Below are 72089 nucleotides of genomic sequence, written 5' to 3' on the forward strand. Positions count from 1 at the left end.
CATTGAAAAAGCACTTTACACAAGTTTTCTTCTAAATAATCACAGTTATAATTGAAACTGAACTTATCGAAATTGACATAAATCACATTTGATGTAAGCTGTGTTTACTCGAGCCTGGCCAGTCACAAAGACAGACTTTGGAGTATCTTCCGCAGTGCCCGGCTCTCTTTATCGCAAACATCTCCACATGAAATAAACCGGAAAGTCTGTTAGGATGAGGCGTGATTTGAGGTTCGGTAATCAAGTGACCTTTCGCGACGCCCCTCCCAGCGGTTGTTACTATCGGTCTACCTGTCAGGCGTTCTGTTCTCACACTGCTCAGAAGGTGTTAACAAAACTATCAGTGGCAGATTTATAGTCTTATAAATAGTACACAGGAGGCATTACAGATGTACTTGCAGATATGCTTCTATTTTTAATGAAGCTCGCTGTTCACACAGGTGGGGTTTTACGTGTGCAATATGTTCATAACTGGCACTTCAAGTCTATTTACTTCTGTTAAATGGCTGTAGCCACAGTGGCGCTGGGTTTAACTCTGACATAACCTTAGTGATATAAAATCAATACTGTCCCTAACTGTAGCTGCTGCTGCTGGATAACTATTTAAACAACCTGGCCTTGATTTCAGAGAGAGGTAGAAAAAAGAAGGCGTCTCATGTCTAGTCTTTGACCATAACTGTGTGGCAGAATGTATTAGCTGTAGCAGGCCAGAAAATACGACTTATTTCAAGTGTTAAAAGATTGTGTTTCAACATTGTATCGCCACCTCGGGTAGCGTTAGCTGAGGTTGGGTGAGTGCTCTCCCAGTAGCCCATTATTCTGATGTCCCAACAGTCCAGAAAATGACTTCAGCCTCACTGCTCTGAAAATACACTCCAAGTTCAGTGACTGCGCCTCTGTCCATGGTGCTGAAACGGCCAGGGGAAACTCCTACTGCAGAACATGCTGTAAAGCAGGGTCGGCCAGCCCTGCTCCTAAAGCAGTTTCTCCATACTCTAACACACCTGATTCGAATGATCTGCTCGTTATCAACCAACTGAAGCTTCTCAGGGAAAATCCATTTCTTCGTATTCTTATATCAAAAGCCGATCACTTTTTCTTCCGGTAAAACAAAATTTCACGCATGCTTATGTAAGTTAGCACCAAACAATTTCAACCAATCAATCTGCAACATTTAGCCGCAGAGCACCAACAACGCTCGATCATTTAGCTAGCTACTGCGCTGTGGGGAACGTCCGTCTACGCCCACTTCTCTACGATCAAATCAAATCCCTCTAATGATATGTCCCGCCTGCACGTCCTGTTTCACTCGGAAATACGTCACAATATGGAAGCTAGATACTCTCAAAATGCCGTTTCAGCTCGACTTTAAGACCCTTCAGCCTTTTTGAATGCTGAATATTTCACTACCCTGGTTGTATATTATTATTTCTCCTGAGTCTTCAGCATGTGAACTGTTCTTTTATTTTGTATCACAGCTGAAGACAATACATCATCTCTTTAGGTTTCTCGTAGGAACAATTTTAGTTTGGGATTAAATTAAAAAAAAAAGCTGTGCAAACAAGCCTTTGAATGTCCTGGAGCAGGTTGTTAGTTTGGGCTAAAACAAATGTTTCATTGTGATAGGCACAATGTGCTGTCACTTCACTTATATCAAACCAAAACTTGTGCTTTACAGTCCCTAAACATCCTTCAGTTTGACGACGTGGGCGGTGTACGGCAGATTTAAAGGTTCTGCCAGGAGATTTCGAGATTGAAAGAGACTTCCACAGAATAAAAATGGAAAGCATGGATGACATTGGAGGGTTTAGGGAAGCTGATGCCAAGTCAAGACAGCCGTTCTGGATGAAATACAGGGGGCTAAATATGGTGCCAAGCTAGAGAGGAGTTATAGACCTGCGCAGAGAACAGAAACAGTAGCTGCATAGGAGGCTGAGGTCAGGCGGTATCTGATGCAAATCTACCAGATCAGTGAGGGCTGCAAGTGCCAGTGTTATTGCGTAATTTCAGAAGCCATAAAAAAAGCTGTAAAATAAAGAAAAGAGGATGGAAAGATCGCTCTTGTAGTCAGACCTTTGTAAGTTCTGTTCAAGAAATAGTAGACCTAAACTAAATGTCCTTTAGATTACATAATTGGAGTACTTTTACGGCCCTTAAAGACCATTCTAATAAGCTATTCACTTACTATAAATCACAAAAGTGGATGTCCTTTAAAAGGGCAACAGTTCACCTTATTAGCTGCCTGGGAATTGTACGGCTGAATTAGAATGAGGGAAACCATGACGAGTCTGTCACAGAGGCCACTGAGGAGCGCGGGGGAACAGGGCATAGAGATGTAGACGGGAGGAAAAGACGATGAGAGACAGAAGCTGTGTAGTGGTAATATGTGTGGGAAAAGTGGGGGAGGGAGGGTGAGAGAACAGGTGAGAGAGATGGTGAAAAAGTGAGAGACAGAGTGGGACGGGGAGAGAGAGAGAGAGATGCCATCCTGGAATAAACGATTGGAGCTGTGCTCCCCTGTTGTATGCACCAGATGGTGTTCATTGATTATTCATTGCATGCAATGGATGTCACTGTCACCGCACACGGCTCTGCTCCATTCTGCTCTCTGCCTCAGTGCACCTGGGGGCAGAGATGGGGGAGGGGGAAGGGTGTATAGGGCTTTGAAAAACTGCATCACAGTATCTCTAAACGCTGCACATAAGTAGATGTGGATGTCCCAATTCATGCATGTGCATTTGCACAGATGTACACACAGGGATCAGCTGGATTTAAACTGGGATTTTCTATTGGTTTTAGGATTAGTCAATCGGACAATCATGGTGGGTGCTCAGGCATCAGGAGACCTGTGCTGGTCTGTATTGTGTCAGGTTGATTTACTCTGCATCATGTATTATTATGTCACTATGAGGATTGATGGTTGTCATGATTCAGAGTCGAATCTGAGATTGATACACTGAATTTTTTAGGATTTATAGATGACACATCACAAAACACGCTCAGAAAATGACACACCATTCTAGACACCGAAGAGTTCAATCACCAACACTCAGCCTCCCACAGATCTTGGCCGAGCTTCACTCTGTCTCTCTGTGATGGAATTCACGATTGCTCTGTCACTCCCAATTTGCATTCTTGATGACTGAGGCGGCGACGGCGAGAGATGAAAACCAGGCGGGGGAGTCTGCGATGGAGACGTGCGGCGCGATTGCGATTCCACGAGAGATGAGAAGTAGCAGCGTGAGGTGTAATCGCGCAGGATGTAACCTTTGAAGTGCAGGTCAGAGACTGTACATGCGATTGAGGCGGAGAGCTTGAGCACATAATTATGCATTGATGGTGCAAAAAGGGGCAAATTCCCCCGGAGGTATTGATCCGGTTTCGTCTAAAGCTGTTCTGGCTGCTTGACTTGAGGTGTCAGGTGAAACAGAGTAATCAGGCTGCGCTGACAGAACTCCTGCTGCCGAGTTAAACAGATGGACACGGCGCTGAATTAGTTTCCTAAGTGAAGATATTTGACAATATCTGCTTCTACATTTAAAGGTATTAATTGTTATACTGACATTTGGTGAAGTTACAAGACTATCAAATCAGGAAGGGTATTAACTGCAATGCTGCAATTCACCTTATTCACATGGCGGCCATTTTATTCTGACAGCATGCTCACAGTTGCAGGCTAACATGCTGCATAAAATGTTTTACTGCTTTATTTAAGGTAAACAAATCCCATAAAGGGAGGGAACCTGATAAACTGATTCCTGATTGATCGGAAACTTTAAAGAAAGATGTAAATCCAGTGCGACATCGGGCCATATTTCAACGTGAAACAACAAACAAATTTGATGACTCATTAGCAACAACAGCTAGTTCAAAGCAGCTAACGTTAGCATTCAACCAATTCCTAGCTAACATTACAGTTAGATAGCCAAAAGTAAGCTAAGCAGTGTTTGCTAGTTAGTTGGCAAACTTTCCTATTTGCTGATGGTAAAGAAAGCAAGCTATGTTAGCTAACAAACAATTATTAGCTAGCTTACATTTCTGTTAGCTTGGTATTTGCGCCTTTCCTATCGCAACGTGTAACATTATCAAACAGTAATGTAAGCTAGAAAGTGGTTGGATGCTAATAGCTGCTGTTTAACTGTAGCTGATGGGTTATCAAATATGTTTTAACTTGAAATACGGCCTAGTGTCCCTCTAGATTTTTACTATCTATTGTTTTTCAATGGCTGATCAATCAGGAAGCGGTGAGATGATTTGTTAGATGCCCTACATTTATCTGATTCTTCAAACCTGGAGAACAGCAGTTTCCAGCATTTTAGCTTCCAAGCTTCTCAGCATTCGAACTTCCCTCATCAGAGAAAAAATGGCCGCCATGTGACTATGGTGAAAGAGTCTCTCTATCAGTGAGGAATCTGTGTGGCTCAGTCTGACGTCCTTTATTTGAGGCAGGTGGTGATTTAAAAAATATGCGAGTCTGTGTGATTTGCTGAAGTGAGGAACGGGTGACTGTTCGTTGTCAACGCCGCTCTTTTTTATTTTATTCAGCCACATCATTTTGATTTTCCGTCCCTTGGTTTCATTCCAGGTGAACAGCTGACACTGAATTATTCATTGTACTGTCGCAGCCTTCCGTCAAATCACCTGGAAGCAGGGATTAGAAATGCCTGTACTGAATCAGAACCCGTGAGTCACCACACACAGAGGCTACTCTAGTTGATAAAATCTCACAAAAGACTTACTTAAAGTCTCTGAAGATCCTAATCTCAAACTTTCAGGCACTGCTCACTGATTTTGTTAAAAAAAAAGACCAGCAGCGCCCAAGGGAATAATGATTTGGGGAGTTATTTAGGTGGGGGCTGGGTTGTTTATATTAGGTGCTAAAGATTTTTTTATCCAACAAACAATAAGCAATGCGACTACAGAAAAACTAGATTAAAATATCCTGGGTATAAAGTTGACATATATGAGTGTACACATCAAAGGCATACGACCACAAAGAAACAATCACAATCCAAATTATTGTCAACTCAACACACTTGGATAAAATACTTGAGCTGTAGGCTAACAGCTGCACTGCAAAAAATTGGACATTGTAAAGCGTGTGTTAAGTTGGTCTAGTGTTAAGACCACAGTAGCTGGAGACCAACAAGGACAGCAGTTTAAAAGGTGTTTAATTCTTTGTGCAGGCAAAAAATTATCCAACAAAAGTAAAAGTCCAAAAAAAGGGCAAAACCAAAATGAGCCAGGTGGTGGTGGCTGGAGGCTGGCTGACCACTGAAGGCGGTGAGGCAAGAGGGCAGGTGATCAGAAGTTTGACATGGCAGCAGGGCACACACTGTTAGCTGCAGCAAAAGTTAGGTCAAAAGCTAAAGCTAAAGGTAGCAGGAAGAAAACACAAACTGGCAAAAAGAACTCTAGAGACATGTGTCAGCACTACCGAACGAGACGGAACTATCTGGCAGAGTGGTGGCGTCTTGACCAGTCTTTTATGGAGTAGGTGATTGCTGGAAGATTGAGAACAGGTGTGCCTCTGTTGCAGCTCCAGAGGAGAGTGAATCAGCCACACCTCCTGCCACACACACTGGGGGAAAAGGTAACAAAAAGAGGAGAGAAAAACAGAGCCACAAGAAAAAACATAGAAACAACACAAGAAAACTGTTTTTTTTTACTACAGTAACAGCAATACACTACTCTTGCTAGCTAGCAGCTGCCTGCCAACTTTAGCTAACGTTAGCCCAAGGCACAGAGAACACAACAGAAGTAGCCTAGCTTACTTTCAGCTCATGTATCCTTCATGTTCATTTCCACATCAGCTCAGCTTTACCACACTACAGCGCAGAAACTTGCGGGTTTTTCCTGTGCTTGCATCAAGCAGCAAAAGTCAGCAGTCAGCATCAATGGCTTGAAAACTGACTTCATTTTTTAATCACAAAATCACTTGGGAAATGGGGCGACTCTTTCATTGGGGGCTTAAGATGCACCTGAATGACAGACCTTCTCTTCTTACACCAGCTTTTGATGCACTTTTCTTTACTTGTAAGCCAAAAAATGAGAAACAAAATTTCCTAAGATGGAAAAAACACCTATTGTTAAGCTGATAAAACATTTTCAGACCGGAAAAAAATCAATGATGGACTCACACAAAGAAGTACTCAGCGACAAACAACACTTCTCCCCATGTGGACACCATATATTATTGAAAATCAGCGTGCGAACATGTGACTCTCTAACAGGCTGGTGCTTGTTGCTTTCGCCTTCCCTGTGATGATTGGCCAGCGTCCCCGATGAGAAAACTGGCACGACTCAAACGTGAACAAGAGTGTGAAATCTCCTGTGTGCACAGATGGCACGCATTTTGTCACCACAGCTTGTTAGTAATACGTACCCGCACACGAGGACACACACATGTGCAAGGACACAGGAACACACGAGCATACATAGGGCTTGACCCCTGGCAAAACAGCACCCATATTGTCCGGGCAAAATGCTGCATGCGGCACGACTTTGATCGCTACATGCGGCCACTTAACTGTGAAAGCAAGTGTTCTGTATGCTTGGTGGAGCACAGTTATGCTTAGTTACACACCATTCACATATAAACACAAATTATACACCCATAAATACACAAACACACATTGCCCCGAGCCTTTTCACCGAGATATAGAAATGGGTGGAAATATGAAGTGTTTTGCTCATTAGTCCTCAGTCAGCCACAGGCAGTCAGAGGTTTAGAGGTTCAAAGCCGACTATTTTCTGCGTCTCGAAGAATTAGATCCAAAAAACCTGATGTGCAATAGAGCAGGCTGTCGGAGCATATTAGAGAGTGTCATTTTAAAAAGGTCAGACTTTGCTCGAGTTCCTTTTTGATCATTTGTACTTAAAAAGAACATAAAACCACATTATGCAACTATTTTGCCTTAAAATAACTCCCTCCAAATCCTTTAGATGGTTCACTGACTTGTAACAGGGAGAAAGGCACCAATTTCACTCCCCCTCCACGCCCCGAATGTCTCATCTTTAACCGTGTAGCTTGGCACGTACAATCTCCCAAGGTAAATGGTGCCTCACGCTTTATGGTACGACTTTCTGGCAGGAATTCCCAAATGCAGACTTCTCCATTTACCGACGTTGGTATTCTCAGCGCAGACATCACAGCAGAGGGGAAGAGAATGTTAACAGAGGAAGCTAATGGAGGAAGCTAGAAGAGAAAAAGAGAATGATGAAGCTACAGTAAAACTGTTGATAAAATATGGGTAACGTAGGATAAAGAGTGACAAAGTCTGGGGTTTAGAGGCCGATGGATGGGTCAAAAACCTGGGACTTTCATCAAGGAGACTGAAGTTCAAGTCCTGTGTGAGACCAAAGGTCAACAGGTAATGTGTTTACTTTTCTTTTCGTTACTTACTTATTTTAGCCTTAAAGGAGAAGTTCGGTATTTTTAAACCTGGGCCCTATCTGTACAAATTTGAGTGTCCAAATGAATCAAAATCAGTCCAGTAGATAGCCTCCGCCAAAGCCGCGATAGGGCCGCGATGGCTGCAACATAATCCAGGGGCAACTGCGCCCGATCAAAGTACGTCCACTAAAAGTGCTTGTTTTTTGCCGCTGACAGGCTCAGATTGTTACTCCAGGTGTCCGACAACATTACGGAAATGATCCCTACAAAGATCGTCCTTTTTGTAAAGAGTAAGATCCTTTTTGTGTAACCAGAAACAGAAGTCTCGCTCTGAAATCACGCAGGTGGTGAGATGTGGACGGTGGAAACGTGAGTTCGAGTTGGAGAGGGGATTTGTTTACATAGAGGACTGCCAGCAGAAATATATTTCATAAGCCATGGCGGAATATTTACCTGATTTCGACGATGAAGAAGAGGCGTTTGAATTCAATGACCAGGGGTGTCCAGGGATGATGATACCTTGGACACTATACTGTATAACCACATTGGAGGATTCCCCCCTCTGATCAACAGGGCTGTGCTGCAGACATTCTTTCATGTGCCCAAAATAAACAAGAGGAGTCGGCCAAGAACACAGGGACCAAATGGGAAACTATTTATCACATACGTAGACTTAACATATTTACATGCATCTACGTTTCTACATTACACTTCTACACACATTTTTTTACCTAGAAATGTGGCTGTTTCTGGTTACACAAAAAGGATCTTATTCTTTACAAAAAGGATGATCTTTGTAGGAATCATTTCTGTAATGTTGTCGGACACCTGGAGTAACAATCTGAGCCTGTCAGTGGCAAACACAAGCACTTTAAGCAGACGTACTTTGATCGGGTGCAGCTGCCCCTGGATTATGTTGCGGCCGTATTGCGGCAGAGGCTAAATAATGAACGTTTCTGTTCCTATGAGACAGATTTGTACAAATAGGGCGCAAATAACTTCTTTAACTAAAAAATGTGTTGGTGCCTAAACCTACCCAGACAGTGACACTTCGCCTAAACTACCTGTTTAGAAAGGCGCTCTACTTTAAAACATTCGATGCTAACAGCACTTTATGCAGTTTTAAGAGGTTGAGGTCATATCACTTGTTTCTCTGAGACTTCAAATTAATGCTTTGAATCTGCTCAGTGTACAAATACGCAATAAGCTTAGTGCAGTAAGCAAGTTCACCTATGCATTTAGGTTATAGAATTGGAGTCGTTTGCACCTTTTTTTCAAGTGACCAAAATAGACTTAATACAAGTGACGTTAAACCTAATAAAGGACATGTTGATTTTCAGTATTCAACTAAACCCCACACCTTTCCCTAACAAGCTCCAGCAGTATTAAACTAGGGATGCACGATATTATCGGCACGTTATCGGTATCAGCCGATATTGGCTTAAAAATGAAATATGGGACATCGGCCAACACGCCGATATCCACCAATATAATTAACCGATAAAATAATGGGCTGCTGCATACTTGATTAAATGCCCGACCTCGGCGCAATGTCGCCAGCGTGAAGAAGGTGCAGCATGATGACGTCACGTGTGTCTACCTGCAGCATGAGAGAGTTCGAAGCCAAAATGTCACACGTGGTGTGGAAGTTTTTCAAAGTGTCCGAAATAGAAAGCAAAACTGCTCTTTGCAATGACTGCTCAGCTTCGATGATGCGAGGAGGAGCCAAGGCAAAGTCTTTCAACACTACAAACTTGATTAACCATCTCAAGACCCGTCACCCTGAGAGAGAGTTGATGATCTCTGCAATTAGGTGTGCGGGAAAAAAATATTGGTTATCGGCTAAATGAGTTGTAAAATATCGGCATATCGGCAAAAAATCCAATATCGTGCATCCCTAGTCTAAACCTTACAATATGTGGACATTAACCTTGCACTGTGGTGTCACAGCCTGTACCTTGTGTGCCCTTTTAACCTGAATCTGTACAGTGAAAGAATATAATGCTTCAAAAGACAGAAATGTCCCTCCTCGTTGTAATCCGAGCAGTATTTATGTGTCCTCAAAAGTCTCTCTGCCAATAAAACTAATACACATACAAGTTTGCTTAGCCTGGATCGTTGTCTGTACACAGCAGAAAGACTGCGTTAAGCTTCGCCGTGCTGGTGCTGTTCCTTTATGAGGTACACATAGCTGTGTGTGTGTTTGCATGTGCGCACCCTTCTGAGAACAGTGCATTAAAGCAAATGCTAATTAAGGAGACATTTTGTTACAGAGCAGGTGTTTGAATTGCTGACAAGGACACATTTGTAAACAAAACCAGAGCACTGAGAATCGCAGAGGGGACGACTCGTTCTTACTTTGCCTTTTTATTGCACCATAATTAAAATGAATTGTCTTTATTGCCGTTGTTTTTCTCTCTCAGTCCTATTCTTTATGGTTCTATTGATTTATTATTGGCTGTTATTCCAACCCACACCGGGCTTGTAATAGTTTTAGCTTGGAGATTGCTCCCGGCTACGGTGGAAACGTGAAACCCAGGCTTTATTTCTGTTTTGTTCCGCTGCCAGTGTGATTAATCTGAATGGAAAATTTGGTAATGGAACAGTAAAAAAAGGGAGTGTGTCTGAGAAGCTGTCTGTATGTGTCGTGTTGCATTAAATATGAAAGGGCTCACAGTAATTGCTTGAGTGCGGGGCAGGTCCTAGGCCATGGAAATGTTATTACTGCTGTGGTTCTCTCGACAGTTAGGGATTCATCAGCTTTTTATATCTGAAATAAAACTTTAACCATTTGCAGAACTCAGCCGGGAAACCGAACCAAGCGTATCTGGGACAAATGACTGCTGTTTTAATTCTTACTGGAATAATGAAACCCAAAACCTTGGGATTGTTTTAACTCTGCAGTGGTGTCATTGAAACTTTGCAATTTATGGATGCTGACCTTTTAAAGTCATGTACTTGGCGCCGCCATCAAAATGAAGGTCGCTGAACAGACAGACACCTGGTTCAAAGTCTGAATTTTGATGAATTGAATCTAAATTGAATCTGACGCGCTGAAAAACAAGAGGGTTCTCACATGCATGCGTGTGCCGCTGTTCGTGCGCAGACAGAGGGGCGTCACCAGGCAGGTAAAGCTCATAGTTGTCAGTAGTGTTTTTTGAGACAGTCGGAGGAGTTGATTCAATACAGTTGTCATTTTTGATCAAAGAGAGACATCTAGATTTAGTTCTGCTCTATAATGTAGGGGTAGCAGGTAGCTCAGTCTGTAGGGGCTTAGGAACTGGAGGGTGGCCGGCTCAGGTCCCGGTACAAACCAATGACTGTATATATATACGAAGCATCTCCATCTGCTCACATTGTACGAAAGTGATGCCAAAACAGCCCCTGTGATAGGCGCTGCCAACTTGCGATGGTGACGTCATATGGAGCCAGAGTCTGCGCAGTAGAGACTGGCGGGCGCCGCCGCCGTAGCCACTTTCAAAACTAACCAAAACACACACTTAACTTACCGGATCCCGCACGTCAGCGTGTTTAACAGCAGAACAGCTTCTTGTGTTGGTCTGAGGTTAACGTTCACAGGTATGGAAACTTCAGTGACTGTAGTGATTGTTTTAGTTACGTCTCCTCTCGCCGTTCCTCCTTTGATCTGCTAATCCAGAACAGATCGGCTGCTATTTGTCAGCAGAGCTGTCAATCATCCTTTTGACATCATCAAATAACTAATAATATAAACTTGTCAGAAAAATGAACACTTGGACGTAAATCAGCATGGTAAGAACTAACTATAATGACAGAAACCATGTTTGAAAAAATGTATTTGACGTGTATTTTGATTTTATAGTTTGACTCATGTCCCATCTGTTAACATGGAGGAGGCGGGCTTTATGAGCTATACTGCAGCCAGTCAGCAGGGGGCGCTCCAAATGTTTTGGCTTCACTTTTAGGGAGCTGTCATGTCATCTTTTTCTACAGTCTATGGTATTGACCAATGGACCAACCAATGGGGGTTGGGTGTTGAGGTGTCCTTGAGCAAGGCACCGAATCCTCTGGCTGCTCGGGGCGTATGTCCATGTGCAGCACCCTCACTCTGATATCTCTCCATTAGTGTATGTAAACTGGTTCCTGTCTGTGCTTGTGTGTATTTTAGGCCTTTGTGTACGAAGCATGTTTGAATTGAAAATGGAATTTCCCCTCAGGGATTAATAAAGTATGTCTTCTTCTTCTATAAGAAGACAGCTCTCTCGTAATCTGAGCAGCAACAAAAGCAAGTATTACGCTGATAGAACTCATACGGTCTTAAAGCAGCAATATTAGTTCATTTTGGGTCGATTTAGCGATTTTTGCAGCTGAAATAAAACGCTGCAAGTACTCAACCAATCAGAGACGAGCAGCACTTCAGGCCCCGACCTGAAAGTTCCTGGAGCTAAAGAAAGTACCACCCCCTGAGCAGGGACTTTTCAGGGGGTAAATCGATTACCCCCGAACTAAATTTAGACCCTGATTCCTACTATTGAAACGCGCAGAGTTCCTCAAAAGGTTCCTAGTTCCTGGAGAAAGTTCCTGCTGTCGAAAAGCTCCTTTAGTCCGAACTGGAATTCAAACTAGGAACCTTCTAGCTGTGAGGTTGAAGCGCTAACCACTGCAACATATAGCCCCCTAACAGATTCAGTTGCTATATAATAGTATCTTTTTGATTATGCTAATGTCTTTAACATTTACCATTAACTGAACACAGACCATGTCATGCTCTTATTTCAAGAATATAATGTTTCTGACCGAGTTGGACTCAGGCTTTCACCCATACTCTGCTTTTTATCTCCCTGCTGATCCCGCCCTGTGCATGCGTGTTATTCTCCTCCTGCTTCATTCTAACTAGCTAACATACGTCTCACTGTGAAAATGTTATTATTTAAAGGTTTTTGGGCCTTAATATGCTACGTTGGAATTTGACCCTATGACAAACACAACAGGCATTAGAAATACCCTTATGAAATAGCCCATGTTCTCAGTGGCGGTCTGGTTTGCTTTTGTGGGTCATATAGAGGCTATAGCATTAAATTGCGACTGTTTCATAATCCGTTAAAAACTCCTCATAGCATCTTTAACAAAGAGCCACATTTATGTACATTTGCATGAAGGTGTCATTAGCAGTGTTGTGTCATCTTTGCCCAAGTCCCAAGCAAGTCTCGAGTCATTTTTTCTTGGGCAAGTCAAGTCGAGTCCTTAGTTAAGGCAAGTCAAGTCCTGAGTCAAGTCGCTTTTCCAAGATCCAGCACTGTTACCTGTAGTACCCGACCTTTATAAAGAGAAAAGACGAGGTATTAGTAGCTTGTCTAATAATGATATTATTGTCCAATTTATATAACCTGTTCAAAAAGTATGACAATGAATTGTAGCTGTATTATCTTAGTACAGACGCAGCCATGATGATGGTCTGGTGTCAGACTCTACTTAGTCTGAGTATGACTGATGAGGCTTCTCTTTGGGGCAAAAAACATAATGTAGCGGGTTGCCATAGTGAGGAGTTTGACTGACAGCCAGTCATCCAATCATGATTCCCAGTTTGCGCTGCATACATACTTGATAGTTAGACAGAAACTTGACAATATTGAATCATTTTAGATTTAACAGCTAACATTCAAACTTATGAACACACGCAAGTCATCCGAGTCATCATGCTTCAAGTCAAGTCGAGTCTCAGTGACAGTGATTCCCACACCTCTGATCAGTAGTATTGGGAAGTCTCAGGTTTTATCTATACAGGTTGCACACCTGAATGAATTTGATTGGATGTCAGCTGATTGCCATGCAGCTAACGAATGAGCCGCTGATGCTGAAGCATGACCAAAGCAGCTGATTCCAATCTATCAATGCGGGTATAACTTCAGTTCTCTTCTTGAACTGATGCTCTAGTTTATATTTAATCAGGCAAACATCCTGTCAGGTGCATTTAGGATCTCTGTTCTTCTTGCTATTTTTGCTGAATGTTGTGATTTTTTTAAAAGACATTTCCCCTCGGACGGGTTACATAATTTTTAAAAAGATTTGTAGCATGCCTTAAGTGCAAAGGCAGCTCAACAAATGAGTCATATCAAGCTGAATATCAATTAGGCCGAGCTGTCTGCGTCAGATTTAATAGGGGGTCTGACAGTGAGCATTCAAGGTTGCATAACTCAACCTTCAAATGCACAAAGAGGCCATAGGGACGCCGCCTGACAGCCTTTTGCAAAGGTAAATTATGTAATACAGCGAGGAGGAAAGTCTCAAATTGGGACAACATGCCTTCAGATTCCGTGCAGCAACGTTAAGTGTGAACTGCAGTGCATCGCAACATTTATGCAAGCCTCTTGTTTGCACGTACGCACAAGCTTTCTATCACTGATAAGTGGTTTTGTCCTTGGGGGAATGATGCACCTTACAGCTGGCCCGAGCAAGGTCAAACCTCTCACTGTGTCCGTCCTCGAATCCCAGAAGTGCTGCTGCAGTAGCTGTGCCATTTAGAGGGCAAGGTATACACCAAGCAATTAGCCCTATGCACCTATTTAAGTCTGGAGTAAGCAAGACAGTGGTGCAGAAACGAAAAGACGGAGCCGACAAGCACAAATGATGAAATGAAATGCAACTGTCAGGTTCAGAGGCGTACGCGCGTGTGTGTTGGGAATTGGGGAACTGGAACTAGAGGGAGTGCCGCCACGTCTCTTGATGCGCCAATCACCGCTTAAAGATGCAAATATATTCAACTCCTGACTGACAGCCCATCGTGTCATACGCTGCGAGACCTTCCGACGAACATGCTTCTCTCTCTGTGGTTTGTTTTTGTCAGTTTGTCTCCCAAAAATCTCAAACTCTTTCTGGAGAGCAAAGCAGCATGTGTTGGCCAAGCATGAGGAGCGAAAATAGAAGCAATCATTTATTCATCGATTGAAACATCAGAGGACTAAGAGGCAGTGAGGGAGCGGGAGCAACAAAGAGCAGGAAAGATAGACTGGCTGGAGGATAAAGGAGGAAAAAAAGAGGGTGGTGATGGTTTGGGTAACTGAATTGGATGGAGAACAAAGAAGGAGAGAAAATTGTTGAGTGAACAGAAAGTGGACCGTTTTGCCTTGATAAGAAGACGTCAAAACACAAATAAAAGAAATGTCAAGTGATGGAAAAGAATAAATAGGGGTTATTGGAGTTACAACACTGCCAGACTGTGGCAGAGAAAATGCTAGAAATAGAAAAAGTAACCAATAAAACCTAAAATTGTTCGATATCTAGTGATGTCACCACAGTTATTATAAGGCAAATAAACTGATAGTAATTGGCCCTTTTAGTTTTATGGAAGTTAGCTTCTGGCCCATGTAGCAATCAAGCTAACAGGTGATTATCTGCAGTGATTTTCATTTGTCAAAGGAAGAATATTGTCATTAAAGGGTTTTAAAACCTTGCTTTAACTCTTGAAGAAGCAAATAGTAAAAATAAAAACTAATAGTTACTCGTCTGTGCCATGCTGGATGTTTTGTGTATTCTTAAAACCTTAAAGTTTGTCTGCGGCCCAAGTAGCAATCAAGCTAACAAGTGATTATCAACAGTGACGAGGTGACAGAAGCAAAAAGGAAAGTTTGTAAAGGAGCCAAAACCTGACCGTGTTTAAAAAGTCAGTCTGAGCCCAGGTAGTAATCAAGCCATCAAGTTAGCTAAATTAAGCTAATGTAAGGTGCTTTTAAAACCAGACCAAGAGAGGCTATAGCAGGAAAAGCCCTTAGTGCAGTTAACTGAGAAACACCATCCACTTCATTACCTGAAAATTAATGTTATCAGTGAAAGAGAAATAATTTTTCATCCAAAAGATACACAACGTTACTTCTTGAAAGAGAACTTTTCAATAGAAAAACCGTCTGAACTGAAGTCAAAGATCTGTTTTCTAAAACCTTGAAAAAATGTGGCCCACGTAGCCCTAAAGCTAACGTGTGATTATCCGCAGTGACAAGGTGACAGAAGCAAATAGTTCAAAGGAAAATTGGTAATGACGCCTAAACCGTACAATGACTTACTTTGATGTTTTTGAAAATACATAAAACATCTGACGAGTCCAAGTAGCAATCAAGCTAACAAGGTAGCTAAATTTAACTAATGTAAGATGCTCTAAATTTCAGACCAGAATACTAGAAGAGAGGCTGCAGGATACAAAAGATACTAACCTTGCTTAAGACTTCTTAAATGATAAATACTGAATAGAACTGTCCAAACTATCCAATGTGAAAGTTTTAAGTATATTCTAAAACCTTGAAAAATGTGGCCAAAGTAGCCCTAAAGCTAACAAGTGATTATCCACAGTGACAAGCTGAAAGAAGCAAATTGTTAAAAGGTAAGTTTGTACGAGCACCCAAATCGTACAATGTCAGATGTTTTTTGTATTTTTAAAAGTCAGTCTGTGGCCCAAGCAGTAATCAAGCTAACAAGGTAGCTACATTTAGCCTGACGCTCTTACCAGACCAAGAGAGGCTGGAGCAGGAAAAAGCCCTCAGTGCAGTTAACCGAGAACAGAAGCTACATTTCTTTGCATTCAAAAGATACAAAACCTTGCCTTAAGAATTCTTCTACAGTGATTATTAAGGTGACAGAGTCAAATAGTAGGGGGGAAATTGTAATAGCAACTAAACTGTACAATGTCAGCTCATTTGTGTAATCTTTAAAAGCTAGCCTATGGCCTAGTAGCAAACAAGCTAACAACATTGCTAACATTAGCCACAGTGAGCTACTGGTCATACCAGACCAAGTGAGGCTGTAGCAGCAGAACCCCTGAGAATAGTGACCTGAGCTACACTACATTTTAATGCTAATACTTTTTATATGTAAGAGAATTTCATCATTTGGGTCTGTAAGACTTGTAAAAGGACGACAGGGTCTTTACATGCTAAATATAGCTGAACAAAAGAAAAGAGTGCCCACTGTGCAATCTTACTAACGGATAACCCAAAAGGACGGACGTAAGAGCATTATTTCTGATGTAAACATGATCTCCTTATGAACACACTTAGCACTAAGTGTGCTGTCACATGGCAGCTTTTAAAGGCAACAATCCGAGCATCAGATTTCTCTGTTTTATTGACACGAATCATTAACTATCTCATCTCAGATACAACACATGTCCAGCAAAGCGCAAAAAGAGTGAAAAGCTTTTGTCCTCGGCAAGGGTATACATTTAAACAGCATTATCCTTCACTAGCAGTGGGGGCGAAACATGACATGAGACAGGATTATCCTCTAAAAGAAAACTCTCCCTACTACAGGCGCATGATGTGAATTGAAGATACGAGGACCAGGATCCCGGGATACAATACTTGATACATTCTGTTTTTTGTTTTTTTTCTTCTTCAGAGAGATGTGAGCTAGATAGATTCCTCCCACACAGTCCAAATAAATAAATACAGAGAGGCAAAACCGGTGCCAACAGTTACAGTGATACAAGAACATTTGAAAAATCAAACGATCGCAAAGAAAAAGAAATGAACAAAACAAGGACTTAATAGAAAGAAGCAGGATAAAAAGTAAACATCTTTGCAAATCGTCAAATCCCGAAGGTATTCCGCCTCGTTCCCCCTCCCTCCCTCATTTTTTATAGTATCATACAGCAAAAGACATTCAGAAGAGCAGACCGGAGTGATAGAAAACACTCATGCAAAGAAAGCCTTTTTCACACATAGTCACTAACACAGGAAAATCATCTCAAACAACAGCGCTGTCAACAGTCAGTGCCTTCAGGTCTTTTATAGTGATGTTGTTATTGTTGTTTGCTGTTTCTCTACAGACTTTTGATTTGCTACTGTACTTGATAAAAACGATATGACAGACTTCACCCATTAGGCTACCGAGCCTTCTGACAAGACTGACCTCCCATTTCTCTGTCTGTCCATGGGACCGAGGGGGGGTCCAACAGTTTGTTACCAACAGTCTTCGTTTCAGGACCCCCCCTCCATTGACCAAAAGAAAAGTTCAGCTGGGAGGATTTCCGCAGAAGCACCAGAGCCGCAGGAATGAGCTTAGGTTGATATCCGTTATATAAAAAAGAAAAGGCGTGATGTTATTTTTTGGCATCTGTTCTTATTCTTTTAAATCTTATATATGAATCTACTTTTACAATCATTTTCTATGCGGTAAACAATTAAAGAGTTTCATTCCAAAATAAAAAACCTCTAAGAAAAGGATGGCAGCTATCAAAATAAAGTCCACTATGGGTAAATATTAAAGTCATATTAAGTCCTTTTATTTACAAAACAGTTCTGTTTTTTTGAATAATCATCTGTGATTTTGTGATATCAACTTATAAAGCTTCTTTTCTATAACAAATATATCACATTTTGGAATGAAACCCTTCAATTTGATATTTTTTTCAGTCTCATGTATATGCACATTCAATCCTTGTTGCATTCAGTTGATGCAGTCTTTCTGTAACAGTTTTTTGATATTATAAATAGAATGGTCTTGCCATAGAGTCTTTTTCTTTCGCAGATATATTTTTTGTATATAGGGAGATCTCTACACAGACGTTATGTATTTATGTATGTAATCCGTTTTCCGTGGTTACAGTTCCTCAGAGCGGATAACGTGGAACAGCGTGACGTTGTAGAGCACCTGGTGGCCATTGTTCCAAGCATAGAGGGCTCGGTCACGTGGGTTGTAGTCCAGCATGGAAATATGCGAGTACTTATTCTGGAAGGCAATGTCTATATACTCGTACGTGGAGGAGTTGGTGGAGTAGGCGTAGTAGACCTTGGTTCCACCTGAGTAGCCATTGGTGACGTAGAGCGTCCCGCAGATCATAAAAGACTCTCCGGCACTCCTTTTGGGGTGGTTGGTGGTCCAGCTCTTGACGATCTGCAGGGTGTTGGGGTTCAGCTTGCTGATGACGATATTCCCCGCGTTCTGGTTGGTGGCGTACACGGCCCAAAGGCCTCCCTCGTCCACCATCAGATCTATGTCGGAGTGGCCGCCCCAGGCGTAGTGATACGCGTTGTTGAAGCCAGCGTAGTCGAGCTGCCTGGACTTGCTGATGGACGAGGTGCGGAAGTCGAACTTGATGATGACGTGGCTCTGGAATTTGTTGAAGTAGATGGAGCCGTTGTAGACCACCTGACCCGTTCCCGACCACGGATGAGGCAGCCGGTGGGACGTGAAGTTGTCCGACGTCATGAAGTCCTGCATCGACTTGTACTCCCGAACGAAGCGGTTGTTGTGGTATCCATCCATGTACCACACCTAAACAGTGGGAGGAGAGGGATAAAGAAGAATTAGAAACAAGCACAGCGGATCTTGAAAGTAGAGTTTCCAAAAACAATACCGGTATTGGAAATGCTTCCAATACCGCCTTAAATGGGATTGGATATTTGCGAGTACGCCAGTCAACTACCATAATGTATAAGCCCAGAATAAAGTCAACTTGTTTCACTGGTTCTTTGTGTTCAATGTCTTATGGCGCCTACTTGATAACCCTGTTGATGTGCAGGTTCTCGCTGCCCATCTAACTGCAAGTTTGACTTGTGGAGGCCATTAGGAGCCATGTGGTAGGGTAGGTAGTATCTGCTTTGTCAATACCTGGAGCTCGCATGAACAAAACCGGGGGGTGCTGAAGTTGGCAATGCTGCTTGGGTTGCAGGGTCATGTGGTAGGTTAATTATAAGTATTTGGATGTGGACACAAGGGAAGAGGTTTCTGCACTGAGCGCTTACCCTTATGATTAGGGCACAAGTATCTTGTGTATAGTTCAAATGGCTGCCACTGGTAACTACTGTTTCAGAGCATCAAAGAAGAACCCATTTCAGGTCATTTATTACGTTACAATAGCAAACAACAACAGCACAGTGCAAGCAGAGAATGTAACGTTGGTTAGAGCTGAACTGAATAAAGCAGTGCCACGGTATTCTGGTCCTCAAATGCTTCTATAGACACAGTAGGTCCGAGGGGCGACATGCGTAGCTGGCGCTAATGTTAGCTTGGCTTGTTAGCTTGTTTGTAACTTAGTTTAAGGAATCCTAGCCTAAAAACAAGCAGGTGGCAAGTGAAGAGGTCCCCTTCTTTCAAAAACAGACTATATAATAAAGCAGTTTCATGTTAGAAATCAGAGACAGAAGTTAGAGAGATGTGTCAAACAAATCTTCTCCATACTAAATTCATACAGGGTTAAATGTTTACACCTGTCTTGCACTGGTATCGGATCAGTACTGGGTTTCAGAAAGGAAAAGATGGCGACCGAACATCTCTAATAGAAACCCCTATCATCTACAATCTGATACTCAGCGTGCGTTGTGTAACAGAATCTTCGATGCAGATCACACCCAGAATAAATCAAATCACGCCGTCTACAAGCATCCCAATTAAGTCAGCGCCGAGACTTCCTCCAGGAGCGGACGACGCTGAGATCCAGCAGCGTCTGAATACAAACAGTCAGGATGACAGCCGCGGGGTGGCATGAGCCCGGGCCCTGCGGGGATAATGCCCATCATTCCACATAAAAGGCCCGTCTCAGCTGCTTCGACCCGGCTTCCTGCTGGCCCCGGCGGTGGTGGGCAGAGAGCTCTTATTCCGGAGCTGCTAGGGGCTCAAACACTTCCTACGTCTCACCGGGGCTGAGACACCTGAAGCCCTTCCACTACCTGCTTCCTCGTGCTGCTGTGATTGACTAAGAAAATGATTCATATAAAGGAAGGAGGTCTCCGGGGGGCTCAGAGGAAAAAAAACAGAGTGAGGAAACCAAGAGATAAAAAGAATCGTAGCAGACCTGCCTGCTTCTTTCAATTATACTCATTCTTCTTTCTCGGCCCTTTGATAACACACTACATCTTTTATGTTCTCTCTTCAACATGTATTAGTTTCTACAAAAAAGTAGCCCTTACAGTATGCTAAATATAGTCTTAGTCAGCAGTTAGCTTCACCCTCCTAGAATACACACATTATACAGCTGTGTTGTCAAACTGCAAACTAGTCCTTGTCCTCTTTCCTCTGCGTGACCTTGAGGTTCCTGTCTCTTATTAATGGTGCTTATAAAGCCGGTGCAAAAAGACCATGTCCATGCTTATCTGACAAATAAACTGTCTTTATGTCCACCTCTCTCCCTTCCTTGTCAGCCGGGCAGTTTCCCCCGTACAGATTTATCCCCGGCCTTTCATTTTAATGTGTTTTAGTAATGAAAGCAGACCCATCTATTAAGCCAACAGAAGCGACACTCATATGTAATCAGCTGATAAAAAGAACATTGACCAATTAACACAGACTCTTAAATTTCAATTTGTGAGCCGACCTTCACCTGCGATCACGGCTAACTCTTCATTTAGAGTCAGGAGCACTTTGCACATGTCTTTTGAGGTATGACTGAGGAGGAGACGGGGGAGGGGTATTAACATCTCCAATGTGCACAAGTCAAGTATCGCCTGGCTGCAACTAACAGCTAGTTTAATTAATGATTAATCTGCTGATTATCACAATTTCATAAGTCCAAATCAACACATTCGGATTGCTGGTGTTGTTTGCCATCAGTTTAAATCCCAATGATACTGTTTGCTATCATACCGTGAACGACTAAAGAAATCAGTAAATATTCACTTTGGAGGAGGTGAAACCAGCTCGACAAATAACTTGCGGATGACCCTTCATAGTTGTAGATTAGATCATCCTTTCTGCTTTTGTACGATGACATGAAAAGCAGAAGAAAAATAAGAATTACAAATCGCATTTTTTAATGTGAAGGTTTTTATAATACCAAATTGAACAATGGCCCAAAGTGTGTGAAAAGGACAACGACAGTGGCGGGTTGGAACAAATGTATTCTCTGCTTTTGTCCAAGCAGGCACCTGTGGGGTCAAATTAGAGGCTGGAAAGCACAGCCAAACAGGGGATGGAAAAGCAGCAGATTCTTTTACTTGTCGGCTGCTTTTACAGATTTTAAATTTGAGATTAAAAAAAGTGGAATAAAAGTTTAAATAAAGCCATAATTAAAAATATATATTTTTTTCTTTTGTGCACTCATGGGGGGCAGCTGTGGCTCAGCTGTCTCTCAATCCAACGGTTGGGGGTTCGATCCCTGCGTCACCCTTGGTATATGAATTGGCATAGATACTGACTGGAGTGTGAAAGGGTGAATGTGACATGGAGTGTAAAGGTCGACTAGACTAGATCACGCCATGTAAGTGCAGTCCGTTTATCATTTACTGCTTTTAAAAGCTTTTAAGTCTCAACTCTGTTTGTCCCCTTGGAAAGTTTACATGGCAAACATGTTAGCAAATAGCTAATTGTTTCCATTCAGCTAATGTCACTACAACAACATTAGCAGTCATTTGGAATTATGTTTTTGGTCAACTTATAAAAGCTTGACATTATTATACCTGCAGCTCAATCTGGCCTCCACACAGTCCTGAGGAGACTACTGGCTCTTGAATATTTATTTTTTGCCCTTTTATGCCTTTATTGACATCGAGGGCAGAGGACAGTGTCGGAAACAGGGGAAGAGAGAATTGGGGATGACGGGAGGGCCGAGAGTGGGAGTCGAGCCACATTAAGGCCTGTAGCCTCTGTACGTGGGACGCGCAATCTAACCACTGAACAAAACCGGCGCCCAAAATACCAGGCTCTTTAATGGCCAAACTCTCTAGCACGTTGCAGCAGGAGTTAGTGCTGTTGGCTGTGTAAATCAAAACATGAGCTGAAAGACAAAAAGTGATCCACACAGCTGAGGGGAACTTTAGAGATGTGTGATAATTCTCAGTAGGTTTGTCTATATGTGCAAGCACTTTCACATGACACATAAGCCCCTTTTACCAGAGATGTGGACTTGAGACTTGGTGACTTGAGTCGTCTCGAGTCACTGTTTTGATGACTTGAGACTTGACTTGACAAAAAATAAATGACTTGAGACTCGACTTGGACTTGTAAGTTTATGACTTGAGACTGGAGTGTGTTCATAAGTTTGAATGTTGGCTGTTAAATATAAAATGATTCAATGTTGTCAAGTTTCTAACTAGCAAGTATGTATGCAGCGCAAACTGGGAGGAATGATTGGACGACTCAAAAAGCTCCCCGGAATGTGGTTGTCATGACTGGAGGACTGGCTGTCAGTCAAACTCCTCGCTATGGCAACACGCAACATCAAAGCCCCCAAAGAGAAGCCTCATCAGTCGTACTCGTTACTACTTGGTCTCAGAGCAGACCATCATCATGGCTGCGTCTGTGCCAAGATAATACAGATACAATTCACTGTCATACTTTTATAACAGGTTATATAAATTGGCCAATAATATGATTATTAGACGAGCTACTAACACCTTGTCTTTTCTCTTTATAAAGACCGGATACTACAGGTAAGAGTGCTGGATGTTGGGTGGGAAAAAGCGACTTGACTTGGGAGTTGACTTGACTTGCCCAAGAAAAAAGGACTCGAGACTTGCTTGAGACTTGAGCAAAGATGACTTCACAACACTGCCTTTTACACCTCCAGTTCAAGGCGGGATTACTGCGCCTCTGTTACGTCTCGTCTTCTATGTAAAACAGACGGAGCGGAATGGTAGGGCGAAGGCGTTCCACCTCTGAGTCGGCATCGGAGGTAGTAACACAGGCAAAACGGCGTCTGTGTAAACAGCGGAGCCGGCAGAGTGGAACAGCACCACCGCGCTTTGCACCAGCGTTGTTTGGTCCAATGTAAAATGGCAAAGGCAGTATAACGCTGGAACTTTGTTACCGCTCTTTGGTGGAATTGCAATGTAAAAAGGACTATAGTCATTTGATCCACTGCTAATACAAAAATATTGATAATAGCAGCTGTAAGAAAAGGGCTGGGTAATATTTGACATATTCAACAACTAATGCTTCTACTATACCTTAGGTTTATTGTACCAAAAAAATGTTTGAGATGTTCTTGAATAATTTTTTTTTAGCAAAGACACCAAACCTGAAATATTGATGCTGCCTAATCACAAGCAGGTGTAGAGCACTGCCTGAATAATTAATGGACTCATATTGGCGAAAGTCTGATTTAAACAGTCAAATAAGCTGAAATGAACTTCTTGTTCAGATTAGTTCTTTTTAAAGCAGTTTCTGACAGCTTGTGCCGCAGACAAACAATCAATACTACCTTAAGAGATGATTCACATCCACACTACGTGACTGTGTGCGGCTGTACATACCCGTGTGTCTCCTTCAGGTGCCAGGGGGTCGGTCATCCAGGAGCCGAACCTGGATCCTGACGTCTTGATGGTGATGGGGTCGCTGATGCCCGTCAGTTTGCCGCATGCTGCAAGGAAAGAAGCGAGATGGGAACATCTAGAGCAACACCTTTTCAGGTATTTAGACTGATTCAAAAATCTATTACCAGGGTTTCACTTTCATTTACTTTAAATCGAAATGAGTTTGCCTGAAGGATGAGGGGAGTTGCCGTCCTGCCTGCCTCTGCCTCTCTCTTTGTGTGATGCACTGTGCGAAGAGGTGCTTATTATTCAGTTCACACATGCTAATGCTTGTTGTACCCTCTCTGTGTGGATGTGTGAGAAAGTGAGAGGAACAGGGAATAGGAAGAGGCAGAGCATTGTGTGTTCTGCTCCTGTGTGCTGCTTGTAAGCTGCTGTAGTGTTAATTAGTGTTGATTGAGGTGTTAATGCGGATTTGACAAACCCAGTGCTGGGCTCCGCGGCCCTCGTGACTAAGAGCCAGCCGGGCTAATGTTCCTTTTCTAATGAGCACAGACGGAAAATAGAGACACGATTTTTCCAGCTAGAAACACCACCGCGGCACATGTATTCGTTCCGTAAAAGGCCATCTTTCTGAGGTTATTTCAGCCGGATAGAGGTCAATTACATGATTTTGATGATTTCGCTTCAACCCATGAATGTAATGAGATGTTCTATTATGCTAATTTAAAAAGTGCTACTGTGGCGATGGCTCATTTCTGGTTTTCATTAGCATCTTCTTCTGCCAGGCGTTGCATCCATTAACCTCTGACTGTAACACTCATCATCACTCTTTCTTTGCAGCATCCATCATGTTTCTTGCTCTTTCTCTGTTGTGAAATATCATTTTACTTTGCAGGCGTTCCCTTATCATCCGTCTTGTATTTCCTCCACTTACGTAACAAAAAAATCGTGAGTTTGTGTTTTTGTGTCTCCGCGTGCAACATATGTCGTGCCTGTGCTTTTTGTGTGGGCTTCACACCTCAGCGGCAGCTGAGAGACAAACACACGGTCACATGAGCACCATCAACTATCTCCAGAGGGGGTTGAGTCCCTTACATAACCCACAGAGGGATTACAGACCTACAGTAATACTCTGGCCATTGATTTATTTATTTCTTTTCTCTAATCGTGTCTCTATCTTTAGATATCACTACTATTGCTGGCCGGAGACACACACAGGGTCTAATCCCCTTTTGGCCTGGATTCGTCTGGGCTGAAGCAGAGGGCAGAGGGGATGGAGATCCTAATGGGGACTGACGGAGAAATGTTTGGATTTAGATGGAAAAAAAGTTTTTTTTAAAGGATAATTTAGGTTTATTTTATATAAAATCTAGTTCCGACCAAGTAATTTAATTGGATAAGAGACATTCCACAACGTCACTGGGGCTTTTCACTCCTGTGTATCACTCCGCCTCAGCCTTCAGTGTTCTGAATGCTGTTAACGAACGTTTCAGCAGGCCGTGCGTGTCGACACTAATCAAGCTGGTACCTCTGAATCACACAGCAGACTCTTATTTCACTGGTTGATGATAAATTAAAAGAAACAGATAAATGTACATGGTAAAAAACAGCTGATCTGTGGTAACCTGGAGACACAGAGGGCAGGAGAATGTTTGTGTCGCTTGGCAACAAAAGTCCAGTTTCAGTTGTGGGACTAGTTAAGCAATAAATAATCTATGGTTGATTGTTGCTTTTTACTGCTATTTTCTTCTTGTATAACTGTTGTATAATTGACACTCACGTTAAATGCCGAACTCTGCAGCCGATATAAACATGTGCACAGCGTGGTTACAGACATGGTTTTAGTCTCTTAGCTCATTTCTCTATTAATGACAAGTACACAACTCACCAATTCAAAATCATATCAAGGCCTCAAGCTATATGAATAGAAACATGGCCGCTTGTACTCACAGGTGGGGCCATTAGCTTTGTCGATTAGCTGTTTACTGCTATTTGCTGCTTGTGTAACTGTTGTCTAAAGCGGCCTCGTGCCTACGAGCGAATCACAGCTGTGATGATATTCAGTACAACGTCGCCACCTCGAATGTGATATTAGGCTACTTAATTATTGGGTCTTATTTTGGAGTTCTGTCAATATGTTTTGTTGTTATAATATAATTGTACTCACCAAAATACACCCATTGGCGTGTTCTTGTTATTGTCAAGGCAAGACTAAAGTCAGACCAGGCAAGGCAAGCAGCGTTATCATCAAAACCACTTTATTTTGAGCTGAAACTGAAAGTTAGCACATAAATATCGATCGTAGAGCTGCAACGAAGAATAGTTTTTTATTTTCAATTTAATTTTCAATCGATTGCTCTGCCAGTTGTTGAAATAGTAAATTTCCTACAGCCCAAAGAGACATCTAGTTTACTCTGAAACTGAATGAGGCCTCACACCTGTTTTATTATCATTACTTTAGTTGTTCATGGTAATAACAGACCTGTTGACTTCAAGTGTTACAATTATTATTATCAGTCTTTTATCGTTACAATACTGCTCTCGCTAATATCACACATTTTTACCATTGTTATTAGTATTGTAGCCGTAAGTCTGTAGTATCTGTTGTTCCATCTCTCTCCCTCTATCTTTCTGTCTCGGCCCATCCAGTCGAGGCAGATGGCTGTTCAACATGAGGCTGGTTCTGCTCGAGGTTAAAAGGAAGTTTTCTTTTGCCAAATGTTGCCAAGTACTTCCTCATGGAAAATTCATGTTGAGTCTCTACAAAAAAAAGCAGGTCTGGATTTTATTCTTTTTAAAACTATTTGCAAAGTGTCTTGGGACAACTTTGGTTATCGTTTGAGCTATACAAGTTTGTTTTTTTTAATAGCTGCCCATTGGTTTTCTAACAATCGACTTATCTATTTATCGCCTATCTGTTGCAGCTTTACTTGATAACAATCACTGATTGCGTACGTACGACAGGTCAAAGTTGAAACAGGAAGTCTCTTTGTAAATTGTGGTGGATGTTTTTTAGACATTTTCTTTTCCAAACATCAAAAGTAAGTTTAAATAAAACATATTTAAAGTGCCCGGTTCATTTAGGAAAAAAGGACGTCACATAATTATTTGCACCAGTCCCATTTGGAGGTAGGCTGTCGTATGAAGACGTAACATTATTGCCATGTAGTGTCATAGTAGTCTTCATACTACTACTTACCTCCATACTACTGCACTATATTAGATTATCATTACATCTGCTATGTTGTTTCTGCTGCTGTAACATACACTGTGATTGACTGAATATTCCATATCATACTGCATTATATACGTATACATACTGTAATTTATTCTGTACCATTTCATACTGCTAAATAATGCTGCTATTACTCATATATGTCACTTTAGATTGTCACTTTTGTACCAGTTGTATATACCTCTTATTTAATGTAATTTTAATCTATCATTGTACTTGCTTCCTGCTTGTCTTTGTGCTGTTGCAACAACCGAATTTCCCCTCTGGGGATCAATAAAGAATCTTAGCAACATTCAATTACCTGGTTTTTAAAATCACACGTACTATAGTACGTCCTGCAGCTGCCCTTACAAAGTATGTACTCTCTGCAGGCAGAAGCATAAAGTTGGGACTATTTCATCATAACATTGAGCCTTGAACTTTGACCCTGTTGCTTATACATCTGTCTGAGCCCTCTTTAAGCTGAGCTATAGTCACTAATACTTTATGTTATGCAGAAATATTTCTTTTTATTAGCAGCTTTACATCTGCTTGTTCCCAAACCTTAGTTATAAAGAGAAAGAAATCAAGTATTATGTATTAAAAATGAGGGAGAGATGAATGAAATCAAAGAGGTACTGTACGTTGAGGTTTTGATTCAGAGGCATGAGAACCTCGTTACGACATTACGTCATGTAATATTATCCTCTGCTGAAGTAATGGAAGGTGGGAGCGATGGTTGCAGGGCAGCTAACAGAGGGGTTTATGTGCTGGTATGACTTTCCTGCTCCATTCATCAGCACTTTGGCGTGAAGGGTCTGCATTTGCCTGAAGCTCTCTGTGCCTCCTCGCTGCTGGGGCACGACACGGGGTGATTTATTTATTTGATTATTGCCCAGCAAGCTGGCATGTCCTCTTGATCGATGGCCATTGTGTCCCAGCAGCCGCCGGGCTGTGAGTCTCTCCGGCACAAAACAGCTTGAAGGACAGCTCTGCAGGGACTCTAGTTACTCTCTTTCACTTTCCCTGCTCGCCTTCACTTTATCACTCCTTCTGCTTCCCCCTTAACACCTTCGATCAAATCCTCCCGTCGCCTTTTCTATTACCCAATACTCAAGTTTCTGCTGCCCTCTTTATTTTTCTCTTGTTTCCCCCTGTTGTTGATCTGCCGATGCAAATTTGCCGAGTGACCTTCGCGGGTTTAATCTCAATGAGGGGAGTGTACAGGAGTGTGATGCATGAGTGGCTCTGCAATCGTGTGAAGATGAAAGGAGTAGCCACCCTCTGTTCTGCCTCAGCCAGTCCCACGCTGCGTGACCTCGCCTTTATCTCGTCTGATCTCACACACACACACACACAAGCTGAAGTAACTCCTGTGGTTCCCTTGCTCTGCTCACGTCATTGGCATTGAACTGAAAGTGAAAAATCACTGACAAGACTCCTGTTCCGGTCCGGCAGGTAGGGAGAGCAACCGGTAAATAAATGTGTGTGCGTAGGTAAAGAGACATAATGACAGAAGAAGCGACAGCAGGCTTTGTAACCGAAACCAAACTTCTTTCTGTCATCTTGCACTGTGAATAATTCCAAACAGGAACACAATATACCCGTGATGTGCTGCATGGAAGTGTTTGTGCTCTTGTAATATATCTTAGTCACTGTAGTGTGGGTGTGCATCTATTAGCACTGTGGGCTGTGACAGAGGTGTGAAGAGACTGAGGCAGGGGCTAAACGCAAAGATAAGATGTGATGGGAACTCATACGCTGAAATTGTGCCTGTATCTTTTCCTCTTTCTGAATCTTTGCGTGCATGCACCTATAAACCCCACGCCGTATATCTGTCTTAGCATTCGAGGCTGTTTTGAGGGATTAAACTCTTCATCAATAAGGAAACGGCATCTGTTTGACCTGCTGCCCTGCCCTGAGCGGACTAACAGACTCAATCTCAGCTTTTTCCCCACATCAATACGCTCCTTGAACGCACTTCAGTATTCAAAATGAATGTTTTTTATGTGGTAATGTGCGATACCTTCAGGAGGGATAACTTTTATCTTCATGCTAACACTTTTTATTCATTACTTATAACTGTGTGAATGTGTGAGTGAGTGTTGAGCACTTTTCAGGAGTAGCACGTGGTTTTAACGATGCAACGACGATAAAGGCATTCTGGTTCTGAAATATGTGCAAGTTTCCAAACAAACAAAGATAATGGTTAGTTCTTCAACTTTGCAAGTTAACTGTCGCACTGTCGTTTCGTTGCTCAACCTTCATCAGGCAAAACGACGTTGAGCACCGAAACATTGCAAGCAATTAAATGTATTTTCTGCAAGTTGGACAGTGTGCAGGAGTTTCCTTGCAATTTTGATGGATTGTTTTCCTCTCCTACGCACCTGTCCTATGAAACAGATGTGCAAAGTTTTTCTCTACATCGTTCCTGAATTTAAAGACATTTTCAATTGCTCCCTTAGCTCCTTTCAGCTGCCTAGCTAAAATAGGCTGTAATGGCTGCAACTAAATCCTTTGGGGCAAGTCCCCCTGACCAAAGTGTATCCACTAAAGGTGCTTCTTTTTCCACCGACAGGCTCAGATTGTTACACCAAGTGTCAAACACCTTTAGGTAAAGGATCCCAAGATGGACCATTTTGTCAAGGGAAAAGATGCTTTTTTTGAAACAGGAAAACAGTCGTTTCATGGCGGTTTTTAAAACCACAAGAGACAATTGACAAAACGGTCAGTTTACCTTGCAGAACAACGGTGCTGCTTGTCCTCTGCTGCCTCAATTGGTTGTTTTTTTGTGTCATTCTACTGTGTTGGATTCGGACCAATCTTTAAAACACCAAATTCACTCACTAACACAAACTAACTAGCACTAGAGCAGTTAGTCGTTCTGTGTTCTGCGTGGTAAACTTTCTGTTTCTGTCACTGGAGTCCGGTGGCTTTGAAGAGAGTTATGTAATGTCTGTACTGGTGAGAAAAAAAAAAGGATCTTTGAAACACTTTGAGACACGATCTAAACACTTTGAAGGGGCTCTCTTTTATCGGGCACTTGCAAGGATTTGTTGCAGCTATTGCAGCCCATTTTGTGGCTGCAGGCCGAATCTATCTACTGGAGCAACTCCAGAACGTTTGAACCTAAAAATGTCAGGTTTATGTCATCAAAACTGCCCTATGGGTGAGCCTTTTAAGACTGCCACTAATAATCAAGTTTTCTTTATTAGTTGTCGGAGAACTGATTTGTTACATTAAATTGCCTACCACAAATTTAGTCCAGAGAGGTTTACTTCTGCACAAATACATTAAAATAACAATGACCTGAACCAGAGAAGAGACGCCTATCCTCAGATTTGAGGGGCTCTAACCCAGACAATGTTTTTGAGCGATGAATCACAAAAAAGTCTAATCTCTAAGATTTCAGTTGCGTTCTCTTTGGCGGCACTTTCAGCGATAATTGGTAATTGTGGGAGGACACTTCCCAATTTAACCAGACGTCTACGGCTGGCTCCCTTTGTTAGGTTTGTAACTCTTGATTTTCCTCGCTGACGGTCGCTTTCCTTTTAGTTTGCCTTCATCTGAGTGTCGAATTTGTTTCTTTTTCTTTGGATTTTCACTTATTTTTGAAGTTGTATCTGTAGTCATCGATCTTTTCTTTGTTTGTTCAGCCATAGTATATTAGTGTTTACTCGCAACACTTGCAGAGACCGGAAAAGCAGCCGCTTAGCTCCGCCTACCTTCTCTGGCAGACCAACCACTGCTGGCTGATGGAAAATGCGTCACTAACTGTTCGCCGCTTGTGATTTTTTATGCGAACGTCACCATTGTGTTACCTCATTCAACGAGTGACTTAACAGACATTTAATTAAATGAAAATCAAGATTATACCTTTAAATATTTGAAATTATTATAAAATTGGCATCAAAATCACTGAATTGTTTCAAAACTAAGGCCTCTTTGCACGAAAAGTGCAGATTTTCTGTACTAGAAGTTACAAGAACGTAACTCCAGTTCTATGAGTACATGTGTAGCCTTCCACTGGTTTTTATCCTCAGTTTAACTTGACATTGTGAAACAACAATAGAGGGTAAGCAGGTACAAAATACAACCATAAAATGTAAAAGAGGATTGTGTGTAAAATATGCGACACATTATGATGTTCCTGTTATGTTCTGAATCGTGTGAGTATGCCTGAACATCTCCTTCTGCTCACAGTGGGAGTGTTGCATGCCCGTGTTTGAAGCAAAAGTGTGTGCCAACAACTTTCTGTGCCTACCTAATTTTTGCATGCATGCTCGGAGTCTCTCCTCAAGATTTGACACTCTGTTGTGGAGCTCCTCGTAGTCATAGGCCCCCATCTCCTCCTGAAGTTCGCTTAGAACTGACGTCAGCTCCTGGACCTCCTCCTTAAACTGCAATACCAATTTGGCATCGGCTTTGTACTCCTCCAACACTGGTATCAACGGCCTAATCTCGTCCATTTTCGTTTTTATGGCCTGAAAGGATTAGAATGAGCTCGGTTGAGTGTCATGCGCGACAGAAGGAGACTGTCCATAAAAGAAAAAGAAAAAAGAAAAGAAATAAAACACCTGTCTGAAACCTGGCTACTCTGACTCTATCCTGCCTCTCCACTGACATGAAGACCCCCTGTTTGTGTCCATGTTCAGTGTTGGTGTGTGAACAGCTGTGGTGCAGGTGTGTGTCTGAGCAAACAAACCCGGAGAACACCCTCCACCCGCTGGACGAGCAGAGCAGGTGGCTCCGTCCCGGCGGTGAGCAGCCGTTAAAAAGCAAGCCCTCGGTACACCGACAACAATTGGGAAAGCTCTTTATTGGTCATCATCGTTTAAAATGCAACATCGTATTAAGGGTTACATGCTTTTACATGTCACACACAACAAAGTGTCTCGAATTTTATGTCTATAGTTTTACGTAGAGATTTGTTGAGTAACCAAATATGCATAGACAAAAGCCAAAGGAAAAAAAATGAATAACAGCAATTAATATAATAATAATAATAATAATAATAGTAATAATAATAATAATAATAAATGTATTTACGTTTGAAAAAAGCTTTTAGATGGAAAACTTTGACAGCAGTAACATGCAGGAAGAGATCAGTGGTGGGTTGGTTTGGGAGAGGGGTGGGGTTTCTTAGTCTTAATGGTGCTAAAAAGGTAAAATTAACTGTTTGACGCCCAAATGCTCTCAGTACTGTGGACCAGTTCAGGGGAATCTGGAATTGACCTGCCTCTTCTTCCCTGTGGCTCTCTTTACATGTCTTAAAGTTAGCCCTGCAAGCAAGAAAACGACAAACTGTTGACAGGGGCTGGAGCTTGCTAACCTATCTAACAGACACACAAACAAAGGCACACACTTAGTATTTGCACTTAAGACAGGTTACACAAAAATTGCACGCATGCACTGAATGTGGCGTTGGATGCATGGGGTTGTTGGGCATGCACGGGTGATGGGATCACACAAATGTAGTGATGCGGGTTATATGATACAAACACTGAAGCTGCTTTGATTCTAAAGGGTTAAACATAAAAATACAATTCAACTGAAGCAAAATATATCTTTACTTAGAACTCTGTTTGTAGCCCAGAGTAGCAAAACACTATAGACAGTATGTAAGAAGTGGATGTAGCCACTGTTACGTAACCCTTTGGTTTTTGGGCCTCAAGTTTGGCATATTGGCTGCCGCCATCTTGGTTTTTTTGGAGCCAGAAGTGACCTTATTTTGAGGTTTTATGTCCCTGTCCTGTTTGACAGGTTGCTATAAACGCGACCAGCATTTATAAAAGGAACAAAATGCTGTATCAGGAAAACTATGAAGTTTCATCTGAGACCATAAACTAATTCAGAAAATGTTAACTAGGAAAGTAAATCCACCAAGAAGTCGCATTATTCCAGTCAAGTCACCCCCTACTGGGCATAAGACGAAAGCCAGGTTTGAGGCACTTTCCACTGGCTTTACTTTTGAAACCAAAGGCTACATCCACTTCTATATTTAAAGTCTGTGCAAAAAAATGCTGTAAAATGCTTAAAGATGGCATCAAATGTCTCCTAAAATTCTATATTATTTACTTATCCTTTGATCTAGAAGGTTCTTGTGTAGCCGCCTGTGTTTAGACACAACGGTTATAAGACATAACGGTTAGCTAACTGACAACAAAATACCCGTCAATTATTATCTTAAGGACTTATCCTGAATACTTAACCTTTCATCATGGACTTGTTTGTGTAGCTGCTTGTGTTTAGACAACATTAAGCAAGCTAATGCTAGCAGTTAGCTCAAACCCTAGCTCGTTTAATTCAGAGCTTAAACAAGTAGTTGGATTAACTGTTAGCTAACTGACAACAAAATAACCGTCGATTATTATCACAAGGACTAATGAGAGCCTTTTATCTTTAAAGTTTTTGTGCAGCGGCTTGTGTTTAGACAACATTATGCAAGCTAATGCTAGCAGCAAGCCCAAAACCTAATTCCTAAAACAAGTAGTTGAGAAATGTGTCAGTAAATTGACAGCAAAATAATTGCCAACTATTTTGATGATTGTTTTTTTCTTTTAATGTTTTTTTCAATCAAAATTGCACAAAATTCCTAAATTTAATTTTAAACTACTTTTCTCTTTCGTAGATAAAACAATTGATGGTTTCACCTTCAGCTTTAAGCAACTGCCATTATGACAATTAATAAATGATGTAAAGTTTGCAGTTGTAATTAGATGAAACATTGTTTTTAAATATTTTATAGAGATAATTTAAAGCATTTTAAATGATACCCTACTGCAAAACAAATATACAAAAAAGCTTCATCTTACATTGACATTACAAAAATGGTGTCAGTTCTTTAAACAGATTAGATGAAGAACGTGTGTCCCAAGTGCAGACATCTTGGTAATAAGTGTAATATAATATATCATGTAGCAATAAATCAAAATGTTTTGGGCAGGTTTCAATCACATCATTTTTCCAAGTGATTGAAATCAAGGATGAGGATTCTTGCGTTGATTATGAATGCGTTATGGATTGTTTGATCATTGGTGTGTTGGTTTGAGTGACTCTGAAACATGTCCACAGTTGGAACACACAATCACAAATGGATCAGGCTGTGTCTAATGGCTTTCAGAGCAGCTATGGCAGAATGGGCGGTTGGGTCAATGGCTGGTTGTCTGGCTCTTTACCTTGTATTGCTTGGCGATGTTCTGCTTGTGGTTCTCCTCCACCTGCCTGAACTTGGTCTCCAGACCACGGAGCTGCACCTCCATCTTCTCCACGTACTGCAAGTCCCTCTGGGTTCGCTGGTCCAGCACCTGGATGGACTGGGTCATGTTCTGGACCTGAGGTGCCATACGGACACATTGGACTGAGCAGTGGAATCAATCTGTACTTCTAATGGTCTAATTAGAGCACTGAGCACAGAAAAACAGCAACAGATTTTCAATATGTTGTTTTGGCTTGGCTTTCTTCTCGAAGTGAATCACAAACTCTGACATGAGGCCAACTAGTCAGGGGCCTCAGATACATGGTGGGGGTGTCGAATGCATACTGTTAAGACATTTGGTTTCTGTTGTGTTGCAGAAACACCAGAAACTTGGCGGATCTATTATTTGTTGCTGATTGTTTGCAGCGTATGTGAAGCAGCAGGCTTCTTACATTAACCGCACATTATCTCATCTTTGGATACAAACTGTTTTTCCATAAATGTTCCTTTCTGTAAATGCTGCCTTAGCTTCTAGTCAATGGGTGTTGAGCTGGGTTGCATCATTAGATTTGCCGCTTAGATGTGTGCTGTACAATAGAAACTCGCGGAAAGTGAGTGTATGGCTGCCTCCCATGATGCCTGTTGGGTTTCAAGGGAGCTCATTAGAGCATGATTCCTATTCTTGTCCAACGGGCAGAGAGGGGATTGGAAGACAACAAACTTGTGCGCCTGTACATGTGTGTGCGCGCATGTCTCCATCTGTGTGACTTTGATCCTAATGGTGACGTGATGTTAAATTGTAATTACCTTCTCTAACAGCTGCCTCAGTTGTTTGGTGCGGGCATCCCGTGAACACATGGACTGCTGGGGCGCCACCACCGTGCAGACACACCTGCCCTCACTATCCTGGGCTGAACTGTACACCTGCCACGACTCCTCTGGGTTTGCTGGCAACACCTGCAGACAAAAGGGGAGGAAAAGGGGGCAATGTATGAGAAAACAAAGCAGACGAAAGGCACAGAAAAATCAGACACTTTGCAGCTTTTGTGCCTGCTTCATGTGAAAGCTAATGCATTTATCAGGCTCCACCCGTTCTGCACCATCATATAGTAAAGCCACATAAAGGGGAAAATGCAACCACTCCCGACTGAAGGTGAAGCTACTCCCATTATTCAATGGGCTGGTTGTGTGTAAGTGTAAAAGTGACGTCAGGTGGAGGGCTTTTTTTTTCTCCGAGAGGTAGACAGCTCCAGTTTCCAACCTGCTGATCGACTTAAGAGAAACAGATATTCACGACTGCATCAGCGCTAAATATAAATGCTGATTTATTCAGTAAGTGAGAAAGAGTGACTTCACAAAATGCAAAAAGGAGCAATCGCAGCGACTGTCAGTCAGCTGCTCTGCTTTCCGCCACAGGATGTGCTGACAGGACAAAGAAAATCACTATCAAGCACCTGCCTGCATGTCTCACATTTCCTCTGTGCCACTCAGTCAGCATGAGCGCCAGGAAATCAGGAGAAATCTTCTCAAAATCGTGACACAAACAGAGCAAATTCGGGAGTAAAAATCAGCTCACTGCTTTTACTTTTTATAAAAGAATTTCATCTTCAACATCTATTGTTCTGCATTCCAGTGCAAAACATCCACTTGACAGATCGCTCATGTCATCCTGGCACAGGAGCAGCTCAGGATGTGCCAGCAGCCTGACAGAGAAACAAAGGAACGTTTCATCTTGACTCTACAACAGTATCTTGGCTTTGAGCGCCTCTCTCATTCACACAGACCAGTGAGAGGAAGAATGAGGACTCCTGCTGCTTCAGAGGTGGGGGAAAATTGAAATTTGATATGTAACCCGCCTAATTTTCCACCAGGGAGCTCTTTTTTTAATCAATATGACCAAAAAGGAACCAACTGATAACTTTCCACTTAGTGCAGGGGACTCATATCCCAGAAAAAGCAGCCCAGTAGCAGCTGGAGCAACATCAAACGCAAAGGGAAGAAATCTATGATGCCTCTCCAAGTCATTTTTACTTCTGCACCCCATTTCTCCTTTTAACTGTGAGCCAAAAGGCGCACACACGTTGCCAATCTTTATAGTAATTTAACAGCGAAATTCATTCAGAAAAAAAAAAGCCAACCAGGTGCAGGAAATCTGCGCGCACTTACTCCTGTGCTCCGGTCAGGGTACCCTCCCTGCGCCGCCGTCAGCTTGGTAGTATTGAGCCCCACCAGAGAGGGGAGGGTCTGCGACATCCAGTTGGTAATCATCGCCATGGTGCTGAGCACGACGCCGATCTTAAGCAAAGGCACCGACATCTTTGCTTTGTTTGGGACTGCTTGGACTTTTTGTGTTAAGCCTTCTTCATTCTACAGACTCCGGTGAGAAACAGGGGAGGCGAGGCATGGTGCAGCCCAGAGCAGCTTGCTGTTTCACCCGGGACTCCGGCTCGGCTGGTCGTTTTTTGGACATCTCCAAGGAAGCAGCGGCGGCGGACGCGACGTGGAGAGAGACGACCGAAATCAGGTGGGTCGTGGAGGTGATAAAACTGCAACACTTGCTCCAGAGTGGCAATAAAAAGAGTAAAAAGCGAGAGAACGTCCTCAGGATAAGCTCCTCTGTCTGCGTTGTCCCGCACACTGCTGCCTCTCCGCTTCACAGTTACTATTTCGTTCACGCCCGTCGGTCCGCCTCCTGCCTCTGTGCGCGCTGTGATTAAGTGCCACTGACTCCACACACAGGCTGCTGCTCCAAGTGGAGGAGAGGAGGAAGGAGGAGGTACTACCGATCTATCTATATCACCAGACGCAATGATGTCAGCCAGGTTGGGGTCCGTTCATGGTGATATCTGGGTTTGCGCCTGATTTGCACATATCGCTGGCTAACTGTCTCCAGAGGGAATGACAATGAGCAGTGCGACTGACCGAGGTCGTCCTACACTGCCACTGAGGGATAATTAAAAGCGGACAGTGACATTTCTTTCTCCACTGGCCCCCAACAGGAGAAGGCTCCCATGAACCTCTCCGTATCATGCATGGTAAAACTGGCCTCCATTTAAACCACAAACAGCACAACAATGTGTAACTACACGGCCCACGTGTGAGAATTAACACACGTTACGGCACAGTGTCGCATTTCAATGATAGTGAGGGCTCAGAAAATGTTTTATTGATGGGTTTCCGGATGCCTCGAGCTCAAACGGAGCGCGAGCTGTTGATTCGTGTGGCTCTGGCGCCATCTTGTAGCGGAAAGTGGCGTTGCTGATATCAAAAGTGAAGGCCTTTCAAAATAAAAGGAGCAACTACCTTTAAAAAATGTTTAAAAATCTAAAAATAATAAAAACAGAGAGCGAGAGAGCTCATTATCTATAAGACATGTTACGATAAGTATTTATTTTACAATAAATTTGTAGTGTAGTGTTTTTAATATATATTTATAGTGTGTAGATAGATGGATATTGTATTTATTTTTATATTTTATTATAACTAGTGTATTCTGGTAGATTTTTATAGCATATATATACAGCAAACTTTAAATATAAATATATTTTAGGTGTATTTTAATCTACCTTTTGCCTACCTAGCAGCTTTGCTTTGTTTATTTTTATTTGATGTCTATATTTCTCTCTTTTGTTGTTAGTTTATATATATTATTATATTTTTTTATGTTGTTAGTAATCCTGTGCAGTGCACGATAACCTGCTGCATCATTTCCCAAATTGATATCAATACAGTAGCTCTATCAATAAATCTATCCATTAAGTTAGCTACATGTAGCCTCTTCACCGCCCTTACATCTCTCCATATTTGTCATGTTACAGCTGCTTATTCAAATTGATTTTATTAGGGCTGTATATAAAGGGCCACCACTATGTAGTACATCATTTTAAAGAAAGGGGTGGAAATATAACACAGTATTCAAAATTACGTGTGTGCTTTGCTGTGAAGCCTCTACATCAGGTGCAGCCTCTAACAGCTAATGGCCTTCATGATAACTCGTCCATCCAACAGATGTGTGCTTTTTAGACTGCTCTTGTTTCGCAACCAAACAGTAAAGAGCCCAAATAAGTCAATATTAATCCCAGGTTGTAACACTGTCTTATATAGATAATTCAGAAGGGATGAATACCTTTGAAAGGCACTTTAAATAATGGTTTGATATTTGTTTAGAAGCAGATTTCTGTCAGACATATCACTTAACTCGTGCGTCTGAAGTCGTCATCAGACTTGAAGGCTAATGCTGCAGCCTATGGGCTAAACTGCAGCACTGCATGATACATGAGGCCCCCAGAATAGACGAGAGTGGCTCTGTGTCCACAGCTATTTCTGTCGGCTCCATAATGCATTTCTCTGGTAGAGTGAAAGATAGAAGTGAGTGAAGTTTGCACTCACTGCACATCCATTTTTCACCCCCCATCTCTCTGTCCTTCCCTCCCCCCCTCTCTCTGTCTCTCTCGCGTGTCTCTCTTATCTCTCCCACTTGTTTATGACCTTTGAGGTGAGAGCTCACAGGGGCGATGGCTCCACAGATTGCTGTGAAGTATCGACCGGGGGGGGGGGGGGGGGGGGGTCAACCCACTGCTGTGCACCGCCACTGCCCAGAGTCCAGTCCAGTCTGGTCTAGACTGAGTGCAACAAAGCGGTCTCTAATGACAAAGTTAGTTTGTAGGCCTCACAGGTGAAGATCCAATTCAGTTTTTATAGAGATGAAACAAAATGACCAAAGTGTGGGTCACAGCTCTCATATTAAGTCGTCAGTATCTAACACAACAGGAAAAAAACAACATAGGAGCTCTGGTTTTTTGTTATCGATTAATCTGACGATCAGTTTAAGATCGCTTCTTTTGTCAAACCAACAAATCAAAACCAAAAGACTTTTAATTCTTAAAATGACGACAAAAAAAGGCAGGAAATCCTTACATATAAGAAGAAATATCCAAAACCTCTAACTACAACTCTTATTTTGAAAGGGCCGATTCATAAATTTGCTCTCAAATATGTGAACATAATAAAAGCAACACTTGCAGCTCTGTGTAAATAACGTCATGTAGCAGAGGTTCGATCCAGTTACACGTTAATTGTTTTGAGAATGTAGCTGGTGTTGTGCTGTGTATTGGAGGTGAGCCTTAAGGTTCTTTTCACTTTACAAATAGGACACAAATTACATTTAAAGCAGGTGAAAAGTGTGATAGTGCCTGAGGGGAAAAACAAGCAGGCCTATCTTACATTATGATGCAGTGTAATAACAGCGCAACACACGAGAGCCTCAGAAATGACCGTTGAATGCTAAAACGGTACATTAAAGCCTCATTAAAGCAGTTTTTCTGCTTTGGCTATTGTGCTGTACTGCATGAAAGCGAACATGTATTTAGATTGTATTCGCACTGTATAGGAGAACCGCACTGACACACTCAATATCCAGTGTAATAAATGGTCATGAAGTGGCGAAAAATCCCATTTCCAGTCTGCGAGTGAACTACAAAATGCACCGTGTCTCCACCTACTCCTCTTCTGCTCGCTTTCTCTCTCTCTCTCTGCTTCCTCACTCAAACAGCCATACTGAATAATAAATAGCTTCAACCCCAGCTGCCAATCACACCACGCATATTGCAATTCAGCTCAACTCCGTCTCAGTTTCTCACATAAAACCGGACTGATTTTTTTCATAAAAAAACCCTAACTGTTTAAAATATTCCCCTGCCAGAGCCGTTAAAGCTCCTATACGTGAACTTGAAATAGACATTCCCCATATGATTGTAAAACCTTAACGTGTGCATGTTTTAGCATGCTGGTTGTTTGTAGGATAGTATGTAGGTTGCATGGTGTCAGAAGGGGCAGCCATGGCAGCGCCATCTGTTATGTCAGGTGTCTGTGAGATGCTTTAGGATGTGGGCCTGAAGCCGAGGGGGAGCCACTAGGTGAGGAACAGATGCCGCTGCTCTGGCTGCTTACTATTCTTCTCTGTGTGAACACCAGGCAGCAGCCAAATCCTTCGGCGGAGGGGATAGAGGTGAATAAATGCGAGCAGAATCAAAGTTGGAGACTGAACTACTAATCAGGTGACTCTCTGCTCCCTCGGCCAGATGTTAAGAAAAGAACGGCAGCTGCCCCCACAGAGTCTGGATCAGTGTGAGACTTTTGAAGCAAGCTGGTTAATGTGGTCATTAAGAAAGCGGGAATTGTTCACTATCAAAGGTCAAAGCCAGGCTGCCGTGATGGCTTTTTCTTCCTCATGAGAAGGAGAGGGAATCAGCGGAGGCCTGACGATACAATACCATCATAAAATAGTCACAATACGATACGGTACAATATCATCACAATAATTGAGTCACGGTACATTACGGTACAATATCGTCACAATACCTGCGTCACGGTACGATACGGTACCATATCATCACAATACGATATGGTACAATATCACAACACTTTAGTCACAATACGATATGTACAATATCACAACACTTTAGTCACAATACGATATGGTACAGTACCATCACAATACTTTAGTGACAATACGATACGGTACATTATCCTCACAATACGATACAGTACAATATCGTCACAATACGACACGGTACAATATCGTCACAATACTCTAGTCACAGTACGTTACGGTAAGATATCGGAATAATACGATACGGTACAATATCACAACACTTTAGTCACAATGCACTACGGTACAATATCATCACAATACTTTAGTCATGATACGGTACAATATCGTTACAATATTATACGATACAATGAACAATAACCGTTTTTCAACTGCAAATGATGTCCCCAAAGGAAAACTTTTTCAGTCTAACAGAAGTTTACAGAAACTAAACATAACTACAGCCACGTGAAACAACTCAGCTGAATACAAATATGTATTTTGAACAATGAAAGAAACTTGCTCCTACATTTAAATGAGACAGACCATCTTTGTTTTAACAAAATTCCTGCCTCCACTGCAAACTCAGCACTCCTCACTGAACTGAAAAAAGCAATTGTTTTTATTCTTCTAGTACCCCAAAAGTTGTATTAATATTTTTAATATTACTTATTGATGTATATGAAATAAAAGATTGATATTTCGTGTGCATGTATCGTATGTAATATTGCCAATTTTTTAAACATTTTGCGACATGTTTAGTTTAGCGTTTACATTGTGATTTATAACTTTTTTCCCCACTGCAAATTATGCCCTGACGGAGAATTTTGTCAACGTCTGTTTTAATTAATAAGAGTTTTTTGTCAAGTTCAGACACTACTGAACTAGTGCAGGTATTTTGAACAGTGCAAAAGGTCAATTTGTATTTCTATTTTACTATAATAATTTCTGCTATGAAAGGTGCATACTTGGCGTATATTATCAATACAATATTGTCCAGCATAATATTGTGATATTTTGATGTATTGTTTTCATTCCCACCTCTACTCATGAGTAACATGGCAATAACAGGCTCTATTTCTAGATACACCTCTCACTCTTTATATCTGCTTTCAAACACAGATGAAATGTGCGGAGGCCTGGTCGTGCTGTAGGTTTTCTAGAGCCAGGGGCAGTATAAATAGAGCCTGTCAGTGTCTCTTGTGTTTCTGTTCTCCTGGAAGAGAGCAGACTAATATCGACTTACCTTCAAACAGATGTCACACCACTCTGAGTCCATCTGACGAACACTGTCACTGTATCGCCGGCCCTGACCTGCGCCGCGCAGGGTCCGACTGTCATGAAACCCAAAGTGAAACACGCTCTCTTCCCCCCTCTCTCTCTTCCTCCTGACTGATGGCTTCCATCAATCACTGCAAACAGCCCCATTGTTCGATTGTGTCAGCATCTTTGTGCACTCTGCAGCTGCTCTGTGTGTGTAGTTCAGATTATTGGTTGCACGTTTTGATGCTTCAGAGTAAGGAGGCTACAGCTTTGATTTAATTACAAATTAGGCTACACACGTGAGTGTCAAATCCAAGCTGTTGCTCCATGAATAAACAACGTCCCGCGTACAGCATGCTGACATTCCTCATAAATTTGAGGCAATCAATTGCCGGCATATTTCCACCAAGGCAATATTACATCAATATTGTTCTCGCACACTGGTTATCAGGGCCAGCCGGGTTTGCAGCAACCTACTTTCCAACACATTTTATTGAGTTTGTCACTTGCAGTGGAGTATATTACAAAAACGTAGGGGACACAGATTAATTTATTGATAGTACCTCAGTGGCATATTTGATTTTTTCTTTATATTTACCCTCCAATTACCGACCACAATTGGATTCACACAAGAGTGAAGAACATGAAATATGACTCAAGCAAGGGCAATTAAATCATCAGATTCTTCAATCTAGTGTTGGCAGGGCCTGGCAATAAACAAACCCCCTCCCCTCTCTCCCTCCCTCCCTCGCTCGCTCACTCTTTCTCTCCCAACCTTGAGGATTTATAATGGCAACAGTTTAATGCAACTATTATATGTATTGCTGCAAATTGCCTTTTAGAAAGCAGGAAGCAAGGAATCACTGCCGTTAACTACTGCTGAGCTGAGTGGCTTTGCAATGCTGGACTAAATGTTCTTTTCGCCTCACACACACACAGTCAACAGTCAGTCACACACACTGTGGTCACTGAGCATGCCCATAACACCTTCTCTGAGACACTGCATTTGATTGTGGAGCTTTGATTAAAGAGCAGCAGCCCACAATCAAACAATGGCCTTCTTTAAGGCAAATCTACAGGCTGCATTGTGTTGGAGTAACAGTGCAGTTGATTAATGTGCTTATTTGCTAATGAGGAAATTGACAGATCATGCAATACATCCCCCATATATCTGGTGGTGATACGGAATAGGGCTCTCTGCTGGATCTGCCCGTTAAGCACAATGTATTCACATCATGTAATCCCACCCGATAATCTGCCTAAGCGGGGTAGAGGGGCTAATTCAGCGGGGCTTTTTAAGCGAGGTAACCGGGTAATCTCTGGCAGGATCTGGAGCCAATTAACCAGGAGGTTTTTAGCTTTTTATTTTTTAAAATCAGAGGTGGAAAATGGCGTTAAATTAGAAACCTACTTGGGTGAGTTCTGTGCCCATGAAGATGAGGAGAATCAGAGTCAGGAGCTTGCTCGCAGGCTGCATCTCTTGCCTCCGGTGTGTGTGGACCAGCGGTCTCACATGCAGATCGAGTCCCTTTGCGTCCCCCCGCGCGCAGCAGTCCTTTCCTCCCGGATCTCTCGTGCGTTGTCGGTTTCTTTTGTTTATTATTACTAATAATGTATCCCCCTCAGAAACCCAGTAGCATAAAGCGACAGATCTTATTCACGGACTCGTCTCTGTGCATATTCATTTCATATCGGGAGCCTCTATCTTCCCTCGGTGCCTCTCCCCTCCGTCTCTCTGCGTGGCCGCACTTATTTCTCGCTGCGTCGGACTGGGATGAACATCGGGCTAAAGACGCGCAAACACTGTCGTATACACCGCTATAAACCTTCACTCCGGTATTGCCAAAAGTTTACCTCCCCGCCTCAAGCTGCCGTATAAGCTCTCGATGAAAAAATGAGAGTGACGGCGCTGTACATGGTGCTGAAAACGGAAGTTGCATCGCCGGGAGAGGGAGATTTAAACTGGCAAACAATACAGGGAGAGCGCCTTTCCAGCATGATTTGCAGTTAGTTATTCTATTGTTGCGGAATCAACAATTTTCTTCATTTGTCTGGATTGGATTTTTATGAAAGCAACTGATTCAACAAAACAATTGCTGAATGAATCGAGCAGCAAAATATGGGTCTGTTTATCTAAATCTGTCTAAGTGGCTCTGGGATTACTGCAGTACTCATGCAGAAGGTTCCTTTTCCAACCTTAGTTTGTCAAATTATCTTTCTATTTGCTAAGTGTGCCTGGGAGGCTTTGCTTTCCAAACAAATTAGAGGCATGGCAGTTTTTTTATGAAGCACATTTCAAACACACAGGCAATATAAAATCTTCTCTCCTCCACAATTTTTCATATTTGTCTGAAAAAAAAAAGTAAATAAAAACTGGCATCTGAAAAAAAATATCCTCAGTATCCAATCTGGAAGAAGACGTTTTTAGGATCCACTCTTATTTTGAAGGCTTAAAGTTACAGTGTGATAATAATAAGTTGTGTTGGGATGAAGGAGACATATTCTACTAAAGTAAAAGTAGCAATAAAACACTCAATAGGCTGCAGGGTTGGGCAGTGGTTAGCGCTGCGGCCTCACAGCTAAAAGGTTCCTGGCTCGAATCCCATTTCGGACATAAGGGGTCTTTCTGTGTGGAGGGCCAAAGTCCAAAGACATGCTCGTTAGCTTCATTGGTCATTTAGAGAGGTCTCCCCGTATCCACGGCAACGATCACATGCATACGGGGAAAGTGGGCAGTGCTTAATGTGGTGTATGTGGATAAAGGTGTCCCAGACCACCTCCGTATGTGGCCTGAGTGATCGGATCTGAATGCGTCTTCAATCCATCCTGGGAGTGTTCAGACTCGAGTTAAGGCTGTCCACTTGTGATCCGATCACGAAAGCCACATGTTCATACCAGGTCTGATCAGCCTGTAAAATTGCCTGTAGGTGTGATTGTGAGCGCCAATCTGCCTCTGCGTGTCAGCCCTGATTGACAGGTGATCAATCCAGAGTGTACCCCGCCTCTCACCCAATGACAGCTGGGAGAGGCTCCAGCCCCCTGGGAACCTGAACAGGATGGTCGGATGGAATACACGTCATGCATTTATAGTTTTACTTCAGTATTAGTTGCTAAAATGTATCAAAAATATTTTAATTAAGTATACAAAATAAAAGCCTTATTCGTTAGCCGACAGAATTTAGCTTTGGAAACAACCTTTAATATTGTTTGAAGTACTTTTAGTGTTTTATCAGGTTCTGTTCAGTTTGAACTTAAAATCCTGATCTCCAAAGTTACTTCTATAGTAAAGATAAATGTGATGAAGCAAAACATATTTCTGTGTAAAGTATAAAAGTCACTTAAAATAAAAACACTCACTAATTAGTCGAAGTACAGCAAAAACACTCCAGTATTTGACAGTTGAGCCCTTTTCACATTGCAGTTGTGCCACAGCACCGTAACGAAGCTCCACTGTTATGCTGCATTTGCCATTTTACATTGAACTAAGCAACGGCGACGCCGGCCTGAAGCTGCCAGTATTGGTTTTTACACGGCGTTCCGGCATTGAAGCAAAACATGTTGTTGCTCCTCTGTTACACCTGTTACTACCTCCGATGCCGGATCAAAGGCGGACCGACTTCACCCCAACATTCCGCCTCCGTGCGTTTCACATAGAAGACGAGGCATAACAGAGGCGTTATAATCCCATCTTGGACTGGCAATGTAAAAGGGGCTTTACTTTCCACCTATATCTCAGGCCCAGGAAGTAAAGTAAAGTAAAGATCATAACCTTATCACGACTGTGTGGGCATGATCTAAGTTTGACTGACGTCTCCCTGTTAGGGCCAGAAAAACGTCATCTTTATCCTTCATGTAAATGTACTTCATAGCTCACCTCCTAAAACCTCAATGTTAACGTTACATTTTGAGGTTACACACAAACAATTTGACTCTGAAAAGCCTGACACATTTCCCTCTCTGTCTGTCAGTGTGCTTTATTCCTTCAGCCCTGCACTTCTTTGATACTTAGTCACCGTGTTTCTGTGTGGGCACTCCAGCACTTGGGCCATTGTAGACGTCAACAATGGGCTCTTAATTGGGTGGTCATGTGCTTGTGAAGCTGCTCTGCCCCTGCCTGCCTGTTACGGTCTGAACCACATTATACTCTTAAAAGCTCAGTGGCTTGTAGATACCTGAAATGAATTCTCTTTTTAATAGCACTAATGTCTCTTTGGTAAAAGCAGCGGGGCAAGTTCACCGCTCGGTTCACTAATGTGGACTCTCTGTTAGAAGAGTTTGTCTGGTCTAAAGCAATGCAAGGTCAGACTGAGAGGAGATTAAAGCTCCAGATAAGATTTTTGGGACAGAGAGTTAAAGTGAAAGACTTATGCTTCTGGTGCTTTTGATTGCAGCTTCCATGGTGGTCTGTAAATTGACTGTGTGCAGGCTGTACAAGACCTGGTCTAATTGCAGCTGGCAAAATAGTCATGGACAGTCAGCATGAACTTCAATCTAACGTATTTCTATTGGAAGTATATGTCGTGCCTTCAACATAAAAGCCTTTGAGGAGTCCCTTGACGTAGTTTGAAGAGCAACAAAACCTAGCTCGGTTTGTGGTGGAGGTGACGGATGAGTCAAACAAACATGAGAGTTTTATCCAGGAGACTCGGGTTTGTGGGACCAAAAGTCAAAATGATGACGTAGGTCACATCACATACATAATATCTATTTCTGTCCCTCTTTCAGTGTCCTTCAAGTAACATTTAAAGGGGGGGTATCATGCTAATTTCATTTCACTCTGTAATACCTTTGTTTCACTCTTAGCTTAGCATAATTTACAGTTAAAAAAACTCTCATACAGCCTCTGCCTGAAACGACTCAGTCATCTCTGTCCCTTTAAGAAACCCGACCCCTACAAGCCCACTTCTTTCCGATTGGCCAGCTCTGACGTCACAAAGTGCAGCGTGTAGAAAAAACTGAGAGAAACCTGGCGGCCTGCAGACTGAGCTGAGCAGCCTGGGGATTACTCCAACATACTTTGACCTACAGATTTGAAACTTCACCCACGTTTAGTCTGAACATCCAACATTGTAACATATAAGTCATAAAATGTGCCCCTCTTTAATTCGAACTACGAACCTTTCTGAAAACATTACAGGGTGGTTTTTCTACCTGAACCATACCAATGTGTTTTGCACTTAAACTACTTGGTAAGGTTTACGAAAAGATGATGATTTGGACTCAAATGGTACATCAATGTTTCTTCTATGTGCTACATGAACAGAGGACTTCTGGGCCAAAGAGAGCTTTTCCTGCAGAAAGCCTTGAAAGCCACCGAGGCACGTAATTCGTGCCACCACCACCTACTGCGTCAGTGCTGACTGGCAAAAAAAAGGCTTTTGTGTTGCAAGCTTCCAATTAATCTAAAATTCATGACCGTGGACACAAATGTATAAAATATTAATCCAGGACTATTTTTCGCTCACTTCTGTACGACCTGGTCAATCGTCTGGTCTCAGTTTCGACGCACTCAATGATTCGATTGTAGGGCAAGGAGATAATCTTGGAGGATAGTGGAAGTGGAGTACTCTACACATTAAGAGGAACATTTGTTTGGCGGCAGGAGCTCTTCCCTGCGTGGTGGTACACAGCCCACACACTGGACAGCAGGAGATACATCTCACCGCCACGTTGGCCAATATTAAAGTTTGTTGAAGGCATGAAGCCACAGTAGATACAACTAAGCACAGCGGACACTTTAATCATGCCCGATGAAATGTTCTCTCAATAGGAGTAACAACAGAGGACAGGAGAAGCTCTTTGCCTGTGTTTGTTCCTCTTTCGAAGACGCCCAGCTCCCGTTAGATTAATTAATACACAGCGGTTCTTGGCATATTTTTAACTAGTGGAAAATAAAAGCCCAATTACAGTGACAGGTTTGATTATTCTAGGCACCCTAGTTAGTGAGAAGCGAGGACAGGATAATGTGTCTTCTCACTTCGTAAAGGTCTGTGATAAGGGCAGTGGTGAACGAGTGATGAATGGAAAAACAATCAGTGATTGAAGAACGGCAGCACGGGAAATGGGAGATGATGGAGCACCGCTGTGATTTGGAAGAATTCGACAAGAAAGGGCTGTTCAAACAGAGCTGACGCCGCGCAGGGGTTTGTTGATTTAACGCGGCTGCCCGTATGGATATTCCTCTTCAAGATTTATTCCCTGCCCATCGAGCTCAAAATGCAAATTGCCCGCTTGTCTTGTTTGCATGCAGATGTATGTAAAATGTCTTTATTGCAGGTGCATTGAAGTGGAAGTCGATCTGAGTTATATGCATAAATCACCGCGTGTCACTTGCTCTCTTTACGTCTCTCTCTCCATGCAGAAAAAAATACCTTAAAAGCAGTGATTTGGCTCAGTTATCCACAGGAAAAAAAACTGATGAACCTCCAAAAATGTGTCCTCGTTTGAAAAAAAAAAAGGCCCGGCTCTTTTACCGGTTGAGCTCTTTTTTTTCTCCCTCCCTGTTGCAGAATGTGTGAAAGAGTGGGAGCGAGAGACGGAGAGAAAGTGAGTAAAAGAGCTCCAGTTTAAATTTAGGTCCTAATAGAATTTGTGTCTTTCCTCTCAGGCGTGCTGCCATTACTTCCCCCTTTCATCACTTTTCCTCCCCTGTGCTCTCTGCAGGGCCGATGCTACAGATCGCTATTAAAGCTACATCTCACGTGTCAATTAGGTCCCGGTAATGCACTTTTTATTAAGTGTGCGGAAGACCTGGTCGAGATGGGTCCAGGACCTTGATCAGGGCTGCACTTACAGGGAACGCTCCATAAAAGTATGATTCACCGGCGCTGTGCGCGTTGAACTTGAGTCTGTGTTAATACATGAGATTATCACTCGGCAATCAGCGTTCAGCCTCAGACCTTGGGAGGATGAAAAGGAGAAAATGCTCGAGTTCTGTGCAGAAAAAAACAGGAAGGAAAAAAAGGGAACAGAGATGAAAAAATCTATTTATCTAGTCTAGACAAATAACAGTAAGTGTGTGACTGCAGATCTCCTCCAAATGGAACCAATAAATTGAACTTATTGAGTTTCATTTATCTGCCTCTCATGGCACAGCTGCCTTTAAAGACAACACCACTTGACAAATATAGATATCTTGGCATAAAGAGCCTAAAATCCACACTCCTACCAACGAAAAAAAAAGTGTGGTCTGATGAACGATTTTTTTACTTATTTATTTCCATCCAGACAAATTTGTTTGAAAAAGCCTTTGGCAGTCACTGTTAGACGAAAGATGTTGAACATAAATTTAGGTCTGGAGCGATACAGGCAGCAATCTACTGCAAAGCACTGAATCCAATGATTGCTCTACATCATGGTATACAAGCTGAAGGATGTAAGACTCTTTACAGCATCAGGTGCACGCATCAAAGCAAATACCTTTCCCTCATGGCACCGTCGGTAATGTTACCCGACACACTGCTAGAGCAATCCGAGAGTGATTTCATCAACGTCCGGGTGGAGTCAAACGCATTACACGACCTCTCCCATCACCACGTCCAAAAATCATTAAAGCTTTATGGGAAGTTCAGAATCACGGAGATGAATTAGATCGTTAACATCCAACCTCCATTACCTAACCCCCTTCATCAAAGGGTACACGAATCTTTCTGAACGGAGTATCTCCCTGAGTACTGCTGAGGACTTTTAAAAACACTGAAACAAATGTAGATATTTCTGCGCTGCCAAACCTGTCCTCCAAAACAGCACTTGTAGCTTTTCTAGCTAGTCATGGCAAATTAACATTTATATTTCTCTACATGATGAGATTAGTGTGTTTCATTATTTAAAGACCAGCTCCAGTTATGTTTCATGACATATATCAGACACTATTTATTTTTTTATTTTTTTTGCAAAATATGTTTAATTACCTTGTAAAAATCCTCCCAAGGCATCTCCTCCCTCTCCCTCATCTGCATAGGCCCCGCCCACTATGCACATTTAGAAACGCCCCCTCCATGGCATAAACAAAACACGTCTCTGCCATCGTTTAGTGGCAACTTGTTGAAACTTAGCTAGCTTGAAATGTAGTAATCAGTAGTAGAAACATTAACGTTAGTAGTCAGTACTGAGTTTGCTAAATTACGATGACGGTTACAGCTGGCTTGCGCATCGCTGAAGTGGTTGCCATAGGTTGCACATAATAATACACATAGCATCACCCCGTCCATTAACTGGATTGGCTCCTTAGGTTTGTGACGTCTCAAACCTGCCAATCTGAAAACGTGTTGTTCAGCCTGTCCTTGGTACACTGCAGTTTAAAAGCAGACAGGCCCAGCCATGGAGATGACTGCTGATGTTGTCCCTGATATGTCTTGTAGCACATGGAGAACACCACATGGAGATGTTTACAAGGTTAAACACTTTAGTTTTCATGAGGTATTTTCAGTTTTTGAAAAGCTTTTTAAAAAGACACTAATGTCCAAACTATTTAAAGACCCCCATCAGTGAAACTCAAGGCATTAGGTAAACAGTTTGCTTTTACATGAGCCGCACATGTTAGCATGCTAGCTTACAGTAGATGTCATAAGGAAAGTGCTTTATTTTATGGGGTTACTTAAGAAAAACTTTAATTAGGAATGGGACATCAACTGTGTAGTATTTACTCTTTGGATACTATTACAATATACAGAGTAAATGTCAGGTATAAATAGTTCAGGTTAAAGTTAGCATCTGTCCTGATTTGGAGAGTTGATACTGCAGCAATCCCAGCCCGTTAGCCAAGATAGCATTAGCTTAAAACATCATCCTTTTAGCCTTTTTCCTTTGGACAATAATAGTTTTGAAATGCAAAGAAGACATCCCATAATAATCTAAGCCCGTGTCACGTCAGTTTGTGAAATAGTCACCAAATGTAATCTCCAGGATTCGTTGGCATGGACACATAATTCCCTTTCTTCTGTGAAATTACCACAACGTCTTAACGCCACGTTAAGTGGTGCTGGCACATAATCCTTCGGGGCTTTCTGCCAGAAAGCTTTCTCTTTCACAAAACAGACCAAAACCAAAAGTAAATGGTGACAGTATTTCAACCCAAATATTATCTTTCCCTCAGCTTTACCAGGTTCTGTTTGGTGCCTGTACTGTTTCAGAAAGGTTACCACATGTTAGAATCCTGGACAGACGTAGTGTGGTTAGCATTGATTATGAACTATTGACTATTAACTGCCTGAGTTGTGTTTTCAACTGGGACACAAATCAATGTCTCCTGAGTCTGATGTAGGCTACACAGCTACGCCATTATCCTTCCTGCTCTTAATCTTAGAACTACGTCAACTATCTTATTTTATTATTAAATATTATTTAAGATTTTATGCCCACAGGAAACAAAAAAATGTTTTTGGGAAGCTAAACCAGGGGTTCCCAACCACCGGGCCGCCGACTGGTTGTTTAGCACCGGGCTGTGAAAACCCAGTAGGTGTCCAAACATACACAGAGTACACGGGAGAGGGCGGATGTTCGCACCTCGTCTCTCGTACGGGATCACCTGCGTGTCCTGTTGGCGTCGTTTGAGACATATTTCCCCTCTGCAAAGGACCCAAAGATCGGGAATGAGTGGATACCCAAACCTTCATCTCTGGGTCTGTGTACTCCAAAAGGTTGGGAACCACTCAGCTAAACAACCAAACAGGTTATATCAGAACAAAATAACTGAAATTTCCCATTATCTTAAGATACTGTTTGTAATACGGAGGCTAACTAGCTTAACTGTGCTGTCCATTTGCCTGGGTCTTAAAGCTTTAGCCTCCGTGTTTTAGTATGTAGCAATCACTGGCATATCTATTTTGGATTGAACCTTTCAAAGTGTACTAACCAAGCACAAAGTTTTCAGTCGTGGTGCTAATGATAATTAGCTGCAGGACCTGGCTAGCTATGAGAAAATAAAGCAGTATTACTTGTCATTTCAGCTGATAAAATTGGCAGTTGCTAGCTAGAAATGAAAGGCCTGCTTTTTTCCGACCTCTGTCTTCCTCTGTAAATCAGCCACATTTATACAAACATAAAAACCTTGAAAGTGAGTAATTCAGGGGGCTGCATGACATTTACATGGGCTGGTTGTTCCTATGGTTGTGTGGGCTGCTGTGTGTGCTGCTGATCCCACACAGTTGCTTTGGTAAACACAGGCAACACTAGGCCCCGGGGCGGAGGAGCCCACAGGCCAGCCCTCAGGCCCTGCCTTTGATTCACTGACTAAGCACTGTGATTTGACTAATGCAGACATTTACAGCTCCGGCAACAAATCATAAATTGACAAATATGTGCATCCCACTCGAACATCATCCGCCATAAATGCACCTTTTCCTGACATATTCGCTGTGCAACACACTGTACTGTAGATGCTCTTTTATTTAGTACTTCCAGTCTAATAAACAGATGGCATACGCTGCTGAGAAGCACATTGTCAAACATCTTAACAGCTGAGTGACTGTATGGGTTTAAAAGGTTTCAGTGCCTCTATATTTGTTTCTATTGCGTTAGCTGCTTCAACCCTCTATTTAAACCAAGGTTTGTGTATTTCTCTCTTCATCTCCTAATTATCCGTTCCATTTATTTCTTTATTCACGTCATCCAGACTCTGTGCCGAGATATTATCATCCGCACTCAGACTGTGCAGCCAGTTCTCCATGTTTCTCTGCCCCTGAATAGGCTGCAGAGCTGTTTTCGAGTGTGTTGTTGCTGGGGGGCTTATGTCAGCGAACGACTGCTGTGGCTCTGATTTATGCCTGTGTGTGTGTGTGAGTGTGTGTACGTGCGTGTGCTTGAGTGACATGGCGCTGCTCACAGCCCCCGGAGGGACCTCTCTGCCATCGAGATCCATGCATCATAATACATCAGCTCTACAAAATTGATGACCAGAGGTTATGTAGGTCAGGCCAGAATGATGCCGCAGACACACACGGAGGGACAGTGACGGACAATGGGAAGCAGGGAGAGGCAGAGCAGACTGGAGGCCATCGTGGATAAACAGAAAACAAGAAATCAGTCAGGAGAGATGCAGCAGGAGATGGACAGATGGACGAGGACAACAAGACGTTGGAGAGAATAGGGAAGAGGAGAGCTCTCAGCCGTTCTTGATGTTAGTATTTCTGTCATACGGTACCATCCTTTGTTTGCTCATCACACACAGCATCTCTGCATGGTTCTTGTATTCATGTCAGAGCTAATTACAGGACGATGCCGCCAGTTGCCAGATCAGTAGTTAAGAGGACAGAGCTGCTTCTCAGCAATGTGCTTTCCACCCTACTGGGTTGCCAGATTTGTGAGTGTCTTAATTACGCTGTATAAGCTCGCAGCAATGCCTCACCTTCTGCGTGTCCTCAAATAATAGCGTTGCTAGGCTCCACATTTCTGCAGTATGTTTGCTTCGAAGGTCAACGCAGTGCATTCATTTTAATGCTTCTCTCTGTATATGTGTAGAATACAGTAGCTGATGTTTTGTTGAAGCAATTGCCAAACTAAAGTTGTGGCTCCAAAAATGAAGCAAATATCAAACTCATTTTCTGTCATCAGTTTTAGTGTTTTGGTTCATTCTCGCTTTCATCTGCCTAATTCCCTGACTGTTTTCAGCACAAATTATGCTCTGATAAACCCATTTATAACTACCCATCCAGCACCAAGCAGCAGACACAAACTTAGGGACTTGGTGGTGAAGGGGGTTATCCACATGTTCCCAGGGTTCTTCCCAGGTACGGGCTGTCTAAGCAGCTCAAATTGTCAAAGAAACAAATGGAGATGGATGTAGAAATACATGCAGAAACTGCACAGAAATCAAAGTGATAATCTTGAAGATTTTCATTTAAATAAATGTCTGTTAAGTCATTATCGGCAAATGTGGTAACACTGTGGTGATTGAGCCTATGCCCCACTGAGCCTATGCCCCACTCAGCTTATGCCCCACTCAGCCTATGCCCCAGTCTTTGCAGTATTACAGACTGGGTGGCGGTGCCAACTTGCGGAAAAAATCACAAGCGGCGCCCAGTTAGTGACGCGTTTTCCATCACCCAGCAGTGGTTGGTCTGCCAGAGAGGGTAGGCGGAGCTAAGCGGCTGCTTTTCCGGTCTCTGCAAATGTTGCTAATCTTTTATGGCTGAACAAACAAAGAAAAGATGGATGACTACAGATACAACTTCAACAATAAGTTAAAATCCAAAGAAAAAGAAACAAACTCGACGCTCAGATGAAGGCAAACAGTCTAAAAAGGAAAGCGACTGTCGGTGAGGAAAATCAAGAGTTACAACCGGAGCCAACCGTGGACGTCACACATGCGACACTGTCTGGATATCTGGGAAGTGTGCTCCCGCAATAACCGTTTACCGCCATAGGTGCCGCCAAAGAGAACAAAACTGAGATCTTTAAGATCAGCACTTTAATGTTTGAATACAATAAAACTGTCTTGCCTGCAAATTTGAGGGGCCTAGGTTTTAAGGGGTAAAACATTGTCAGGCTAAAAGATGTAATTGACCCGGAGAAAAATACACTAAACCATTGACTTAGGGGAAAAATATTACTGAGAATATAAAATGTACTTAATGTGCCATTAAAAGGATATCGAGTTTGGTAACAAAGGACTCTGGGAGCATAAATACGCTCCTGTTGTAAACACAGCTAAAGCATTTAGCAACTTAAGGGTCAGATATGGTCCTTAGGACGTGCTGGAGGGAGACACACAGGCAAAAGGGACTTACATTTCTCAGATAGCCAGACACAGCTCACCAGCTGAATGTGCTCCATGTCTGCTGGAAGATTAAATAAGCAACTGTTTGATAACATGTTAGCTGAAGTAAAATGTGGTAATGTGACTCGCTGCTAGTATAACTTGCAAACAAATCAGGTATTACAGGTCTGAGCAAAACACCTTTTGACTCTGATTCCATTTACAACAGTGAGTGTAATAATTCCACACCGATATGTGAGGTGTGTGTTTCTTCAAGTACACAGGATTTGGTTGATCTCTCACAGCAAATTATATCTCACTTCTTATTATTGTCTCGAAATTGGATTTACAAGTCTGACACTGTGCAACTGTTTCATACATAAATTGTTCAATTATACATCACAAGTGAAATTGGTTGAACAGCACACAAGAAAATGAGCGCCCTGATGAGTAGACAAGAAAAGTTACTTGGTATTCAAAGTGGGTCTGGGGTAAACTTTGCTGAAGCTGCTTGCGGTGATTTATGAGGATGAATCATGTGATTTTGCTCTCGAAAAAAAAAAGAAGACAGCCCTTTAAATTGGAATGCGGCTCAGGTTTCGTACGAGCATTACACACGAGCTGCGTTGAGTTCGGTTAAACACCATTTCAAAGCCCATCAAAGGGGGCATTCGGATTATAGTGATGTATTTGCAACTCTGAGACATCACAGTGTGAGTGTTACGACTTCAAAGTGGCGACTGCCAGTTCCATTGGTTTGAACACAGGGGTGCCACAGAAAGCAAAAGAAAAAAATCCTGCTGTGACAAAATGAGGACGGCCCCTAAATCAGACGGAGTCGCATATCCTCAACGTGCTGAATGCGGGTGATCTTTTGTAACAACCAAGAAAAGTCTGGCTTTTATCTGAATATCATTTAAAGGCTGTTTTAGACGCTTGTTTTACCTGCGTAACCACAAACAGTTGCACTTCACTGTAACAAGATGGTTCAAGCTACCCCTGGACTCAGTGTTTAGTGGGCTATGAGGAGTGTTTTGTCTTTTTACGCTGCTGTTTATTGTCTGAAAGAGAACAAAATATGTAGTGGGCAGTCATACAGTTAGCTAGTTGTTGGCAGAGAGCGCTACAAAAGGACAGCAAGTCGTTTTAGCAAAGAGGCTACCTAAATAACCTAAAAATAACGACACTATGTGTTAAGCTAGCTAGCTAGCTAGCTAGCTAAACACATAGTGTCGTTATTTGGACAATTTAGTATTTAAAAATTACAACAACCCCCCGATTACCACTCATCTTATCAACACATTGGTAAGTGAAAGCACACGCAAGTCAATATGGTCTAAATACAGACATACATACACAATATTTGTACACAGTACTGCGTTATGCAAGTCACCTTGGTTGTCTTTCATAAACTGGCAACTTTTTAAAGCTGCCAATGAGTGTTTCCACTACCTGTGAGACAATGCGCCCTTGAAACCAATAAACATGCATTGGTGTCATATTATGGCAGGCGAATATAACATGTGATATGAACTCTGTTACACCTGCAGGGGAAGAATACAATCTTGCTAGGTTGAACATCTGTACCACCCAATACACCCCTGAAGTTTACAATGGTGTGTTTTTTGTTGAGAGGCTGTCTGCTACATATTGACGTGCTACTATTGTAACATTTGAGGCTGTTAGTACAACAATGCACGCCATTATACCACCACAAACTGCACTCAAAATTTTCTCTACCTCTCCTGACAGTGCACCTTTTATCACAGTGCAGAAAACCTGGTATTTCCCCTCTTTTTTTTTGTATCTGCGTCTCCCCCTTCTCTCTCTCTATCTCTCTCTCACTTTCTCTGTGTGTGACATAGTTTTCATCTTTTTGTGCTGCATCTGGAGGCTGCCCAGGCAGGGGAATTCATCATCCTAATACACCGTGTATAAGCACTTGTTAAAAGCCCCACACTGCATTTTTTCGATATTCATCATGGTTGTAATATTTCTGCTTTGCGTGCCTGAGGCAACTTCTGCAGCCGGTCAAAGAGCATCATTGAAAAGAGTGAAATCAAGCAATATCTGCTGGAACCCCCAGATATGAAAGCCATGGCCATTCAATAATGCTGTTTTGGCTGGAGGAGAGGTCTAACACACACAGAGCTTGTCTAACTCTCAGGGATGCTTATTGTGTGAAGATTTAGTTATTTTTTAACTGGTTTGCAAGCATAAAATATGAATGCGTGTGTATTACCACTGAATAAATCATTGTGCTGTCAAAAGACTCCAGTATTGTGGTGCTACTATAAGCAGAAAAACACACAAACATGCATGTACATGTCAGAAAACACACCATCGCCCTACAGAGAAGTAATTTCTTCAGGGTACAAAATCTAGTTCACACACCAGCATTAAAATGTCCATGTTCAGCACACAAATTCCAAAGCACAGTACACACACACACACACACAAGTGGAATACAGCCATATATGCACACACAGTCACATAAAAAGCCAGCAGATTGCCTATCTAAATGTAATTTCCTTTGACTTGTTTATTGCCTGCGAGCCACACACAAACACAAGACACACCTTTCCACATTAAAATGAAATGAGTTTGCCTCGCTCTATGGATGATAATGATCCTGTTTAACTGTTGGCTTTGTCGATGCCCCTCCAGGCAGTGAAGTCCTCTGGGTTTTTGATGCCATTAAAGCCAAGTAAATGTCATCCAGGGGGACAAATCACCATTGGTTCCAAATAGCTGCCTGACTGTGTGTTTTTGCCTTATAAAAGAATTAGAAATATAATCATGAAGCAGACTTTCATGGATCTATTGGTTCTCTGGTGCAACATCCACAATTTAAATCTTTGGAGTGACCTTATTTTCATATTTATTGTCTGTAGTTTGGATTATTTTGTTGACATTAAACAAAAAAAGAGAAGGGTACGCTGTAATTACTTGCACAAAGGGATACTTTAAATTCACAGTCTGTGTAATAAATAATTAATATTTATTTAAAAAAGTTTGGGGTATGTCACTAAATTGCCATGAAAATGAATCTTAAATTAAAGTGTCTTTATCAAATCAATTTAATTAATGAATATGTATTTAAATGTTCCATAGGTTCTTCTAGGTCACTCCATGCCTTGGTCTTGGTCATGACTTGGTCTCAATCTCTTAAAATCTTTGTCATGACTTGGTCTTAGTTGTGACTCGGGCTCGCCTTACTTGTTCTCGGTTTGACTCGGTCTGGCCCCTGCCCCGCTGCCTTGGTCTTAGTCTTGACCTGGTCTCATCATGCCTTGGTCTTGGTCTTGACTTGGTCTCACCCTACCTTTGTCTTAAATGGGTCTCGCCCTGTCTTGGTCTTGATTCTGTCTCACCTTCCTTGTTCTTGCACTTGACTCTGTCTTGCCTTCCTTGTTCTTGGTCATGACCTGGTCTCATCCTGCCTTGATATTGGTCTTGACTGGGTCTCATCCTGCCTTGGTCTTAACTCAGTCACTCCATGCCTTGGTCTTAGTCTTGACTCAGTCTCGCCTTCCTTGGTCTTGACTCAGTCACTCCATGCCTTGGTCTTAGTCTTGACTCGGTCTCGCCTTCCTTGTTCTTGGTTTGACTTGGTCTGGCCCCTACCTTGGTCTTGGTCTTGACTCAGTATTGCCATGCCTTGGTCTTGACTTGACATGGCCTCAATCCTTCAAAGACTTAGTCTTATCTCTTTCTCTACACACTCCTGTCTTGAATATAATTTGGTCTCTAATTAGGAGGTCTAGACAACAAAATGACTTGCTTTTCTGATTGTCTTGTGGCAGGCCAATATTTGAAAGTGAAATGGTACAAGCGCTGAGTCACCACACTGCCAGCAATCAAATGATGTAGAGTGGCATTTTGAATTTGCTAGCATTGTAATGAATTTTAAATTCAATGTAAATAAACTTGGGTTTGGTGAGTCCCTGCAAAAGCCTGCTTTCCATAGGTCAACCCCAGACGACCCCAGTCTGTTTCTTTCTTGTAATTTATCCCTGCTTGAGACTAAAATTACATTTGTGAAGCAAAATACTTTTTGTCCCAGGCCATAGTCTTTTCCATTCTTCTTGTTTCAGCATCGATCATCAGCCCTGACATGTCAATATATTTCTACTCTAATTGAGCGTAATGTCAACATACGATTTCATCGATTTCATGTGAACATCCAAATAGCTTAGCTGCACTTAAGGGCGCCTCATTTAGGGTTAAATCTGCACTGAGTGAAGACCTATTGAAAGGAATGGCTAAGCCCTTGTTAGTCAGTCCATCTTGCAGCACCACAGATTAATTTTGATCACATGTGTCCCAGGACTCATGATCAGTGTGAGGGGAAAATCAATGGGAGCTCAGTATCCAAGCTGTGGCTCCTTAAATATTAGGGCCCGCAGGGGAAAGGATCAATGACCACACCAGTGGATGGTGCATGATCCAATTACACCTGTGTAGCAGCAAGCATCCATCTTGCTTGTTGGCATGCACAGAGGAGCATTTAACCCCTTGAAAAATCTCACACAAATACGTTAATGGAGAGAGAGACCCGAGTGCGCCAGTACAGTTGAGAATTGGTTCCATCCACCCCTCCCCCATTCCTGTAGGCCAACACAGACAGGAGGCTGTCCTCTTTACAGATTTAGAATGATGCTAGCAAAGACGCAAGCAGCTGATGTTTTACAATGATGTTCAATTAAGACCACAGAGCAACAATCATTCAGCAACAAAGCGTTTATCAGCATCATTGTGCCCGTGAACATTATTTTTTTCACCAAGCAATATCATTGACACCTTCCTGCTTTGTGCTGGCTATCTTGCAGATTAATGTTGGAGCAATGGAGATGAAGGGCATAGTTATACATGCTCGAATGTAGGAGGTTAATTTGTATCTCCTTGTGGGCAGAACAGGATATGAAACACACAAATGTCAGTTTGCAGGTTTGTAGGCCATTTGTAGTCCAAAGAAGAGGAACTGATTTTTGCCCCTTAACTCTGATAAAAGGGCATTTAACTTGAGGGGGTGTATTAATATTGTGAATATAAAAGTGACATATCAAAATTTGGAAATCTAGATATTTTTGAAGTATGGATTTATTTATTTGAACATTTTTATGCTTATTGTGCAGCTTCTTGCACATCATACCCACATTATAACATCCGGCACACTGTAATTAACTAAATCAGTTGATTGCACAATACTTTCTCAGTTAGACCTCTTTAAACCAGTAGAGTCCAAAACAATAAACAGGCGTCTTATTCCAGCATGCAAGCATACAGTCGTCTAGCTTGCGGCGACAAACTGTTGCAATTACTTTTTAAATTCACTGCCTCTCTATTATTTTCAGGCGGCTGCACAGTGAGCAGAGTAAATCAACATAACCCTGCAGAGCTGCCTTTTGACAAGACGTATTTTTTTATTTTATAGGAGGAAGTTGTTGGTCTCTCGCTGACATCTTTATACATCAGTGCTGCCTGTGAACAGAGTGCCTGCCTGAGTCAGATTTGTGTTGTAAGAGTTCTCTGATGTCCGGCTGTCGGGAACAGAGGGATGTTTTTTATACATCTGTTGTTTCAACTGGACACCACGTTCGACTTTATTTGACCAAAAACACATTATTCTTTTATGACGCGTGCAAGAACACAAACAGAATTGATTTTGATTGCACAGTTTGGATGTGCGTACACGGCCCAGCCCTAACTGATGCCCAAAGCATGTAATATTACACCAACACATCTCTGAACGAATCTGACACCATACACTCATCTTCTTCAGCCCCTTCAAAAAGGCAGCCGAGCAAATTGTCAGTGTGATGATGAGCAGCCTGGGCACTGAAGACGGCTCATATTGAAATAGAATTTCTAATGCAATTTGAATGAGCATCCGCAGGCTTCAGCGGATTTCCTTTCTGTGTTTGATTTAGTTGCAATGAAACAAGAAAAGATATTGTGTTTGCACATGAATTTGAGCTTTAATGCGGAACAGAGATTCCATCCAAACATCATTAGGTTTGAGTCCCCCCCCCCCCCCCCCCAATCTATTCTAGGCGAAGCCAGGCAGAGGCTATGAATGAGTCATTTGCATCACATTGGGCATCATTAGCAGCCTTTACCAATTTTAAGACAGTGAGAGTGTTGCTGCTTTTTCTGATGAGCCAAAAAGTGTCTTTCCCCTCAAACACTGCAGGCGGGGGGGAAGATGCAACAACTTAAATGACAACCAAGATGCCTTTTATTTTCTCCTTTCAATAATTCATAGCAGTAAATACAGTAAAAAAAATTATGTTATAGTTGCGGCAATTGCATGAAATTTACTCACGGCTCAGCCCCAACCCCTTTAACTACTGTTTCACTAAATATTTAATATAATGGTTCCCTTATTTACAGAAAGCGGTAGAATAAAACTTTTGTTTTGTTAAGATGTAAACTGACATCAGTCAACTGTAACCTGCCCCAGTGTATTTTCTCGAGCTTGTTAGCACAAAGAAAGAATGGTTCGATCCAAAATGCACATTTGAGGCTCATTCGTCCAACAACACAAGGGAAAGCACACAACTGCTACACAGTTACACCCGTGCCGCACCTGATTCTGCCTTCAAATTGTGTTCTCATGTTTTCTGCTTTTATAAAAGCTGGATACAATTTTTACACCACCTTCGAAACTCTTTAAGATTCTGAGCGCACACCCCTTCGACATTTCAGAAAATCCAAAGCTCGACAGCCGTGCTGTGCCCAGCTATGGTTACTTAACTCTGATAATCTAAGCTGTTTTAGGGAGGTGTTTTGCAAATTGTCAGTTGAACGTAATTAGGAATAAAAGTTTCCGCTGTTAATATGCATCCTACAAACCCCCCAAAAAAGAACCATAATATTAAACACGATTCTCTTCTGCCTCCCTAGCTTCCAACACCTTTACCATCACACACCCAAAATGACACACATGAGCTGACAGAGAGAAGAGTTGCACAAAGACATCAACACTTTTCTTAAGGCAGACAATGGGGCGTTCGGTGAGGGGAGGACAAAAGAGAGAAGAAGCCTGGAGTGAGAGTAGACAGGCTTCCTTCCGCCTCGGGGTAACTTGAGATTTTCTTCCTGTAGATGATGCAGCTTTCAGCCAACCAGTCTGGGAGCCCACGTTTCCCCAAAGGAACCGACTCCGCCTTCATTAAACTTTATTGTCTGCTAATTCAGCTCTCAGCTGGCTAATATGGGCACGATACATTAAACTGGCAAAGAGTTCAAACAGAATGCTACCTGGAAGAGAGAGAAGAACTATATGGAGCCTTCCAATGGGGTGCTGTTTACCGTGTTCAGGAAGGAACGCTCCCCTCTGGAGGCCGTGTGGGAGGGAACATCTTCTGAAAGCTGGGGAGATGTGACGTTTTCAGAAATGACAACCTTGGAAGTTTGTTCTTCAGTTGATGTTACATTTTTCTTTCAAAATTGCATATGTATGAGGAAAACTATATTTCCAACACCCACATCTTTTGTTTCTTGCATTATGGGTCTGCTAGTTTACTAAACTGTTAGCTGTTTCTTTGAGGCCACTGATGTATAAAGAGAACTCGATACTACGTTGTAGCCAAGGTTTGTTCTTTTCTACGACAGCCGCTCACTGCTGCATGAAGCCATACATTTTCTACTAAATTATCTTCTGATGGCTTCGTCCCCAGAGAGCAAGTGCACAAGCTTTCTCTTTAACCCCACCTCCTCCACCCCATTTGGCACAATGCCCTGATGCATTATGGCAATGAAAAAGCACTCTGGATCGGGCTGGTAGTGAATTGTACAACCTTATGTTAATGATTGCAACCTTAAGTTAGTGATTTCATTAGGGCGATTTATATGATTGTATTGGTAATTTAATGTACGTCAAAAAATCTAGTAGGTGGCACACATGTTTTGGCCAGTGTTCACCATGTGATGGCCCAGTTTTTGGTATTATACCATCCATCTATTATCTATATCAAACCCAGCTGTCATTGGGCGAGAGGTGGGGTACACCTTGGACTGATCCCCGGTCAACCAATGAACCTAACAAGCATGTCTTTGGACTGTGGGAGGAAGCCCACATATGCACGGGGAGAAACTCCACACAGCATGGCCCATTTTCTCCCAACTGGGGTTCAAACCAGGAACCTTCTAGCTGTGAGGCGACCAACCATAGTACCACTGTGCAGCCCTTGGTATTATCCAATTTGTATAAAGTGGACGTAGCCTCATGGTTCCAAAAGTGATCCAATGTGGAAGTGTCTTGAAAGTGTCTGACCTTCGTTAACATTTTGCCAATAATTTATGGCCCCAATCGCTGGTATCTTCTTAAATACATGGTTTTGTATTGGTGTGTCCAATATAGAGTATCAACAATAAAGCAGGGTAGGCTTTACGGCGTGGCTACCTGTGACTGATTGCTGGAGTAGCCACTTGTCAACCAGGATAGAGACTTAAAAATGCATATCCACCCTTTTGTCCAAATATGGTCACTTCTGGTTCCAAAAAACCAAGATGGCGACGGCCAAAATGCATCCCTCCAATTGGTCAGTATAGATTATGGTGTAGCCCCTTTGCCAATGGTTTCAACCACTGGAACGTTGGGCATATTGTGTACACATGGTTCAGTGTTGTAGCCAGAAACTAACTTTGTGGCAACAACAGAGCTCTATATAAAAAACATGTAGGCTCTTTTCTGTCCTAAGGTGTATACAGCTGACCTGCTGTACCTGCAGTCGGTACAGCTGTAGTGCTGTATTAGAACAGGATGAGAGGTCTGACATCAACACCCTCTGGACGTGTCTGGATTTCTTACTGACATCTTCTACAGCAGACAAATAATAAACAAAAGGTGGGTTGTTTCAGTCTTAGGGGGTGTTTTGACAGGATATGGGAAAAGACATCAACAGTAATGATACAAAAAAGCTGCTTTATTGGCTAGAGCCTTAAGAGCACCTCCTCTACCACCATACCTTTACCTTTTGACACCTCTGATCGGTGTTTTCTATTACTGTCCGTAAGTTGTAAAAGTCACTGGGAGTGCTTTTACCTCAAAGCACGCTGCGCCAATTAGAGATCAATCCCTTCATGGCTCTGTAAAACCTTTATAACTCTTGACACTGGGCGTCAGCTCGGGTTTGAGAAGGATTTGTCCGTGTAAATGTGCCTCAATTTGTCCCTTGGAGAGAAGACACATACTGAGAGAGAGGTAGAGATGCTTAAGTAGAATCTCAGAAAGTCTTCTCGAGGCCATCTTCACCGGGGCTCAGCAAAGTATTGGAAGCAGCTCTGGAAAGTTAACTTTTGAAACTGAAACTGGATTCTTTCTGCCACAAATGTTATTTATTTCTCTTTCCATCCATTTAAAATCGGCAGAAGTTGTCCATTCGCTTCATGTGGCAACAAGCCCCCTTCTCGTCTATCTCTCTTACCTTTCCAACCTTGTATGGTAAGAACGTATGAAAGCATCATTAACATCTTGTCCCCCTACCTCAGTTCACCTACCGACTTAAAAGGGAGTTGAGAGGACAACAATGATGTCTAACCACACATGAAGAAAGGATGGAAAGCTGCAGACAATTACAGCGAGTGATGGAATATAAAAGAGGGCTGAGAGAAAATTGGTGGTTGGTGTAAAAAAAAAAACTACAGATAGGGAAAGTAAACAAAGAGTCAGAGGGAAGCAGAGAATGTGCAGAGCAAGAGGAGGGGGGGGGGGGGGGATTTAAATTCAGCGGAGCAATAAATGTTCACTGAAAGACAAAAGAGGAGAGTCAGAGGAAGGTGGAGGGGGAAGGAATGACTGTGCAGAGATAATGGAGAGGTGAGGCAAAGGAGGAGATGGTGTCACACACACACATACACACACACACGAATGATGTGATGCCACCTTCATGCCAAAGTCAATGCAGAGACAGTGACGAATTCAGGAGGGAACCACTCAGAGTAACAACAAAAGCAGCCTTCCCCTCATTACCAAGTTTATAAAATAACAATAAAAGGTCAAGTTGGGACGACGTCTGCCAGTATTTTTCTCTCTGGCAACAACTTTTTCTCTCTGTCTCCACTTCATTCTTTTCTTCTTCTGTTGTGGCTTTCCCCAAATTCCAGTAGTTTAGAGAAACATACCAGGAGGAAAAACATTCCGGCTCGTGTTGTATTCCAGGTAACCATTGTTTTAACTTTCAATCATCCTGCAGAAGAACTAAATGAAGTTCACTTTTATTCTGTTGTTTTTATATTTTCTCATCACGTTATAATGCTGTGGTGTGCAGGCAGGTGATCCGTTAAAGGAATCTCAGAGGTTCAAAATTCAGGCACTACAGTGTCAAATAGTAGGCTCTGATAAAACAACCCTACTTTTTTACAACATCTGCTCATGGCAACTTTTTACAGATAATGAAAGATTTCATGTCTGTAAGGAATCAAATGATGGCATTGGCTGTAAGGCTCAGAATGGTCCGCTGACAATTATCACAAACAATAGATGAAGCAATATTATATTTGTGTGTTTATATTGTTGTGTTTATTTCCCTCAATTGAAATATTCTTCATTTCATTCTTAGTCCACGCATTGCAAAGTAGTAAAGTGTTTTAGCTAGCTTAATACTGCTAGCTACAGTCAATGCAGAGGCTAAGCTAGCTGCTGGAGGTTTAGTTAATCCTCCTAAATTGTAAAATTACCAACTTGTTAAACCACAATGCCTTGTGTTTGTGTCTTGTAACAAAGGTCAAGTAATGAGAAATGAAACACGTCACGTTTGTTGATGTGCAATTAGTTAAATAATATTTAACCATGTTTACTCCGCCCAGCATAGTACAGCAGACATGGCGCAACGTTTTTTTTCCTTCTGTCACCACCAGCTCTTAATTCTCTGAGTTTACCATAAAATAAAATTTAAAAAACCTTGTAAACATCTCCATGTGGTGTTCTTCATGTGCTACAAGACATGTCAAGGACAACATCAGCAGTGATCTCCATGGCTGGGCCTGTCTGCTTTTAAACTGCAGTGTACCAAGGACAGGCTGAACAACATGTTTCCAGATTGGCAGGGTTTGTGATGTCACATACCTAAGGAGCCAATCCCGTTAATGGACGGGGTGATGCTATGCATATGATTATGTGTAACCTATGGCGACCACTTCGGCTTTGCGCGAGCCAGCAGTCATCATAATTTTTGCAAACTCACTACTGACTACTAACGTTAACGTTACTACTGCTAATTACTACATTTCAAGCTAGCTAAGTTTCAACACGTTCGTTTGTTTTTTGCGACGGAGGGGGCGGTAGTGCATAGTTTGCATAGTGGGCGGGGACTATGCTGATTGGGACATTTTTAATGAGGGAGAAGGAGGAGATGCCTTAGGAGGATTTTTACAAGGTAATAAAATGTATTTTACAGAAAATATCAGACACAATTTATTATTTCAAGCAGAGCATTTAATATGTCTTAAAACATGACTGGAGCTGCTCTTTAAACAAATAAAACATTTCTTTGTAAGTGCAGCTTTAAAAGTTCTTTGGCAGCCTGATGTGTTGACAGTCAGTGCCCAAAAAAGGTTCATACGTAGTTCCTCTTACCCCCCCAAAAAAGCATTCAAATCTAAATTCACAGTGATGGATTACAAGTCATTTTAATTTTTCTCTCTTTTTTAATGAGTTGCTGAAATTAAACCAATGTGTGGAAACAAATGGCTGCCTGGAAGGAATGAAATCAATACAAAAGCTTCTGGTAAGCTCTGGAAAACGGTCGACAGTAATGTGAAACATGTGATGAGTAATTATGGTTTTAAACATACAAATCCGCCGGTATGGCTCTTTTATTTGACTAGTTCACTCTGTGAGTATCTTGCGCTGTCGATTCATTTTTCCTTGTTTTGTTGTTGTTTCTTGGTTTAAGTCGGCATCTCTAATTAGAGGAGGGATTAGATGTCGAGGATAATGTGCTATCACCGGCTTCTGTCTGCCCATGCTTTTATTAGCTCATCATGTTGGATGGTGAAAGAGTGGGGAAACAGATCTATGTATTGATGGATTAACACTGCCCCTGAGAAAGCAGCCGGCTTAAGAAGTATACAGCTAATACGGGCGCAGGAATTAGGGCGTGATGTGAAAAGCGTTGTGCTCCTCAAACGCCAGCTACCGGACGTCAGCTGTGTGGACTCTATTAGCACAGGAAGGCCAACAGCTCAAGAGGTCGATGACGTTGGGGTGGAGGAGGATTTGGAACATGGTGGGCTGAGCGTGATGGTCGCTGAATTGAAAATCTCTTTTCACATCATGCAAAATACACGGCCTGTGGTTAGGAACCGTGACTCACTGCCGGTGGCGTGACCAGCCCCCAACAGCTGTTTTGGCAGCGTCTCATGATCCGATGTCTCATGTTCAGTCCCAGGTTTCATACAGAGACTTTAATCCTTATGAAACATTGAGTTTCTTGGCCACACGCCTAAGGGAACACTGAGACATGGCCGTGTGTGTGTGTGTGTGGTGTTCCGCCTCTCCCTCTTCCTCTCTGTCTTCGTGCATGTTTGTGCCATCGTGCTGCAATTCCGCCATCTGTCCTAGCTGAGAATCAGGTGCTGAATGCTTTGTGACTTGGCTTCCAGCTAATTCCGTGTTCCCCAGCCTCATTCTCTCTCCGCGGCCTGTTTATGCCTAAATGAGCCCAATTGAAATTACAAGGATAATGGCACTGAGCTGTACAAGTCCAATTTGCATCCTGGAACTAAGGAGTGTGACAGAATGGTAATACCGGAAACTTCCACTGCTACAAGGACGGGAATCTTTTCTCCCTTATTTTTTCTCCATCTTTTTCTAGGATGAGATTTTTTTCCCCTCTTTAGAAACGAGAAACAAATGAAGCAGGAGGAATGAATGCAAGGTGGTGCACACAGCTGTTCGGCTATTAAATAATTCACACAATAATATCAGTAATAAGCAAAAATAATGAAGCCTGGTTGCCGGAGCTTCTTGGTTCCAACTACAGTATTTTTCTTTTGTGTCCCATAACATCCTGTAATGGACATTTGCAGTGTTATCGCAGCAAAACATTATCAATAATGCATTGACTGAGAGAACCATGTGGGCCACAGCACAAAAGCTATTTTTGTGTCAAAGCAAAATACACTGATTTGTCTTTTATTTACAGCAGAAATGGAGACCACACAGCCGTTATGAGCTCTCTGTTCGCCTGCTGCTGCCTGCCTCGCAGGAATACACAAGACAGTGGATAACCTATGAGAGGTCACACAGACATATGCAGGTAGAATACAGATACTGACAACAATATGAGGGCTGTCTTATTTATCATCAATGTAGATTCATAGTTGTCGCAGTGAATCACGCCCACACAGTACGCTGCACAGTTAGCTGCTGCCACCTACATATAAGACCCTGTTGGGGTTTTTATTTCTCCTGCAGCCAGTTGTCATGTTGCACAGCAGCTCAGATGTGTTCACAGCTCCCTGTAATGAGTGATATCCCAACTCTCTCCAGCTGATGTATTGTAATATATGACATCACACGGCCTGCTCTCATTCCCTCTAGATCCAATTTCCTTTCCATGTAACCCCAGGGTATCCGACTGCCGTGCACAAAAAAAAAAAACAGTCCTGTGCAAATCATTTCGCCCCCTCCATTGCATCAGGCGCCTTGGACATCATCGAGGAGAAATAGTGAATTAGGGAAAGAGATGGAAAGAAAGAATAAATTGGAGACTTGAAATGAGTCAACTAAGACAGATGGCTGAAAGACATGCTTATTTCCAGGGTCATGCATAAAATTGCAGAACAGACTTGTTCTGCTGTTATTATTTTAGGTGTACTCCAAGTGTGGTAGTGAATGAATCACCTCTGACAGCCCTCCATTTTTCCCACATTTATTTTCAGAGTGAGACAGATTGTACACAAGCTATTAAACATACAGACCAGTACATTTTACTACTTTCATGTCCACAATCACAATGTGAAGCAAAGATGTGGTCGAAATTCAGACGAAGCGATTAACTGCACGCTGCCTTTGTTTACATTTCCCAGGGCAAAACTTTAATGTGAGTGATACAGATATGACTGTTAAAGAAAGCAGGATGAGATGTTTTGTTAAAAACCACAACTTAAGCATGTACAGGACAAAATCAGCGAAGAGATAAGAGGCTTTGTCCACAGGGGGCGCCAAAGTCAACACAAACAAAAAGTTCCTCACAGGAGCTTTAAACAGACATAACATATGATTAACTAAACAGCTGACTCAAAACCAAAATTGTCCAGGAGACCCAGAAAACTCGAAGCTAAAGGCAAAGGCTGCCCGGGAGGCCTTTGATAACCCAACAGGCTGGAGTCACACAAACTCTCCAGCACCCCAAATTATTCCCTGGGAAACATGCAATTAACCACAAATACACACAAAGTTCTGAGTTGGTGTTTGCAGATACACCGACAACTAGAGAAGCCACATGGAGAACCTCTCACTACCTCTGAAGGTGAGATAATGAGTCAGCACAGGGCACTGGAGACTCAGGGTATATGAAGACTCCCCACACCTGGGCTTAATCAAAGCCAATCAGTGCCACACACACCTGAGTGCAGTGAGTTGATTCTTTCACCACTCTCACAGGGCCGAAAGGTTGAGTGCCCTCACAGTAACGCACTTTACATTTTCTTAAAAAGTGCTACAGGCTAAAACAAGGTAGTAAAAAAACATAGACATATTAATTAAAAAAAAGAAATAACACAAGGCATCAACATTACTAAAGAAAAAATGCCTTCTTAAAGGGGAAGGTTTTTAGTTTGTTTTTTAAAAGCATCCACAGTCTGCCCCGTTTGAGCGACCTCGTGCCCTTTGATCCTCAAATGGGGCCCTTCTGATCGCTCCAAAGTCGAGGCTCAAGTCCAAAGGTGACCGTGCTTTTGCCGTCAGGGCCCCTCGGCTTTGGAACGACCTGCCTGAGAAGATAAGGCGTGCAGAGTCTTTTAAATCACTTCTTAAAACTTTCAAAGACTTGCTTTCATGTGGTGTAACCTTTTTAAATGCTTTTAATTCATCTGTTCTTAAGTCCTCTTCTGATGTCCTTTTCTTACCGTCCTTTATTGCTTTCATTTATTTACTTATTTATCTTTTATTCGTTTTACTGTTTTAAATGTTTTTATCTGTTTTTATTTCCTCTGATGTGATGTCATCTTTTTATTGCCTCATAATCTTTTTATGGACTTTTATTGCTTTTATTCTTTTCTTTATGTTTTTGTTTGTATTGTTTTATTGCTTTAACAGCCTTTCGAGATCTGCCTGTTTTATTTGCACTTATTCTTGTTGACCTTTTGCGTTTGCAGTTTGTTCTTTCTTTTTGTTGAATTTCTCTGTTTGGCCTCACTGCTGTTACGAGTTCCTGCCTTTGCTTTGTCTGTCAAAGCACTTTGTAAACATCTGTTTTTAAAGGTGCTGTATAAATAAAGTTATCATTATTATTTGATTACAGATGTATATTATTTGGGCAATTTAAAACTCACTGAAGGCACGAGAAGCAGATCTTTTTCGGAGCATTTTTTCACTCACATTATGGACATTATTGGAAAGCAATAGTTCAAGATTTAAGAAAATGCTCTTTTTGCCTTTCTTGCCAATAGTGTGGTTAGAAAATCAATACCATTGTTATGTCTGTCTATTTGATATGACGCTAAATCCAGCAGATCGTTAACTCAGCACCTCTAAAATGGCTAATTAATACATTACAACTTCTTTGTTTATGCCATACAAAAAGTGTAGAAATGACAAGATGCGGTTTCAAAGAAGGATTATATGCCGAGTTATTTCTTGGCTGGGTGCACTGACTTTAGTCTTGTCATTACTGTGGAGCTGCCAGGCAGCCAGCAGAGACTTAAAACGTGTGTCTTATAAATTAAAAAACTTACATTTGGCAACAAAAAAAAAAAAGACTTTCCAATTCAAAATGTCCTCACACAACAGGCTGTCATATCAGTAATCACAAGAACTGTTAAAGAAACTTTATAACTTACATTTAGGAAAAAATGTCCTCTTAAATCAAATGTCCAAACGGGTTGTCCCAACGTCCCCACAAGGACAGCTAAACCTACACACTCACACATACACAAAACGTCATCATGAGTCTCAATCACAGCACATTTTTTACACTAGATGTTCTGCAATCCACCCCCAATTCTTGCAACTTTCATACTCCTTTGATAGTCGATGCTATGCAGAGGAGGGACCTTAGTATGGACCACTGTGATGCATGAAAGCCTGCTGTACAAATTTCTTATGGTCACGGCCTTCACTCTCAGAACTCAAACTGGGTTTAAATCCATCCTGTCAGCAGTTACGCCACAGCGAGGGCTGGAGCTACCAGCCTCTGCGGGAAACGTGGCTCTCATAATGATCCCCTCCAACTGCTGCAGGATTTTTGCTCTAATCAAAGCTAATACAGAACCCCCCCCACCCCACTGGAAATGGACGCAGGGTGCAGAGGAGGCCTGACAGCTGGGGATGAGCATCATCCTAAGGTAACAAGACTTTCTGTTAACCCTAGGTGGAATTATGCTAAGTGGCATGATTCAGTGCTTGGAGCAGTTGTCACTGTTTCCCAAGCATCTTGGTGTAGGTCAACATTTAGTCCAAAAGTTTTCCTCTTAACTGGGTCATTATGTAATTAGTATTCACAGCAGACAATCTGCTTTGTTTTTGGTCCTCAGAGGCCATGATTCACATCTCCCTTGTTCTAGAAACTCCTAATTCACACTGTATCCTCAATGAAATACTGCCCACATAAGCTCACAGAGTGGTCCTAAGCAAATTCCTTCTCCTTCCTTTTGCATTTCTTTTGAAATGCAAAAGAATGTCTGTGTTCTGAAGTGGTTAGAGAGATATCACACTAAGTTTCCATCTGTCAGAGCTGTTCCGGCATGAGACTGCAGTGCCAGCTGCACACCTGTGCTGGAGCTACATGTCAGACAGGCACGGCTGCACTTTTCTCAGGAAAGCTTTTGAATTGAACAGTTAGCGACAACAACACATGGTAAGCATGCATGCAGGCACATAGAGGAGCGTCTGGGCTTTGGTGACAGTCTGCCACTTTCTGACAAACGAGTTGTCGACTGGATCCTGAATTTACTGCTCAGCGCTTTAATTGGTTAAAGAAAACATCTGCTTATGAGGCTTGTCCCCTTATACCTCATAAAGAAGTGACTCTTTGAAAAGTAGTGGATATTTGAGTGCGTCTGTGTGCATTTGCAGCAGAGAAAAAAAACAGAAAAGGACGGGGAGAAATCTATTTTCTTGATTTATCATTTATGGAATATGTATTAGCTAAGACTGGAATTTGTGGTAATGCATGTGTGTGCGAGTGTGTGAGTAAGAGAGCAGGAAAGGCAATATTTAAAAAAAAAATACTTTAATTAATGAAGTAGAATTAATAAGGTTGTAGATTTAGGTGGATTTACTGCAAGAGCAGGAGAGTGAACTGAAAGGGAAATGAAAATGGAACCAAATCAATTTAGTGCAAAGAAGTGCATAAAAGAAACCGACTGTCTTGAGGCGCTTTTATCTAATTTCCTTCATAAATTGATTCCAAATCAACCGCTGTCTGACACCTCAAGGAAGAATTATCCTAAATTGACTTCAAGTACATTTTCTTATCCCCACTGATACCAGTAAAAAATGTACACCATTGATTTATTCATCAACATGAAGGCTACTGTCTGTTGCAGGTGTGCCTTACTTTCTGGAAGTCATGGGCTTCACATTGTTTAAAAAAAAAAAAAAAAAACAGCTGGTCATAGCGTT

General features: G+C 42.1%; 1 protein-coding gene across 3 annotated transcripts; it reads right to left on the bottom strand.

Annotated features, from left to right (window-relative positions):
- Positions 1 to 16468: 16468 nt before the first annotated feature.
- olfm1b (olfactomedin 1b) lies at positions 16469 to 43526 on the bottom strand. Of its 3 annotated transcripts, none has more exons than XM_069672969.1 (6): positions 43010 to 43526; positions 34773 to 34922; positions 33946 to 34101; positions 31032 to 31251; positions 23551 to 23657; positions 16469 to 18637 (listed from the first exon to the last, which is right to left on the bottom strand). In XM_069672969.1, the coding sequence occupies exons 1-6, from the start codon at positions 43073 to 43075 to the stop codon at positions 17963 to 17965; spliced, it is 1374 nt and encodes a 457-aa protein (XP_069529070.1). In that variant the 5' UTR covers positions 43076 to 43526; the 3' UTR covers positions 16469 to 17962. The 3 variants fall into 3 exon arrangements, with proteins under 3 accessions (XP_069529070.1, XP_069529069.1, XP_069529068.1); XM_069672968.1 differs by lacking the exon at positions 43010 to 43526 and adding an exon at positions 36132 to 36716; XM_069672967.1 differs by lacking the exons at positions 16469 to 18637; positions 23551 to 23657; positions 31032 to 31251 and adding an exon at positions 31567 to 32049 and having other exon boundaries at positions 43010 to 43490.
- Positions 43527 to 72089: the final 28563 nt, after the last annotated feature.

This window comes from Semicossyphus pulcher, unplaced genomic scaffold, assembly GCF_022749685.1.
Source record: "Semicossyphus pulcher isolate SPU_LCO1_2020_fin unplaced genomic scaffold, fSemPul1.0.p SCAF_22, whole genome shotgun sequence".
Taxonomy (NCBI): domain Eukaryota; kingdom Metazoa; phylum Chordata; class Actinopteri; order Labriformes; family Labridae; genus Semicossyphus; species Semicossyphus pulcher.

What these genes read in the sequence shown, in the direction of transcription:
- olfm1b (XM_069672968.1), bottom strand. Translation starts at nt 36,281, where the DNA reads ATGTCGGTGCCTTTGCTTAAGATCGGCGTCGTGCTCAGCACCATGGCG. An exon ending in TGAGGCAGCTGTTAGAGAAG is followed by an intron (nt 34,102 to 34,772) that starts GTAATTACAATT and finishes ATGGCACCTCAG; the next exon opens with GTCCAGAACATGACCCAGTC. An exon ending in ACATCGCCAAGCAATACAAG is followed by an intron (nt 31,252 to 33,945) that starts GTAAAGAGCCAG and finishes TAATCCTTTCAG; the next exon opens with GCCATAAAAACGAAAATGGA.